We start from the raw sequence: 51335 nt of genomic DNA, 5'->3' as shown, positions 1-51335 counted from the left end.
CGTCCCAGAGCCGGAGTCCCCACCTAACATCTCTGTGCCCCGGATGATGTCGTTCGTTACTAAATACATACAAAGTCATGGGTAGTTTCCAACTACCCTTTAATTCTCGTTTCCAAAGGACACGCCTGCCGTTTGCCTAACGTTGCGAGCACACAGGTGGGAGGCTTTTCTGTGCTTCTGTTTTCACCCTTCTCTGTCCACTGAGTTCACACTTCGGCAGGAGTGGGCAGCATCGGGGCCATTTCAGCATCGGTGTCCCCCGTGCGCGCAGGCCATGGCCCAGGTGCTGAGAGGCGCCCTGGTTTGCTCCAAACCTGCATCTTGGGGGAATTAGATTTGACATATTTTTTTTTTTACAGGGTGGGAGGGCCCCACCGGAGCAAAGGTTGGGTGCAGCCCAGTCACCTGAGGGGCTATTCAGTTCTCTCCGAGCTTCAGCTCGACGTGTGGCCTTTTGACTTGTTAAATGCTTCGGGCGACACGCTGAGTTTCCCTGCGGACGGGGGTCTCAGCTTGAAGCTCTGGGAGCTGGATGTGGGGGGAGGGCAGCGATGAGGAGAATGCTAATCACCCAACCCCAGGAACTGCCAGGAAGCCAAGAAAGTACAGACAGGCAACACCTCCTGTTTTCACGCTTCGCTTCAGGGCGCTTTGCAGACACTACCTTTTTTTTTTTTTTTTTTTAAACAAATTGAAGGTTTTCGGCAACATTGCTTTGGCCAGTGGTTCCCCCCACCCCCCATCCGTCTTTCTCCCTCTCCTCGGGCCTCCCTGTTCCCTGAGACACAATATTGACTTCAGGCCAGTGAATAACCCTACCGTGGCCTCTGAGTGTTCAAGGGAAGGGAAGAGTCCCGTGTCTTTCCCTTCAAATCAAAAGCTTAGCGAAGAAGGCGCGTCCAAAGCCGACATAGGCTGAGAGCTAAGCCTCCTTTGCCCAACAGTTAGCCAAGCTGTGACTGCGACGGGAAAAAGGAAAAGTTCTTGAAGGAAAATGAAAGGTGCCCCTCCAGGGGACACACGGATGATACGAAAGCTGATAGGGAGAAAGTTTTCCAGCCAGGAAATGCCTGGCCCTGGAATTGCCGGCCTAAAGGGTGGGCACTTCAAATCATCTTCCAGGAAGGTTGCACCAGTCTCCTCTCCCCCGCCCGCCTAGGCTCCCTTCCCCTCTGTCCTCGCCAGCTGGCTGCAGAAAGCACCTTAATTTGTACCAATTCTGTGTCCGAAAATAGTATCTCGTGGTTTGCATTCACATCCTCTCCAGGTTTTATTGGATGTTGTGTTTCTTTCTCTACGAGCTGCCAGATAGTTCTTAGAACGAACTTGAACTGACCTCTTTCTTGCCATTTGCTCCGGGAAGCCCTTTCCTGAGGACAGTCCTCCCTTCCCTGGCTTCCGGTTAGGCCGGAGCCCCGACCCGGCGCCCGCTGCTGGAGTTGACCTCGTCTTAGCCACACTGTATTGTGAGCTGCTTATTTTCAGGTCTTTCACCAACCCATCCCCCAGTGCCTTGTGCCCCAGACGAGGAGGTCCAGAGACATGGTCAGCCCAGCACCGCAGCTTCCCCGGCCACTTGTGCAGCGTGACCTTGGGCTGCCTTCCCTCCGGCTAGTTTCACTCCGCCTGCCCCATCCCCGGGGGGACAGAAATACGTCTCAGCCGTCGCTTCGGGAGGGGGTGGGGTGGGGCGAGGGCAAGGTCTTTGAGAGGCAACACAGGAGGACAACTTGCTTGCCCCATCTCGAGCCGGGAAGTCCAACAAAGCATGCCCCTCCCCCAGACAGTGAAGGGAAGAAAAGGAAATCCCAAGTTCTCCACACTCTGCTGATTCTGGGCAACTTATTCGGGACAGCTGACTGTATATAAGACAAGATAATCTCGATGCGCTTACCGGAAGTCTGATTTAGGCTTTTAGCCATGTCTACGGTTTAGAATGCTTTCCCACCAAAACTGTTCTCCTGCCAATCAAATTCAACAAATATTGACTGACCGGCTACTGTGTGCTGAGCGCAGTGGGGGAGACAGAGATCTCCGGCTGCCTAATCACCGGCTCCTTCCATCATAAGACAAGCCCAGAAATCTACGCCAAGTGCCATTTTAGTTCCCCCCCCCCAAAAAAATGCTGATGGAGAGGGAACACCGACCGAGTCATGGCTCCAGCAGAGCGGTGGGGGGTCACAAGACCTGGAGAATCTCATTTCAAAGCGCTTCTTAAGTGGATTTTGGATTTGATTGCATCCGGGCATTCTTCACAGCTCTGAATGGTTTTGAAATGGATTAAAAGCAAGTGGAAGTTGAAGGCCGAAATGCAAATCCCAAGCCGAATCAGAAATGGATTAAAGTGAGCTTTCCCCTGTGCAAATGACCCTGGGCACTCTGAAGCGTGCCCAGCTCTGGAAACCGTCCGAGCCAGGCTGGACTTCTGACCTAGGGTAATCGTGATCCATAATCACTGGAAGTTGTGTTAACCCAGTAAGTTTGTGAGAATTTCTTACACAGCAATATAGAAGGAAGGCAAACACTTTCAGACTTTTTTAAATTGAAGTATATCATGCATTCATCAACATGTACAAAAAAACAAGGGTTATAGGTTAATAAATGATTCCAAAGTGCCACATAACTACTACCTAGGTCAAGAATAAGACTATTGCTTGGGGCGCCTGGGTGGCTCAGTCGGATAAGCGTCCGACTTCGGCTCAGGTCATGATCTCACGGTTCATAGGTTCAAGCCCTGCGTTGGGCTCTGTGCTGACAGCTCAGAGCCTGGAGTCAGCTTCAGATTCTGTGTCTACCCTTCCCCCTCTCGCACTCTGTCTCTGTCTCTCTCAAAAATAAATAAACATTAAGAAATTTTTAAAAAAATAATAAGAATATTACTAGAACCCCAGAAATCCACTTCCCAGTTCCCGAAAGCCGACTACTTTTCTCATTCCTAATCCCAAAGATTGGTTTCTCCAGGGTTTGGAACTTTATGTGATCATAAGTGAGTATGTATGTCTGCTTCTCTCTGCTCAACATCATGCAGGTGAGATCCGTCCATGCTGGGTGTAGAACTTCGCTCATATTCATTCCTGCAGAATATCCATTGCACTGAATCTACACAAAGACTCAACACCGCTTATTGAAAAGATCATTCTTACATTTCCGCTCTACAATGCCATTTTCTTTTTAAAATTTTTATTTATTTTTGAGAGAGAAAGAGCGTGAGCAGGAGAGGGGTGGAGAGAGAGGGAGACAGAATCCGAAGCAGGCTCCAGGCTCTGAGCTGTTACAGCACAGAGATGGTTGTGGGGCTCGAACCCATGGACCGTGAGATCATGACCTGAGCTGAAGTCGGACACTTAACGGACTAAGCCACCCAGAGGCCCCTCTACAATGTTGTTTTCATCAGGAATCATTTGTTCACATGTTGTGAGGTTTCTGTTTGTTTGTTTGCTTGTTTTTTAATGTCTTATTCTGTTGCCTTATTCTGTTTGGTTAGTCTCTGTCTCTTCTTGTAGAATACACACACACACACACACACACACACACACACACAATATATATATATATTATTCACCAATAACATGATTCTACATGTAGACAACCCAAAATAATCTAGAGATGAACTGTGGGGCTTGATAAGTGTTCTGAGCATAATTAAGTTGTCCCAAAATGTATATGTTGAAGTCCTAACCCGTACTAACTCAGAAATGAGTGTTGGAAACAGGGCCTTTGGTGAGGTGGTTAAGGTAAAATGATCTCACATGAATGGGCCCTAACCCAGTATGACGGGCGTCCTTATAAGAAGAGGAGATTAGGGCAGAGGTGTGTGCACACACAGAGGGAGGGTCCCGCGAGCACCCGGGGAGAAGATGCCCATCTGCAAGCCAAGAAGAGAAGCCTCAGAAGAAACCAGACCTGCCGACGCCTTGATCTTGGACCTCTAGCCTCCAGCACTGTGAGAAAAGACCTATCTGTTGTTTAAGGCACTCAGTCTGTGGTATTTGCTATGGCAGCCTAAACAAACTTACATAATAAGTAGATTTCACACGGGTATGGGATACAAGGTCAACAATGAGAAGTCTGCCACCTGGAACAGGGCCACCACTCAACCATGCTGGCAACTTGACCTTGGACTTCCAGCTTCCAGAGCTGTGAGAAATGGATTTCTGCTGTGTATACGCCACCCCGTCTACAGTGCTTTATTACAGCAGCCTGAACAGACGGAGACGGTATGTGAACAGACACACTGACGATAATTCTGACAGCGTAAGGCCACAAGGGGACTTAATCGGAAAGACAGCACAGGACACCAAGCAGACTAGCTGGTCCAGAACTGGATCCTTCAGGGTAGAACAAGGCTATGGTGAATTCAAGATTTTAATAATAGGGGGAAAAAAGGGCATTTTCCCCATCTCAGTTTCTGAATATGTATTGACCTTTTTCCTTATCCGCTCATGAAAATCACCAGATCTCAAGTCCATTGTTTTATCCAGTCTCTAGATAAGCCATTCAGGTGTTCCTGAGCGGATCCCACCCCCGCCCCCTGCCTCCGCCCGGCTCTATACAGGCTCAGGTGTAGTTGGATCAAGATTGGCCATTGACGTGGACCTTGTTTATGAAGGAGTATTTGCAGATGTTCTTTTCGTCCCTGTTCTAGGTCACGCTGTGCCAGACTGATGCCAACACCCAAGGCCACGCTTCTTGGAGTTTCTCAACAGATATGTTTAATGCCGGTGAAAGGAGGAAGGTGAGTGCATACATTTAACCTGCTTTGAAGAGGTTACTAAACCCCAGCTTTGTCATCCTGCATTATCCTCATAAAATTGGCATATGAACACCTGCCCCACAGAGATGCCCGACTACAGGCTTCTTATATTTTTAAGCTGTCTTTTATCTTATCTTTATCAGGTAAAACACCTACTATCAGGCCGCCTGGGTGGCTCAGCCGGTTAAGGGTTAAGGATCCGACTTGATTTCGGTTCAGGTCATGATGTCATAGTCGTGGGATTGAGCCCCATGTCGGGCTCTGCAGTGACAGTGCAGAGCCTGCTTGGGATTCTGTCTCTTCCTTTCTCTCTGGCCCTCCCCTGTTCGTGCTCTCTCTCTCTCTCTCTCTCCCTCTCTCTGCCTCCCCTCAAAATAAATAAATAAACATTAAGAAAAAAGATAAACACCTACTAGAGTTGCGGCATATGTAGGCACTTGACCTATGTCACTGCCTTTCTATCTCTCTCTCCCTCCTGAGGCAGGTGGACCGATGGTCCCACATTCATTCACTCTTCACTCCTACCGTGTGCCAGGTAACGAGCGAGGCGTGATGCCTTTCAGGATTCAAACAAACGATGGTTTCCATCCTCAGGCCGTCACAGTCAAGAGGAAATGGACATGTAATTAAGCACGTTTCATCAACGTTAGGGAGTCCGTGTTAATGATGCTGCGGTGGCAGGAAGAAGTGAGGGGCCACTTTTCTAGGGGGCGGAGGAGTCGGACAGGGGAACAGGCACTTGCAGAGCGAAGGCGCAGAAGCATGATGGCCTGGCTGAAGGAGGAAGAAGGAAGGGCAGGCGGAGCTGGAGAAGTGTGATGGGGGCCGGTGACGGTGACCGTTAGAGGCAGGGGGAGGCCAGCAGGGGGAGGGTCCCAGAGACCGGGTACCCCATGAATTCTGCCTTTCGATGTAGCACTATGAAGAATCAAGCAGGGCTTCTCTCTCTCTGCCCCTCCCCCGCTCTCTCTCCCAAATATAAATAAATAACCTTAAGAAAAAAAGAAAAAAGAGATTCGTGTATAAAATAAGCACAAACAGGCTTCTGGACACCATACAGTATGTCAGAAAGGTCACTGGCGTTGTGCATCACAGGCCTGAGACTGGGGCCCGTGTCCACCTGAGAACAGGGAATCCTTGGGCCTCGGAGCTTGGTCAGCGAAATGAATGGAGTAGTGCTTCTCTGCCAGTGTCGTGGCCAGCATGAGACCAGAGAACAGAAAACGCTGAATGTCATTTCTGATTCAGCCACGTTAAGGCCAGCAGTACATTTTATCTCCTGTTTTTTGGTATTTTCCAAGGTTAGATATGTTATAAAGCACCTAGAACTGTTTCTGCCACGTTAAGGACAGCAGTACATTTTGTCTCCTGTTTTGTTTTTGGTATTTTCCAAGGTTAGATATGTTATAAAGCACCTAGAACTGTGCCTGGCCTATAGTAGGCACCCAAGAGTGTGAGCAATTATTTGTGTGTGTTTTGTCGTTTTGTCTTGACTTTGTGTTTCCTCTTTTTTTTTTTTTTTTAAATTTTTAATTTTTGAGACAGAGACAGAGCATGAACGGTCGGGGGAGGGTCAGAGAGAGAGGGAGACACAGAATCCGAAGCAGGCTCCAGGCTCTGAGCGGTCAGCCCAGAGCCTGACACGGGGCTCGAACTCACGGACCGCAAGATCATGACCTGGGCTGAAGTCGGCCGCTTAACCGACTGAGCCACCCAGGCGCCCCTGGCGTTCTTGATAATTACAGATCGGCTGAGTGGGAACCACCGAAGCATCCCTGAGTTTCTAGAGAGCCGATGCATTGGCAAAGTTCTCCTCCAGGGGGCGCTGGTCAGCAACACTGACTGCCGGCGGACCACAGGGCTGTTCTCGTCAGAGGTACAGATGACAGATGACGTGACTCCCTGCGGTGGACCTGGCACAGATCTGAGTTCTGGCCTCTTGCCGGTGAATAATTGTATTTGTGAAGAGGTTTGGCCTCCTCCCAGAGGAACACTAACCCCGTGAAAGTCTTCGAGAGGGTGCCACTTTCCGATCCTGGGTTCTCAGCGCTCTCTGTGGCCCATGCTGGTGGTGAGGGGAGCGGCCGTCAGGATGGCCCTCTGGGGTCACCCGGGTCTAGGCTCTGTTCTTTGGGGCGTGCAGCCCAATAGAAATGTCACGCCAGCCTCACGTGGGATTTGCACTTTTCTGGCTAGCCACCTCGGCAAAGTGCAGAGAATCGGTGAAATTAACTTTCATGGGGAGCCTGGGTGGCTCAGTCGGTTGAGCATCCGACTCTTGATTTCAGCTCAAGCCATGCTCTCATGTTTCGTGAGATCGAGCCCCGCTGTCAGCGCAGAGCCGGCTTGGGACTCTCTCTCTCCCTCTCTTTCTGCCCCTCCCTCCCTCGCTCGTTCTCTCTCTTTCTCTCTGTCTCTCAAAATAAATAAATACACATTTAAAAAAAATTATCTTCCATAATATATTTTAATTTAGCCCAATTGATCCCAGAGAGTAGCATTTGATCACTTAGTTAGTATGATTTACTATAAGATGAGGGCCAGGGAAGCCTTCCTCAGCCCGGGGCGCCGTGCTTGAGGCTTCTAGGGCCGGGGCAGGTGAATTGGGCCCTCACCGCACGCCCCTACATGAGTGGGAAGCATTTTGCAACGGTCGCCGAAGTAGAATGACACAGTTTATACCATTTGGGGTTTTTCATCCTTCTATCATTGTGTCACGAAACGGGAATGACAGGCTTGTGACACCAGAGGTTTCCTTGGAAGAAGGCTTCGCGGTACGTGTGACTCAGTGTCCCCACAGAATGTGGGTGAGGAAAGCACTTGGTCCCTGGGGGTGCCGGGGTGTGCTTGCGTGTGGGACCCCCTCACACACGAGGCAGAGATGTAGGCCTCCCCTGGAGATGCTGCGGTCTGTGGATGTCGTGAGAGGCTCCCAGGCCCCCGGGGGCTGAATTGCACGAACAAGCGTCTGGTGGCTCAGTTGGTTGAGCGTCTGACATCGGCTCAGGTCATAATCTCTTGGTTCATGGGTTCAAGCCCCGGGTCAGGCTCTGTGCTGACAGCTCAGAGCCTGGAGCATGCTTCGGATTCTGCGTGTGTGTCTCTCTCTCTGCCCCTCCCCCACTCACTCTCTCACTCTCTCTCAAATATAAATAAACATTAAAAAAAAAGAAAAGTTGGGGCGCCTGGGTGGTTCAGTCGGTTAAACGTCCGACTTTGCTCAGGTCATGATCTCACGGTCCGTGAGTTCGAGCCCCACGTGGGGCTCTGTACTGACAGCTCAGAGCCTGGAGCCCGCTTCAGATTCTGTGTCTCCCTCTCTCTCTGCCCCTCCCCTGCTCACGCTCTGTCTCTGTCTCAAAAATAAATAAAAGGCATTTAAAAAAACCAAAACAAAGACCATGCGAGAGTCAGGGACTCAGGGGGACACTGGCGGGTGAAGACCACAGGCCACAGTCTTACGTGCTGCCCCCGGGAAGTTCAGAAGCTGGAAATGCTTTCTGGACACAGCCGAGAGATGCGGCCATCTGCACACGGTGAGTGCAATACAATAATAACAATTCCTTGTATTAACAGAAGTGCACTTTGTGCTTTAAAATACTTCCTGGTTCATATCGCTACCTGTGAATGAGAGGCTCTGTGGAACATGCTGGGATATGGACCGCTGGACCTCACCCCAGACTTGCCGAGTCAGAACCTCCCAGCGGGGAAGGGTCCACCCAGGCCAAGCCCCCAAGGAGCCAGTCCCAGGTACCACTGCACCAGACTGTGCTAATTCCATGTCCTTAGGGCCACTTGTGGTGTGGTCCTCCCAGACCAGCAGCTTTGGCATCGCCTGCGGCTTATTAGAGAGACGGACTCTCGGCCCCTCTCTGGCCTCCTGCGTCAGACTCTGCGTTTCGGTAAGATCCTAGGTGGTTTGGGTGGAGGGTTGCCAGATAAAATACAGGACACCCAGTCATATTTAAATTTCAGACAAACCACAAATAATTTTTAAGTATGACTCATGCAACATTAGAAACATACTCATATGAAAAAATGACTTGTGGTGTGTCCAAAATTCAAATGTAACTTGAAAGTATTTTTATTTGCTAAATTCCTGAGTCCTAGTTGGGTGCACATTATAGACTAAGGAGCCTGGGCTAAACAGTGGCCTGCTTCTCTAACTCTGGCATCATAAAGGAAGCCCATTGTATTTGAATGTGTTTGGGGGTGGGGGCAATATTTTTCCCTTTAAATATGATCGAGCTTTTGAATATGTAGCCCTCTTATAAATTGAAAAAGTATTTAAGCAGTGTTTGAACTGCAACTACCTTTTTCAATTTATATTCTTTGGTTCAGGATATCATAAACAAAACAAAAAACCAAATGAAACCATTACTAACTAGGTAACTTACATTATGTATCAAAGGAGAAAGATACCGTACAAATTCTAAGTAATGAGAAGCACATCCAACACGTGATTGGTATGATTTAATATTGTCCCAAGGATTTGGGGCACCTGGGTGGCTCAGTTCGTTAAGCGTCTGACTTTGCCTCGGGTCATGATCTCGTGGTTTGTGGGTTCCAGCCCTGAACTGGGTTCTCTGCTGTCAGCCCAGAGCCCACTTTAGATCCTCTGTCTCCCTCTCTCTCTGCCCCTCCCTTGTTCACCTGCTCTCTCTCTCAAAAATAAATAAAACATTAAAAAAGTATGTTGTTGCAAAGATTTATCTGATTCTCATCAACTTGGTATACAATTTAAAAGGATAATTTATTGGGGCACCTGGGTGGCTCAGTCAGTTAAGCGTCTGACTTTGGCTCAGGTCATGATCTCAGATTTCTTAGGTTTGAGCCCCGAGACGGACTCTGCTGACAGCTCAGAGCCTGGAACCTGCTTCGGATTCTGTGTCTCCCTCCCTCTCTGCCCCTACCCCACTTGTGCTCTCTCTCTCAAAATAAATAAACATTTAAAAATTAAAAAAGAAAAGAGTACACTTATGATGAGCCCGACGTGGGGCTCAAACTCACAAACCGCGAGATCATGACCTGAACCAAAGTCCGACGCTCAGCCGACTGAGCCACCCAGGCGTCCCATAAGTGTCCTCATAATCCCTATCACCTATTTCACCCATCCCCTCCATGTGCCTCCCCTCTGGTTAACCATCAGTGTGTTCTCTATCGTTAAGAGTCTATTTCTTTTTTTTTTTTTAATTTTTTTTAATGTTTATTTATTTTTGAGACAGAGAGAGACAGAGCATGAACGGGGGAGGGGCAGAGAGAGAGGGAGACACAGAATTGGAAGCAGGCTCCAGGCTCTGAGCCATCAGCCCAGAGCCCGACGCGGGGCTCGAACTCACGGACCGCGAGATTGCGACCTGAGCTGAAGTCGGATGCTTAACTGACTGAGCCACCCAGGCGCCCCTCTTTTTTTAAAAAATTTTATTTATTATTGCTTCTCGGCCTTTTGGCTAAGATCACGTGTAAAAATTTTATTTATTTATTTATTTATTTATTTATTTATATTTTAATTTACATCCAAGTTAGTTAGCATATAGTGCAATAATGATTTCAGGAGTAGATTCCAGTGACAAGAGTCTGTTTCTTGGTTTCTGTCTCTCTTTTCCCTTTGCTCATTTGTTTTGTTTCTTAAATTCCACATATGAGTGAAATGATAATGCTATTTGTCTTTCTCTGGTTGACTGGCTTCTCTTTGCGTGATACTCTCTAGCTCTTTCCATGTCATTGCAAATGGCAAGATTTCATTCTTTTTTATGGCTAAATAATATTCCATTATATATATATACACCACTGCTTCTTTGTCTGTTCATCTCTCCAGGGATACTTGGGCTGCTTCCATAATTTGGCTATTGTAAATAATGCTGCTGTGAACATAGCGGGTGCATGTATCCCTTTGAAGTCGTGTTTTTGTATTTTTTGGGTAAATACCCAGTAGTGTGATTACTGGACCGTAGGGTAGTTCTATTGTTAATGCTTTGAGGAACCTCCACGCTGTTCTCCAGAGTGGCTGCACCAGTTTGCGTTCCCACCAACAGCGCATGAGGGTTCCCTTTTCTTTGCATCCTCACCAACGCTCGTTGTTTTTTTGTGTTTTAGATTTTAGCCATTAAGACAGGTGTGAGGTGGTCTCTCACTGTGGCTTTGGTTTGTATTTCCCTGATGATCAGTGATGTTGAGCATCTTTTCATGTGTCTGTTGGCCATCTGGTTGTCTTCTTTGGAAAATGTCTGTTCTTGTCTTCTGCCCGTTTTTAATTGGATTATTTGGTTTTCGGGGGTGTTGAGTTGTATCAGTTTTTTTATATATATTTTGAATACTGACCCATTATTGGATATGTCATTTGCAAATATTTGCTCCCATTTCATAGGTTGCCTTTTATTTTTTGGTCATTTCCTTCATGGTGTAGAAGCTTTTATTTTGATGAGATGCCGATAGTTTATTTTTGCTTTTGTTGCCCTTGCCTCCCTTGTTTCCCTTCCCTTCCTTTTCTAGAAAAATGTTGCCAGGGCTGATGTCAGAGAAATTACTGCCTGTGCTGTCCTCTAGGATTTTTATGGTTTCAGGTCTCGCATGTAGGTCTTTAACCCATTTTGAGTTTATTTTTGTATACGGTGTAGCAAGTGGTCCAGGTTCATTCTCCTGCATGTCGCTGTCCAGTTTTCCAGCCCCACTTGTTGAAGACACTGTATTTTTCCCATTGCATATTCTTTCTTGCTTTGTCGAAGATTAATTGCCCATATAACTGGGGGCTTGTTTCTGGTCTTTCTATTCTGTTCCATTGATCTAGGTGTCTGCTTTTGTGTCAGCACCATACTGTTTCGATGAGCATAGCTTTGTACGATAACTCGAAGTCTGGAATTGTGATGCCTCCAGCTTTGCTCTTCATTGTCAAGATTGCTTTGGCTATTTGGGGTCTTTTGTGTTTCCGTACACATTTTAAGATTGTTTGCTCTCATTCTGTGAAAAATGCTGTTGGTATTTGGATAGGGATTGCATTAATAAAATGATAATTAAAAATTGTTTAATGTTTATTTGTTTTTGAGAGACAGACAGGGTGTGAGCAGGGGAGGGGCAGAGAGAGGGAGACACAGAATCTGAAGCAGGCTCCCGGCTCTGAGCTGTCAGCACAGAGCTTGATGAGGGGCTCAAACTCACGAACTGTGAGATCATGACCTGAGCTGAAGTCGGACCCTTAACCAACTAAGCCACCCAGGCACTCCAATAAAATGATAATTTAATTATAGGGGCGCCTGGGTGGCGCAGTCGGTTAAGCATCCAACTTCAGCCAGGTCACGATCTCGCGGTCCGTGAGTTCGAGCTCCGTGTCGGGCTCTGGGCTGATGGCTCGGAGCCTGGAGCCTGTTTCCGATTCTGTGTCTCCCTCTCTCTCTGCCCCTCCCCCGTTCATGCTCTGTCTCTCTCTGTCCCAAAAATAAATAAAAAACGTTGAAAAAAAAATTTAAAAAAAATGATAATTTAATTATAAATGCCAACAAATAGAAGATGTTGCACACAGAAAATAGTCCTTTCAAAACCCAACTATTTTGTAATTATCTTGTCTATAGTAGGCAAAAAGTGTTTTTCTGTTTCGGATGATAGTGTATGAGGAGTCTGTGGCCATGAAGTGGGGGTTATATGGACCTCTTGGAACAGGCAGGGGTAGGGGCTGGGCGGGGGGATGTGGGGGTGGGGGATGCAGTGAAGTGAGAGCAATTCCTGATGAACTGATCGTCAAATTGTCACAGTGTTGGTTCTTAGCAAAGCATCTTTGTCCAATTAGTAAGATCACCAAAGAGAACCCAAATTCACATGTTTTAGGAAATTTATTTATTTATTTTTTTAAGTTTATTTATCTATTTTGAGAGAGAGAGAGAGAGAGAGAGTGCACGAGCAGGGGAGGGGCAGAGAGAGAGGGGGACAGAGAGAGAGAGAGAGAGAGAGAGAGAGAGAGAATCCCAAGCAGGCTCCACACCATCAACGTGGAGCCCAACACGGGGCTTGAACTCACGAATCATACGATCGTGACCTGAGCCGAAACCAAGACTCGGGCGCTTAACCGACTGAGCCACTGAGGCACCCCTGTTTTAGGAAATTTAAAAGAAAAAAAGGGGAACTCCAGATCTCTGATATCTGTGGCTTCAAACATGGAAAACAGTTTTACCTTCCCTGGGTCCTATCCCTTTCTGATCCCCTGTTTTGTTCGGTTCTTAGCCTGGAGTGCTAAGAGCACGGGGCCCCTTCCCTGTTTCTCTGGCCTCTTGGGCTCGATGCACTCCAGGATGGCTAGCGTACAAAAGGCCGTACGGTCTGTACGGGAGGCGCGGTAACCCTGGGTTACAGGGCTCGAATTGGCCGGCTCGTCGTTTGCTCTGGGCCAAGCCCTCCCCTCTGAACTGTGTTTTGTCTCATGCCGGGCTGAGTCACATAGAATAGATAGATAGTTTATCAGCACATGTCCTACAGATCATATTCTCGACTGACAAATATAGCCCGTTAGCGCACAGGCCGGAGGCTCCAGTGTGTGTGGCTGCTGTGGGTGTCAACAATACTCCACAGCCCGGATTTCACCTGGCAGGCAGCGGGCAGGGGCCGGGACTGCGGCGCTCTCACGGGTAGGTGGCCGTCGTGGGCGTGGGGACGTGGGGGGAAATGGGAACGAGGGGGCTTGTGCACCTGCTGGTGGGAGGCTGGGGGGCAGTGCCTCCTTGTTTATGTCTTTCCCACTGTGCCGTGCATGGCAGGACCCTGGCAAACATCCCCAGTGGAACATGGTGGGGGGGTGTGGATTAGCAATTTATCTGCATTTTAGGGCAAGAAATGGAACTGAATGGAGAAGGAGAGACTGTGGCAGAGGTGGGTGGTGCCCGGAAAGGCTGCCGCTGTGGCGGGGGGGGGGGGTCCCCAAGATTCCTGCTCCTGGTTTGTGAGTCTTTCCCAGGAAACTGCCCTGGTGCCCGCGGCTGAGCTCAAAATGTTCCGGTCCAAAGTGCTGTCTAGGGGGAGATAAATCAACTTTGTTTGTGTCTTCGGTGCCCTGAAAGGGATGATTGACATCTGGGGGTGGGGGGTACACTTTCCTTCTGGGGATTGGCTCCCCGCTCTCCAGAGAGAGAGGGCAAGGGTGGGAAAGGGATCGGAGACCCAGAGGGAAACCATCTGGCTTTGTGAGCGGCTCAGCTGTGCTGGCGGCTCTTCTCCACCAAATCCTCTCCGGAAACTCAGGGGCTGGGGCCGTCTCCCAGAAAACCTCCGCTGACCATGCCCTGGGCACAAGAATCCACGGGTGCTCACGGACCCCTGGTTTGTGTCTTATGTTTAATAAGGGATGATGTCTGTCTTCAACTCTTCTCTTTTTTTTCCTTTAAATCACTGACATTTTTGGAGCTTTACTGGGTGCCAAATACTCTCTTACGCACTTGACCGAAATGATCACATGCGCTCCAGTCGCCAGTCCCGTGAGCTGGGTGCCCCTGTCAACCCATGTTCAGAGAAGTACACCGGGGCGCAGAGGGGTTAGGTGACTGTCTCAGGGGTGCGGAGCCATAAATGGAGGAGGCGGGACCCAGCCCAAGCAGGCTGACTCCTCTTAATCCCATGCCCGGTGGCCTCTGTCTCCCTGCTTGGATTTTCTGGTAACAAGTTACCAGGAAAACAATGGGTGCTCCCAGGGAAACTCTGACCCTGTGACGTAAGATGTCATTTAATTCAGAATTTGGCTGAACTATCCTGACGGTACTGACCTCACTTGAGCACTTAGCCCTTCATAACCCTACTGTTTCTAGCCGAAAACTCACTCTGGGTGTCAGCTCTGGGGTCCAGGCAGTAGTCTTATGTAAGCCTAGAACGGGATTTGTGCGACGCTGAAACCCCTTGTTGGCCACGTTACTGCCTCTTCCGTGCGTTGGGGTTGCCAAGAATTCCCACTGGTTGTGGCTGTTCCCTGAGCTCTGGTGAGGCTGAGGCGGGTGTCTTTTTCCCGAGGTAGATACACTGGGAAGAATGCTGTGGAGGGTCTGGAGCTGGTCTGCCCAAGGGAAAGAGGGGGCCGGGGGTTCTGAAGAGTAGGTCGGGGTGAGGGGCCAGGCCCCTCTCCCCATGGCTGTTCAGCTGACCTCCTGACCTCAGCTCCGTCCCTGTCTCCCCACCTCCCCGCACTTGCCGCTGTCCCTCCCCCAGCCTGGCACCCAGAATGGCTGGGCACCTGCACTGTGGGCTTTGCGGGGTCTCTTCCCCCGTGGCCTCTGCACCTTAGATTCTCAGAGATGTGAGCCCTCTACCCACCCCCTGCCCCCTCTCTGTCCAGACTGCTGTTTGACAAGAAGGGAGGGGACTAGGTGACCAGAAAGCACCCCCCTCCCACCTGGAACGCTGGCATACGTCTTCTGAGTGGGGACTCGTGCTCTGGTGCTAGGGGACGTGTTTTTTCCAGTCATGCCCTCTGGCTCGGACGGTGGGTGGTTCTGCGAAGTGATTCTCATGTGCCTGGCTTGCAGAGGGAGCGTGGACAATTACTCAAGCAAACCTGCACGGATAGTCCCCTTCCCCTTCCTCAGGGTCCCGTGGCGTTTCCCCTAGCCCCACTCTCCACGCGCGCTTGAGGGCCTCCCTCCTAACCCGCCTCCACAGCGTCTATCCAGCCGCCCTTGTCAAATCCCCACGCCGCGCTGAAATCCGTCTCTCTGAGCCTCTGTTCCCCTCTCCAGGGGGAGAGCTCTGACGCAGGGACATTCACCCTTCTGCATTTGACAAGCGTCCCCAAACGTCAGTTACTTGGGGTTCCCAGGAATCGAAGGACAGAAATGCACAGCAAAGGAACTGGCCCAATATGCAGGGTTTCTGTATTGAGGTCAAGGAGCCGGACCCTGGCTGCACCCCCCCCCCCAGGGCTCCCATCATTCACCCGGTGACCTCTCGGGGCACGCGCCTGACTCGGAACCCACCTCTGGGGCCTCTCAGGGGGCTGCTCCCATCAGCAAACCGGGGCCCTTCTCAGCGCGGTCTACGGACAAAGTGAAATTCAACCAACCAGCGGGCAATTCAACTTGCCTTGTGTGCCGTGAGGTAAACAAGCAACAGTCTGAGGGAGAAAGTAACAGGGGGCTCTGGCTTAGAGGAAGAGGCCACGCCAAGGAGAGAACACTGAGTTCAGGGTATGGGGTGCAGGGGAGCTCCGTGGACGAGGGAAGGGGTCCAGGCCGAGGCACTGAGGAGGAGAGCAGTCGAGGGTGGACATGCCAGGGCCCTGTGAGGGGCTGGGATGTCCCCTTCATCCCAAAGGGAAGTCTCTGGAGCACTTGAGCCAGGTGGCCGCGTGATCTCACCCTCGTTGGAAAATGGCTCTCGCTGTTGGGTGACAAATGGATTGGACGTGGGTGAGTGGGAAGTCGGGGCACCAGCTGTAAGGCTTTTGCACGACCGGGGCCAGCTGTGACACTAATCGGTGGTGAGAAATGCCTGCCCTCTAAGGCTTGGGTGATAGATCGGACGCGTGAATGAATGTGTGTGTTTGTGTATGAGTTCATGCCCACAAGGCGGGAGGGGTGAGGACACAGAAGGCGTAAAGGAGTGACCTCCAGGTAACGGTAGAGTCAAGGTGAGGAATTAAGGCGGCCGGGGACGGATAGATTCCAAGTGAGTAACTCTGGAAAGGAGTTGTGTTTCTTCGAGAAATGTGGGAGACATCCAGGGGGATATGTCAAGGAAGCGGTGCGATCCAGGCCCTAGAGGTCGCTGTAGATTGAGACCGGTTCTTTTAAGTGGCTCTTATTTCACTGTCCGCTGTATTCATTATTTATCGCCGCATAAGAAATTGCCCCGACACTTAACAGCTTAGTACAAAAAACGGATTATCTCTCTCTCAGAGGGTCAGGAATGGCTTAGCTGAGCGGTCCTGGCTCAGGGTCTGTCGTGAAGTTGCACTTAAGATGTCTTCTGGGGCTGCTGCTATCTGATGGCTCAACTGGGGCTGGTGGACCTGCTTTTAGACAGCTTCTGCTCACATGGCTGCTGGCAGGGGGCCTCTGCTCCTTCCCGTAGGAAGCTTCTCTATTCAGCTGCTTCAACATCCTCATGACATGGCGGCTGACTTCCCCCAGAGCGCGTGACCCAAGAGATAGAGAGAGCAGTGCCCGGTGGGACTTAGTCTCAGAAGCTGCACGCCATCACTTTGACCACATTTTATTCATTAGAAACGAGTCACTGAATCCAACCCACGCTCGGGGGGCGGGGGGAGGAATGAAACTCTACCCCCCTTTTTAGAGAGCAAGAGGGAGTACAAGCAGGGGAGGGGCAGAGAGAGAGAGAAAGAATCCCAAGCAGGCTCCATGCTATCAGTGCAGAGCCCGATATGCGGCTTGAACTCACGAACCATGAGATCACGACCTGAGCTGAGATCAACAGTCGGATGGACTGAGCCACCCAGGGGCCCCAAGCCCTACCCTTTAAAATATTTTTTTCATGTTTATTTTTTATTTTTGAGAGAGAGACAGAGACAGAGACAGAACACAAGCAGGGGAGGGGCAGAGAGACAGGGAGACTCAGAATCCGAAGCAGGCCCCAGGCTCCCAGCCATCGGCCCAGAGCCTGACGCGGGGCTCCAACTCACAGACCTCGAGATCGTGACCTGAGCTGAAGTCGGATGCTCAACGACTGAGCCACCCAGGCGCCCCAAGCTCCACCCTTCTACAGGAAAGAATGTCAAGGAATTTGTGGGTACAATTGCAAGCCATCACATCCACAAAACAAAATACATTTTATTGTTCACCGAAGCCGGGAAGCACAAACAGGGCTGGCACACGTTTTTGTATGGCGTTCGGGCACTGCTGGAGGGGGCTGGTGCTGCGAGCCATGGAGACCGAGCTGGAGTCCCCCCACCCCCGCCCCCTGCCTCCCCCTATTCCCCTTCATTCTCAGTGCCTGTCTGCCTGGCCCGCTGTATCTCGCGTCTGCCCGAAGCCCACGCTGGTTGCCACCTACATGTTGGAGACTCCGCTGTGGTTGCAACTGCCAGGCACCAAGCAATGGAATCTCTGCTCAGGGGTTGGTGACTTAGCAAGTCCACCTAGCCTCCAGCCAGCTACCCAACCTGAGCTGACACAGAGGAGAGAAGGACAGACCAGCATCTGGGCGTCACAGGGGCCGGGAGGGAAACTGAGCACAGCAGGTCCCCGTTCCCTGTCCTTCTGCGTGCTGGCCTGCTGGGGCCTTTCCCTCTTGGGCCAGTGGCTCTTGTCCTGAGTATGTCTCCAGCAGGTGGCAACTGATCACAAAACATGGAAGCAAGCTCAAGGCTCCGGGGAGCCCATGGCCAAGTCAGCCAGGAGGGGCAGGCCAGGAGCTTTCTCTTTTGTTATGTAAGCGCCTACATAATATCTTCCATTTTGCCGGTTGGCCCGCGAAGCCTACAGCATTTACTCTCTTGCCCTTTCCTGAAAAGGTTTGCTGACCCCTAGAGCAAAGCGAAAGATTTTTCCGGGAGGAATTTTCCTTTCCACTAGGAATCCAAACTTGGAGAGTCTCTGATTGTTGACGTTTTCGCTCAGGACCCGGGACACCAAGAGATGTACACAAATGAGCCTGACGACACTCTGTCCCAGTGTCCTTTCTGTTGCCATGAGTGACGTCATGGTTATCCTCTGCTCTCTTCTAGTCCCATGTGGTTTCTTGTCGGGAAGATGCCCTGTGGCTGCGGACCATGTAGCCCAAATCTAGGGATCTGTGTTCCCTTATGATTCTGCTGTAACCATGCAAAGCCAGATCTCCAGCAGGGAACTGGGATCAGGCGTCTTCTTGGATTCGTGAATCTTTGCTGTAAAACTCAGTGAGGGCTCACGCTAAAGCCCTGCGTTTCTTATGGTGCCTCAGGACAGTCTACTCGGATGTGGAGATTTCTCTAGGAGGATATTGCTTTCTTTGAAAGGAGGGTCTCTCAGACTGGATCCTGTAGAGGTGAATTTTTGTCTGTACTCCAGTTTTGGTAGAGTTTACCATGGTGCTATTTCTATAGTTCTGGAGAAAGTTAATGCTCAGGAAATTACATTTTACATATTTGCAGGAAAGGTTGTGTTGACTAGAACTCATGCTACAAAGAAGAGATTAGCTTTGTCTCTCTTTCCTGAGACCGGCTCTCTTTCCTGAACCTGCTGAGTGACTGTCACCTGCATGGGTCCCTGACATCTGCCTGCTTTCTGCCCCCCCCAAAGTGGCTTTGTCCCTGGATGGAGGGTCTCCTACCTGTCCTTCAATGACTCATGGGCTGTGTTGTAAAACCGCTTCTTGGATCTGGCACCCATCCGTAGAGCTAGTCTCTGAAGGGTTAACTTTGAACCTGTCCGGTTGTTTAGGGAGGCCTCCGTGCTGCCCTGGCCCGCACAGGACACCAGGGGCTGGGCTGGACACGGCCTTCAGGCATTGGTATTTCTTAGCTTCCCCGGATTTCACATTATGTGTAGACCCCTAGCGAATGTGGTCATCTCTTACTATTCTTAGAGCTTCCACATTTTGTCACACGCATTTGCAAACAGAACGTCTCACCGGCAAGATCTTGACCTAAAATCCCGGCACATTCAAAACCCTCTTAACTGAAGACTAGAACGTCCTTCACTGCTTTGCAAGACGCAGGGGAAATGGGGAACGTGGTTGGATGGCAGACAGGATATACTCTTTCCCACCAAAACACTGACACTAACACTGATTTACAACCATTTAAAAATAGAACCCAAAGGATCAAGAAGAGACCATTCCTCTAAGACGCAAATTTGAATCATATTTCTCCAAATGAATGCATGGAAACTAATGAGCAATGGTTCTTGGTTTTGTGTTTTAATGCATGGGCAATTAAGGTACAGATCTGGCTACTCCCCAAGGATTTGCTGGTCTAAGAAAATGACAGACACTCAGCAATAGAGGCCGAGTCACGGCTGGTTGATCTAGAGCACACACGCTGTCCTTCAGCTTTAAGTACCCTTGACTGCCTGGGCTGTCCACGCTGCTCAGAAAGTTCCCTTTACTTTGGTTTTTGCTTTGCTTTTAATATATTTTTTTAATGTTTTATTTTTAGTTTTGAGACAGAGACAGGGCATGAGTGGGGGAGGAGCGGAGAGAGAGGAGATGCAGAATCTGAAGCAGGCTCCAGGCTCGGAGCTGTCAGCACAGAGCCCGACTCGGGGCTCAAACTCACAAACCATGAGATCATGACCTGAGCCGAAGTCGGACGCTCAACCAACTGAGCCACCCAGGCACCCCCTTTTTGCTTTGTTTTTCCGTGTAGACTTGGTTTATGTGTAGAGATCGCCTCAAAGCAATTAGTCTATCTGGTTCTTTCTCTCTTTTGAATTTTTCTCCGTTTCAGGAGGGGGCCTTTGCTCTCGTTTGTAGGCTGGTGCCTCGCATGTTTTAATGGAAACTTTTTTTTTTTTTTTTTTTTTTTTTTTTTTTTTTTGTCAAAAACCAAGACCTTAAGCCCTTGGTAGCTTAGGCGCTCCGGACCTGAAGATGACAGTAAGGAAACTGATAGAAGACAAATTAAATGCAGCGGTTTCTGGTTCTGGGTGAGACGGAGTTAGGCATACTCTGCTGTGTCTCTCCCACCAAAGGCAGCTCCATAAAACCCAGACGGAATACATGGAATATGAAGACTCTGAAAAGTAACTGGTTGCAAGAGGATCAGAGAAAGACACCAGAATTCCAAGTACCAGGAACCTGAGGTGTGTTTCCCATTTTCCCCTCCAGTGTTCCGCAGCCTGGACCCAAGGCAGCCTGGAGCCCAGAATTGGGCACAACGGTTCCTAGTCGTGCTCCAGGAATAGAAAAGGGGACTCCCAGTGCTCAGAGAGTGGGGGCAAATCCCTGTTCTTCTTTTCCCCATCCTGTCACGTCTCAGCCCCCAAAGGATTCTGCAGTAACAGGAGGGACAGGGAAGGTTGATAGCAGAGGACCTCGGTCACCCAAAGCTTGGAGAAAGGGGATCCTTCCATTCTGATCAGAGGAGTTACAGGCCCCAGAGGGTGGAGAAAACTTTCATTGCTTTCGACAACGAAAGCGAGGTCTGAAGCCCTTCCAAGTTTTGCCCTTTCTGGGGTACTCTCCCTCTGCCCTCTGGTGTGAATGGAGAGGTAGGAAGTATCAGCAAAGACACAGAAGCTATAGAGAACCAAATGGAACCTTGAGAAATAAAATAGGCCATCACTGAAATAAAATATTCCCTGGATAGGCTCATAAACGTAATTGGAGATGATATGATATAGGGAAGAGGTGGGACGTTTGAAGATGGGTTGCTGGATAATACCAACCTGAGAAAAAAGGGGGAAAGAAATTTATAAAGAATGAACAGCCTCAAGAATCCACGAAACGATAGTGAAAGGGCTCATATTTGTGTTGCTGGAGTCTCAGAAGGAAGGGAGAAAGAGGGCAGGGCAGAAGAAAATCTTTGAAGATTTTCCCCCAGTTTGGCAACAGATCCCCCAGTTTGGGACAGATCTGAAAATCCCCCAGTTTGGCAACAGATCAAACCTCCTGACCAGAGGAGCAAGGCAAATCCCACACGGGATAAACTCAAAGAAATCCATGCCCGGATTCATCATAATTAAACCGAGGAAAACCCAAGACAAGGGAAAGCTCTAGAAAAGTTGTGAGAGAATGATGATGTGTCACCTTGGTGAGAATTATGGTTCCAACAACTGCACATTTCTCCTGGGAAACCACGGAGGCCGGAAGACACAGGCACAGTGTCTATACGGTGCTGAAGAAAAAGCATTATCTCAGGGTTCCAGAGGCAGCCAACACAATCTTCAGGGTAAAGGTGAAAACGAGATATTCAGATGGGGGAGGACGGAACATTTATCAGCAGACATCCCCTGTCTGAGGGGACATGGGACCACAGGAATGTGGGAGGAACAACAGATATGGTACATATCAGGGTAGACGTGATGGGCTCACGTCCTCCTTGTGCATTCTTTAACATAAGTTTCATGATTGGAAGCCAAAAATAGAACACTGACAGGTTCGGTGCATGGGAAAACTGCAGCACAAAGGCGAGAGAGCCTAGGGGAACCTTTGTGGGAGTCAGGTGTCTATGGTTCGCTATCAGTGGTGAAATGTTGTTTCTGATAGACCGAGATAAGAAGTGAAGCCAGAGTTGATCCTCCGGAGGGCAACCATGAAAACGAAGAGGAAGGACACAGAGAAACATAGTCAAAAACACAGTAGAGAAGCTAAATTGAATACTAGAAGGCGTGAAACACAAAAGAAGGCAGCAAGGTGTAAAGAGGAAAACAAAGGAGGGGTCATGCAGAAATCGGGTAATAAACGAATGTAGACCTAAACGCAAAGTATCGGGCATTATATTAAATGTAAATTGCCCAAACACACCAATTAAAAGACACTGTTGGAGTGTGTCTAAATAAATGATCCGACAAGATTCTGTCTACAGGGGAGCCTGGCTGGCTCAGTCGGTGGAGCATGCGACTCTTGATCTCAGGGTTGTGAGTTCGAGCCCCACATTGGGTATGCAGCCTACCAACAAAAAACAAAAAACAAAAACAAAAGATTCTAGCTGCAAAGTCTCACATCAAATATAACCATATACGTACTTAGGTTAAAAGTAAAAGGATGGAATTGAGAAAGTGAAAAAACAACTCCGAACACAGGAGAAAAGTTTTGCAAATCATCTATGTGACAAAGGACCTGCGTTTAGAATATATAAAGAAGTATTTATGACAAGTCAACAATAAAAAGACAAATGGCCCAATTGAAAAATTGGCAAAGGATCTGAAGAGACATTTGTCCCAGGAAGGTATAATGAGAGCCAACAGGCACATAGAAAGGTGTTCGATCAACATCATTAGCTGTCAGGCAAATGCAGATCAAAACAACTAGATAGCACTTCCCATCCACTGGGACGGCTCTGATGGAAGAAAACAGAAGAACGAGTGTGGAGAGGATGTGAAGACCCTGGAGCCCCAAGCAAGGCTGCTGGGGCCGTAAGATGATGAAGCTGCTTTGGAAAAGAGTCCCGCGGTTCCTAAAAAGGTTAAACACACAGTTAGTTATCAGACGACCCTCCAAAAGCCGCTCCCACGTAGTTACCCAAGAGAACCGAAAACATGTCCGTACAAAGACGTGCACCGTTTGCACGTGAGTCAGAAATCTCCTGTAGGTAAAAGAGTTTTAAGGGAGACCAAAGACAGTCCCAGATGCCAGAAATGAAGGGAAAGATGGAAATAAATTGGGGCCAGCATTTTCAGCTCGTTAGACAGAAATTACGGCTCCTCAGAGCTCGGCTGCACAGACGAAAGCTGCGTCCCCACCCCCGCCCCCGGACTGGCAGGCCATTTATGGCGAGGACACAGCTGAGTCAGAAGATTAAATATTTGGTGTTGTATCCCCACTGACTGCCATTTAGAAGCATCTGGAACTGGAGCAGAGAGTATTCAACAGCCCTGCTATTGGCCAGCTGACACGCTGTGTGTGTGTGTGTGTGTGTGTGTGTGTTCTGATTAACTCACGAACTTCCCTTTGAGTATGTTCCAACCTGTGGGAAGATTAGTTGCTAGAAATTCAGTAGAAGGCAGAACCATGAGGCTTGAGGAAGGAATGCCCAGGGGGCTCTGGGAACCCACAATTCAGCTGAGAGGCAAGGGCAGAAGTGTGAACTTCTAGAAGAGATGCTTGAAGGGTGATGTTGAACTTGACTTTCCCAGAGTATGATCAGGCTTTAAGAACATTAGCAAACTGCCATCCTGGAAGTAACAGGCATTTCATCATTGCTTAAGAGAATTGATTCATTCATTAAAAAAATTTTTTTTTAATTTTAGAGAGAGTGTGTGTGTGTGAACGGGGGAGAGGGACAGAGGGAGACAAGAGAGACAGAGACAGACAGAGACAGAGAATCTCAAGCGGACTCCACATCCAATGTGGGGCTCAATCCCATGACCCTGGGATCATAACCTGGGCTGAAATCCAGAGTTGGATGCTGAACCGACGGAGCCACCCGGGCACGCCTCATGTTTCGTTTTAAAGTTCATGCTACAACTGTTTTCTTCTCTGTGTGTGTACAAAGCTGACATAACGTATGTTTCTTAAATAGGTAATTTCACACGCCCGAAATGGGACACAAAGTGGTCGTATTCGACATTTCTGTCGTCAGAGCCTTGTGGGAAACTCGTGTCAAGAAGCACAAAGCCTGGCAGAAGAAGGAGGCAGAAAGGCTTGAGAAAAGCGCTTTGGAAAAGTATGTGTTTTCTGTACTTGCCTGTGGCTTCTCGGGGACACGGGGGCTTGGCAGGCAGCATAGTGGAGGGGGATGCCTTTCTTCTGGGATTTCTCAGTCAGTGACTCTTGCTCATGGGACCTCAGAGCTGTCACGCTGTTGCCTGGCTAGTGAACGTTCGATTCCTGTAACAGTCACCCCCAGTGTCGTAAGGACCCACATACCTTCCAGGCGAGGTACTGGGCACCAGGACGACACAGGGAACTTGGTGGAAGGCTGCCAGGCTGGCCTCACTAGGCCATCTGATGCTCTCCACACCTGGGTGGCCGCTGTGACCATGCCCCGGGGCAGCTCAAGGCCACTCCCCTTCATGCATTTCAGCCCTCACCTATTGAACTGAAGTCTGCATAAGAGTCCCTGTATCAATGCATTTTTTACTCCGATTGAGATGATGTGATTGGACTAACTATTCGAGTCGACTCATGAAGTCTGAGGGAAAGAGAGTTACTTGTCTATGAAATTAAGTCGAATGCTTTGGAAAAAACTACATTTACAAAAAATATGAGCCACACAATGGACTCTGCACTGCGCAAGTCTGAGTATGACAAGCTGGAAAGATTGCATGTGGGTGGATTTGCATGTCTGTACTTTTTATTTCCTACGGAGGAACCCAAACCGGTGCTCCTGGCTGATGCGTTAAAGATGTGACTTACCTAAGAAAGGCAGAATGGGATTCCGACTGGCAGACCCATTTTCGGGGGAGGTCCATGACCCTGTCTCAAGTTGGCAGCTGGTGACCTATTTCTATGCTTGAAGCTAAAACACAAAATGCGTAAGGTGTCAATGTCTCTCTATCCTGGGCTCTCCACTTTTCTGAACTATTTGGACGCAACAAATACCTGTTCTGACCGTGCTTGATAATTCTGCTGTGGCTGTAAGCCTCACCGCTGTCCCAGGGGGATATCATTATCCCCAGTCTGAAGACGAGGTGGTTGGGGCCTGAGTGACTTTGCCCGAGTTGATACAGCTGGTAAGGGGAGGATTTGGCCACGCTTTTTCCCCTGCATCGTGCTGTAATCCCAGAGAGTTGGGATGTTCTTTTCACTTGCACTCGTCTGAGGTTATCCAATATGATGTGAATCTTGAATTTAAGAACGGGAACCTCAGAGTAGGCATCAATGGGTCTGAGCTATTCTACACTAGCACGAATTATCTACACTAGCACGAATTACACGAGGGGCCTGTGAGCCCAGAGTGACTCTCAGCTCTGTTTTTCTCCTCCCTCCTCCTCCCTCCTAGCATCTGGGGTTACCCTAGGGTAGGACAACTTGCTGAATGGGGACCCAAGCCCTGGGGGTTTTGGGGAAAGTGTCTGTAGCTGATGTAACCCCCCCCCCGAGGATTCTAAGGGAGCAGGAACCATCTTCAGAGAGCTGGGGTCCACAGAGTCTTCTCCCAGTTGCTTTGGAGTGGTGTTTGCCTCTTGGACTCTGTCGTTCATTGTGGTGCTAAATGCCTTCATGAACAGGTGCGCATGTCTCTTGTGCCCCAGGTAGGCCTTGAATTGGGCTTGGGGTCATTGGGCTTGTGCTGTGTCCTATCTTGTCCTAAGAACAGAAAACCTTTTAGGGATTTGTTAGGCTTTTCTAGCTCAAGATAAGAAAAAGAGCCATCCAACTGGCTGGGCAGGTGAGGGGGAAGTGGAGATGGTGGAGGGAGGAACGTAGATGTTCAAGGAGGAAGCTTCTTGGTTTCCCAAGACCTGCAAAACAGGTGGTAAATTTACCTTTTTATGCAGGTAGCTGAGTTTCCATCATATGATTCATACTGTGATTATTAATACTATCTGAAGGTTAATCTTGAGTCTCTCAAGATCTGTTTCCTGCGGGGACATTAACACGTCGAAAAACTGATGAATGCCTTATCGTAAGAGGCAATTATCTGGTTAATTTAATTTCACGAAAACAGGCCAAACCCTGCGGCTTGCTCTGTGACCTCCCTTCATGGTACTTTATTTTGTAAGACTGAATTTGTTCCATGAAGCATGTATCAAAACTTAGAAGTTATAAGTAGAGACGTAATACAGAATATCACTACCTGAATGAAATCCAATCACTGATGGAGAGAAAGAGAGGAGTCGCTGTCAGGCTCCGAGGGATGATTTCCTCATCCAACGAGGCTCCTTGCAACATTTTGTTTGCACGTGATCTATTTAATTAGTAGGACACTAAGGGCATTGTTTAACGTGTTTGGCTCTTATTTGACGTTCTATTAAAATTGATTCAGGGGGAAGGTTATTCAATTATATGGGTGATAAAGTGTAAAGACAATGACAGTTTATTGATCTCATTTGATCTTTTTTCCCCATCGGATTTTTTTTTTTTATTATTGAAGTGTAACTGGCACGCTATGTCACATTAGCTTCAGGTGTACGACTAAGTGATTCGACAACTCTATACATTATGCTAGATAGCTTACTTATTTGAATTACTCTCAAGGAAGGGAATGGAATTAAAAAAGGTTTATATATTCACCTTGACTCTCACTAAACAAGGGCTCATATTCTTATGAGGTTTTGGAGGGAATGAGACATAAAATATTTAAAAAGAAGTCCAAATGGGGCACCTGGGTGGCTCAGTCAGTTAAGTGTCCGACTTTGGGTCAGGCCATGATCTCACGGTTCGTGGGTTCGAGCCCTGCATCGGGCTCTGTGCTGACGGCTCAGAGCCTGGAGCCTGTTTTGGATTCTGTGTCTCCCTCTCTCTCTCTGCCCTTCCCCTGCTTGCATTATCTCTCTCTTTCTCTCTCAACAATAAATAAACATTTTTAAAAAATTAAAAAAAAATAAAAAGAAATCCAAAAAAGATTTGGTATATGCTTACTTTTTAAAGTCTGTTTATTTATTCTGAGAGCGAGAGAGAGAGAGAGAGAGCACGCGCACAAGCAGGGGAGGAACAGAGAGAGAGCAAGAGAGAGAGAGAGTCCCAAGCAGGCTCCCCACTGTCAGCACAGAGCCCGACACGGGGCTGGAACTCGCAAACCATGAGATCATGACCTGAGCTGAAATCAAGAGCTGGATGCTTAACCGACTGAGCCACCCAGGCGCCCCATGGTAAATGATTATTTTTAATGAAATCTGTCTGATATCCTTTTTTCTCCTTTTTATGTTGCCTGTACCAAAATATGTGAGCTACTTACGTTGGTTTGTAATGTGTAATATAGGAAGGGTGTATTCTGTAGGGCTTAACGGGCATCATTTCATTACATTGGCAGGGCATCCCTTCAGGTTTGGTCTAAGAAATGAGGGTAGAAAAGCTGGAGGCATTAGCCTGAAAAGTACTTGGTGAACCCAAGACCTGGCGATGGCTGTACTATTGCTCGTTGGCAATTCGGGCAATTTCTTCTATTCGTTCAGGGAGCATGTCTTAGACCCAGGGTCTGCCCCACATCCCTGACTGCTACAATCAGATCTAAATCTGTGGGCAGGTATTTGCATTTCTTTTTATCACAGGTATTAAAATATTTACATTATACAGAAGAGCTAATCATGAAAAGTAACAATCCCAAGCCAATCCCATCACTTTCCCCCAGGATTAAATTCATCTCTCTCCATGTGCGGGTATTTTTAAGTTTGTTGCTTTTATTGCATTATGTATAGACTTCTTTGTAGAACCCGAAGCCCTACCTACTTGGTTGCTGAGTGCTTATCCTCAGCTCAGCTCAGTGACTAGGACCTGGGTAGGGTGGCAGCAGGGCCAGCCAGGGCCATCGGCAAAATACTTTTCTCAAACACTCCCCTTTCTCTCAGCTTAATGGCAAGTTGGAAACTCCAATGATACCCAAAGAGGTTTTGAAAGACCAAAAAGTCTGCACAGAAACCTGGGGATCCAGCTCTGCAGAAATCCAGGAACGAATGTTCCAGGCAGACACAACAGCAATGTGAATACTGAGGCATGCGTTGGCGTGGGTGTTCAAGGGAGAGCAAGGGGGCCAGCGTGCGGGCCAGAAAAAGCAAGTGACTGTGCAGTGGCCAGACAGGCAAGGTGACGGCACAGACCTGTAGGGCCTTGTCGGTGCAGTAGGACATTGCTTTGCTGTGTGAGATGAGGAATCGGGGACATTGTGATGGGCTTACTCGAACCGCTGGGTGCATTTGGACCGTAGGGGGGACAACAGTGGTGCCTGCAAGGAGATGATGGTGACATGGGCAAGAATGGAAGCAGGGAGGGCGGTGAGGCGTGCGGATTCTCGTAGAACCGATCACATCCCTTGACGGATTTGCTACGAGGTATGAAAAAAGCACAGAGCCAATGATGAGCCCTGAGGTTTTTAGCCAGAGTCTCTGGAAGGCTTTTACAGCTTTAATGGGGCACAGGCAGGTTTTAGGGTGAGGATTGGGAGTTTGGTCTGGAACATGTTGATTGCGGGACGCCTTTTAGACATACAGGTGAAGCTCCAGGGGAGGCAAAGAGGCTGGATTCAGGGAGGAAGTCTTGGCTAGAGAAACAGAACTGATCATCAATAGCATACAGATATATTTAAAGCCATGAGACTGAAAGACAGCCAAAGAATGAGTGTAGAGAGAGACGAGAAGAGGCCCGAGGGTTGGGTGTTGGGCCCTTGGGGATTTGGAGGTTGGGAAGAGATGGGGGGCGGGGGAGGCAGCCTAGTCACTGGAGAGGCAGGAGTGGAGTCAGCAGAGAGAGGGGTCCTGGGAGCCAAATGACAGTCAGGCTTCACCGGGGAGGAAGGGCTGTGTCAAATGTTGCAGATGGGTCCGCGAAGATGAGGACTGGATTTGACCGCTGGGTCTGGCAAAATGGAGGTCATGAAGACCTTGGGAATAGTTTCTAAAGAACCGTGGTGGCGAGTGAAGGGGGTTCAACAGAGAACGGGGGTGGGGTGGAGTGGGAAAGAAGGATTGTGGGTGTGAGCCAGCACAGCTCTTTCGTAGGGTTGACTGGAAGGTGGAGCAGAGAAGCGGGCCCCATGGGAGACGTGAGGTTGCGGGGGTGGAGGGGGGGTGCCCTTTAAGCGGGGAGAGGTAACCGCGTGCTCATGCGCTGATGGGAATGGTCTCCCAAAGCGAAACACTGAGGAGAGAGAGAGCCCCTGCAGAAAGTCCTTGAGTCTTGGAGGGCTGGGTTTAGCCCCGAAGGGAGTGAGGGTCGAAGCGAGGCCAGTTTGCAAGGCTGCGAATTTTCCCCCGAGCCCGAGTACCGGGTGGGCGTAGGCGCGGAGCAGGGGAGCAGCGGGTACCCCCTTGAGCTTTGTCCAAGTGCACAGTAGGGAGCAAGAGAGAGGCAAGGGGGTCGAGGAGGGATGCAGGAGGCGATTAAAACGAGGCCCATGACATTTATTTTATAAAAGCTTTATTGATGAGTATACCTGACACCCAATAAACTGTACGCATTTAAAGTAGATAATTTGAAAAGTCTGGCCCAGGTATACATCTGTAAAACCATCCCCGCAATCCAGATAGGATCCTATCCGCCACCTTACAAGCCCCTTTCTCACTCTTGGTGACTCCTTCCTCTCACTTCCCGCCCCCAGTGCCCATGCAGTCACTCCTTCCTGCCACGGAAGATTATTTTGCATTTATTATATTCCATACAAATGGAATCACTGTCTATAAATGGAATCATTCCCTTTTTTGGTCTGGATTCTTTCATTCAGGCTAATCACACTGAGGGTTTTGGTTTTTTTTTAATGTTTTCATTTATTTTTGAGAGGGAGAGAAACAGAGCACAAGCTGGGGAGGGGCAGAGAGAGAGGGAGACACAGAATCCGAAGCAGGCTCCGGGCTCTGAGCTGTCAGCACAGAGCCTGACTCGGGGCTCGAACCCACAGGCAGTGAGATCATGACCTGAGCCGAAGTTGGACGCTTAACGGACTGAGCCACCCAGGCGCCCCGGGGATTACTGACATTTAATGACACGCTAGGCCTGCTCTGCTAACACTCCTAACATTTGACTGGAGGAAAGAGTCTGTGAAGCACCTACTAGGGTATTTCAACACATGCGATTCCTTAAAAAGCGTGGTCCCAGCCCTGAGTCAGGGCTCTTTTGCCAGTTCTGCGCCGTCGCCACGCCTTTGCCCGTGGTTTCCCTGCTTGCTCATCCTCTCGGGTCTGCACATCGCATTTAGTCAGGAGCGGGCAGTTAGGATCGTGTGAAGTAAAGAACCAATACAGAATGCCTGGTGGGTCAAACAAAAGCCAGGCAGGACAGAAAGCGGCTGAAACTACATAAATGAGGAGGTGATCGCGACTCTCTGGGCCCTGCCGGTCCCAGTCCGAGGAGGAATGAGGGGAAGAGGTCTGGGCTTCCTCTTCTCGCCTCACCGCACCCCTGCCCAGCCTTTGAAACCCCGAGCGCTCAGAGGACACCCACCTTGTGATAAAGGTTCATCTTTTAAAAAAGGTGAAGTCCTCGCGCTGCCATAGATATAAAAGGAATGTGTGTTAAAAATCCCCTTTTTCTCACGGTTGCACAAAAAGACGAGCAGTAAGGTGTTACAACCAGGTCCAAGGGGAGCCCAGAGGACACACACATTTAGGTGGCAGGAAAATTGAAACGCACCCGCGCCCGGAACAGACTGTCTCCAGAGGTGGAGGAGGGCCGTCCGTCCACCGGACAGAATCGATTTGTGTGCCCGCCGTCTCGAGAAGTATTTGTGTTGCTGTCGGTTTTCTACAAGTTCACCTTGGTCTCTACAGAGTTGTCAAAGCCTGTCAGGTATCTGGAGAACCGGGGCTGCCTGTGTAGTTCAAATCAGATGGTCTTGAAAGATCAGCATGTTCTTTTGGCCCTGCATTAAAAACAAAACAAAACAAAAACAAAAAACTTGGGCTAGCATCACATAATATCCAAGGACATTGTAATTAATCAAATGCATAGGTAAACGTGGTAGAAATTTTGGGCAAGATTTCCATGCCACCCACGTTGTCTACTTTTTAAGTCAGAGTTGCTAATTCCCGTCTCTGAGGGTGTAAGGTCCCCCTATGTTCCCGCAGCAGAGGAAATGAGGGAGGAGGCTCAGCTGGGAGGGCTGAGGGTTGGGTGGGTGCTTAAGTCCCCCTAGGCTGGGGGCTGGGGGCTGGGGGCTGGGGCCGAGGGGCCTGGGGAGGGACTGTGCCGGCTCCAGGCTGACCTGCCCGCTGCTCCAGGGAGGTGAGGGCGGTTCCCCAGGAGAGTGACTGTGGCTTCTGCTGCCCGTCTAGGATAAAGGAAGAGTGGAATTTCGTGGCCGAGTGCAGGAGGAAAGGCATCCCCCAGGCTGCGTACTGCAAGAATGGCTTCGTAGACACCAGCGTGAGGCTTCTGGAAAAGATCGAAAGGAACTCTCTCACCAGGCAGAGTTTACTTTCCAAGGAGAGAGACAAACGGAGGAGTGCGTTTGTGTTTGAACTTTCGGGGGAGCAGTGGACGGTGAGTGTAGTGAGGGGGTGCCCGGTGAGCGCTGCTGAGCTGAGCTCAGGGCACTGGCCTTGGCCTTGGCCCTGACCCAGAGAGCGCTCCTGCCTCTAGAGAGCTTTCCCCTGGATGGGGAGGAGGCTGTTGCCTGCTTCGAACCGAACCGGGTTTTCACATCCCTCCCTCTGTGTAAGACCCTGTCGTCTGCGGGAGGGGGCAGCAGGATCCCCTTGGATCCCTCCGAGGCTGGCAGGGGCTGGGACCTGGGGGGGAGGGGAGGGGGGAGTGGGCCCGCCCCAGAATGGCGCAGCCTTTAAATGCTTAATCCTGCCGTCTCTCCCCCAGACGTTAAAATCACTTTGCCTTAAAAAAATTTTTTTTTAATGTTTATTTATTTTTGAGAGAGAGAGAATGCAGGCGGAAGAGGGTCAGAGAGAGAGGGCGACACGGAATCCGAAGCAGGCTCCAGGCTCTGAGCTGTCAGCCCAGAGCCAATCTCTGGGGCTCAAACCACGAGATCACGACCTGAGTCAGTGGCTTAGCCGCTTAGCCCACTGAGCCACCCAGGCGCTCCTGCCTTTTTTTGTTTCTGGTTTTTTTTTTTTTTTTTAAATGAACTGTGACTTTCACCGAACATTTCCCAGCGGGTGGTGGTGACTTTGCTGAAGCGTCAGGGTGTGCAGAGCAGTAAAGGAATTTCGGCAGACCCTTTAGCTGCTTTTCCTCTGAGATTCTGAGGCCAGGACAAAGATGCCTCCTTTCTTTCCTCCGGTGTTTACATTGGCTTCCTGCTCCCTCCGCCCCTGACCTGCTGCTTTGCTTGGAGAGGCACCTCCAGGGCTTGCCCTGTGATCCGAGGTTTACTCGTGGAAGCGGCACCTGCTGTGCTGTGGGCAGGTGAACCTGGGCTGTGGTCCCTTTCTGGGGGACAGGGCTCTCTGGGACCTACCCTTCATCTCTTTTTATCCCCCCAACTTCTAGCTGAAGGGGCTCTGGGCCGAGAGACTAAATTTTGGGGGGTGATCCTGGGGCCGTCCTTTATTGGCCATGTGACCTGGGGCAGTTTACCCCACATTTATATATTTTGTCTCCCCCCCAGTAAGATGGTGCTAATGCTTGTGTCGGCCCCCGCGAGGGCTGTTGCGGCGACCAAATGAGTGGATATTTTCTGACACCGATTTCTTAGCTGCACTGCCCTCTGATGCTGGGAGAGATGATCACTGTATGGCCTCTAGTGTTCTTTCTCCTGAGCCCCTATCATTGAGATCCGTGGGTACTGGGTTCTTGTCTGGATTTCTTTTCTTTTTTTTTTTTTTTTAATGTTTATTTATTTTGTGAGAGAGACAGAGCAAGGAAGCGAGAGAGCAGGGGAGGGGCAGAGAGAGAGAGAGAGGGAAAGAGAGAATCCCAAGTAGGCTCTGCGCTGTCAGGGCTGAGCCCGACGTGGGGCTCGAACCCACGAACCGTGAGATCGTGACCTGAGCCGAAATCAAGAGTCGGACGCTTAACCGACTGAGCCCCCCGGGCGCCCCTACACAGTCTTAAAAGTGGCTTCGTGAAGTGGCTGTCGAGCTGGCGAAGGTCAGGCCTGACGCTCTCCCGCGTGCTCTCTCGTCTTCTACATCGATGCCCCGATGTACGCGGCTTTGTGCACGCTGCCCCTCGGCCCCAACACGCTGAGGAACTTGTTGTGACTGACGTCGTTCATTTTGTTTCAGGAGCTCCCGGATTCGTTGAAGGAGCAGACACACCTGAAAGAATGGCACATCAGCAATACCCTGATTCAAATCATTCCTACCTATATCGAGCTGTTTCAAGCGATGAGAATTCTGGATCTGCCAAAAAACCAAATCTCCCATCTTCCGGCTGAAATTGGTATGTTCCCCAGCGGGAGCCTTCGGTGTTCTGGTCTGGGAAGCGGGCAGCATGGCCCTCCGGGAGGCTGCTTGGATGGGGCTGTTGCCTGTGTTCCCAGAGCCGCTGGCTTGCTTGCAGTGTCCCCTTGGGACAGCGATGCCACCGTCCCGCCTGCGGAACTCTGCACAGGCAGACGTGGGCCAGTTGCGCAGAAGAAGCTAGAAGTGTCACGAGTGAGCAGTGCCGTGTTTGGGAGCTTCGTGTCTATTTTCTTTCAGTTTTAGAAGGACGAACGTGCAATGACATGTTCACTGTAAACATAAACCTCAATAGTCGGTCCCGGATATTAGTCCGTTGATGAGTTTCGTGTAGCCTGGTAGGTCATTTTGATCAACATTTGATAAATTTCCATCAGTAGCTGAAAATGAAGACCGGATGATCACTACTGCTTCTCTTTCTCTTGGGGTGTGAGAGGTGAAGGTCTGCGGCTGCCTAGTTGGATGAAGGATTAAATAGAGAATAAGCAAAAAACGCTCTGATCAAGGACCAACATGCTCAGGATGAAAGACGAGCTGGCATTTAGCGAAGTGCTTAAAAAAACAAATACAAAATTATGTTTCCTGTCTCCCCCCCACCCCCACCATTTGTACAAACGTGTTGTATCTTTGTCTTGCTTTTGCCGTTAAAAAACCATAAGGGATCTACCCCATGGATGTTCATTTGTTCTGATGACAGGTTGTTTGAAGAACCTGAGAGAACTCAATGTGAGTTTCAACCATCTGAAGAGCATCCCTCCGGAGCTGGGGGACTGCGAAAATCTCGAGAAACTGGATTGTTCCGGAAATCTGGAATTAACTGAGCTCCCCTTTGAAGTAAGAAAGCGATCACGTTTGCACTATGAGTTACTTTTATTTGACTTATGACGTGGGATGATCTATAACGTGGGGAAGATGTTTTACAAGATGAAATCCATCTTTCTTATATCACAGTTTCTTGACATGTCAATCACTATACCAGCAATTGGAAGGTCCTTTAAAGTGTTCTTACACTAGACCAGGAGCTGAATTTAAGTTCGGAAAAGCCATCAAAACAAAACAAAAACAAACACTGGGGCGCCTGGGTGGCTCGGTTGGTTAAGCGTCCGACTCTTGGTTTCGGTTCATGTTACGATCTCACGGTTTGTGGGTTTGAGCCCCACATTGGGCTCTGCACTGGCAGCGTGGAACCTGCTGGGGTTCTCTCTCTCCCTCCCTCTCTGCCCCTCCCCTGTTCACTCTCTCTGTCTCTCTCTCAAAAATAAATAAAAGAAACAAAACAAATAAAAAGCTACACAAAACTAGGCAAAATGTCCTATTTTCACACAGGATATTTTTATTTAATGCCTATTTAATGTAAGATTCCTGTTGTCTGTAATGCTTATCTGCAATTGTGAAATACATCAGAAATGGGAATAAAGGGGGTAAGATTTTTTTTAAAGTTTGTATATTCATAAAAACTTAGAGGTAACAAAAATCGTCTTACAGATAGGATTTTAAAAGTTCATTAATCGAAATCAAATGAATTAAGTTCATTACTTTTGGTCTGTATTCATTCATGATATAACATCATATTCTGATAAAATGGAACAGCTGAAAGGGAGCAGAGTTTATTGCCAAATAAAACTCAACAGGCTTCTTATGCTGAAGGGAGATATGGATCTCATGGTAACGAACTGGTAATGAACACACCGGAAACAGTAGTGCTCATGTGGTCCTGCCAACGCCCACTGATTATAGTCCTAGATGGGGTGTTATGGTCCTTGCCTGGAAACTTCTGGGTGGGAGGAAGTAGTCGCTTCTACTGTCGCCCCAGGAAATGCCCGACAGTGGTCCGGGTGAGGGGTGCCCCCCCAAGGGCGTGACCCCCTTCATAAGACTGCTCATTCCCCAAGCCTCCCTAGTTTAGAAAATGGCTCTGGGCACCTGGGTGGCTCAGTCGGTTGAGCGTCCGACTTCAGCTCAGGTCATGATCTCACGGTTTGTGAGTTCGAGCCCCGCGTCGGGCTCTGTGCTGACAGCTCAGAGCCTGGAGCCTGCTTCGGGTTCTGCGTCTTCCCCTCTGTCTCTGCCCTCTCCCCACTTGTGCTGTTGTCTCTCTCTCAAAAATAAATAAACATTAAAGAAGAAAGAAAGAAAGAAAGAAAGAAAGAAAGAAAGAAAGAAAGAAAGGAAGGAAGAAAGGAAGAAAGAAAGGGACCCAGTCTTTTCTCGGTTGTCCAGGCTGGAAGCAAGCCAAGTCAACTTGACCTCTGTTGCTCCCACGCCCTGTTACCACTCTGTAAATACGTCCTGTTGAGCATGCCCTTTAGAATATATTCTGTATCTGACCCCCGCCCAGCACCTTGCCACCAACACCCTAGTCCAAGCCCGTGTTGTCCGTCACCTGACCTAGCCTCCTAGGCTTGCTTCTCTGTCCCTTCTCTTCGCCTCCCCGCTTTGTTGAAATATAATTCATACGGCCCCCAATTCAGCCATTGTAAGTGTACGATCCACCGAATTCACTTGTAGGATATTTCGATCTCGCCCTCGAAATTCTGTCTTGCCTCCTCGCAGTTAATCCCCATAAGCTGGCATATCAGGCAGCACCAGGCAATCACCATTTGGGTTGTTGTTTTTCACCTGGTTCACCTAAACTATATTGACACCCGTGGGAGCAAATGGTCTCTGGATATAGATTTTTTAGGCTCTTTGCTTTGAATGGGATTCCATAAATGCACAGTATTTGTTATGCTTCCCCAGTTGGCTGCATTCTCATAGTTCACTGATTCTTCCTATCTATAACTTGGCGAATTCAGTCCTGAATGGTTCTCAGTGGCCATCGTTTTCAACTATCTGTTCAAACTGTGGTTTATTCAAGATAGATGAAAAACCATATACCTGAAGACAGGCTGCACGGTCATGTTAAAGGGAGTGTCATCTGTGAGGGCATCTCAGCCTCACGTGTCCAACTTGTATTTACCCAATGGAAGCACACAGCACCCCAGGTTCTGATGTCTACAGACTCAGGAAACCACTGTTTGCCTGGATGCCATATCCAAATGCTAGCATTAAAAAAAAATTTTTTTATTGGTTAAAAAACTAACATTATGTTTACCATCGTGACCATTTTTATTATTTTTTAAAAATTCTCTTTCATGTTCATTTTTTACTTTTGAGGGAGAGAGAGTGAGCGAGCACAAGCAGGGGAGGGGCAGAGAGAGAGGGAGACACAGAATCCGAAGAGGCTCCAGGCTCTGAGCTGTCAGCATAGAGCCTGACGTGGGGATGGAACCCACAAACTGTGAGATCATGACCTGAGCCGAAATCAATAGTCAGATGCTTAACCTACTGAGCCACCCAGGCGCCCCCATCGTGACCATTTTTAAGTGTATGGTTCAGTAGGGTTCAATGCCGTCATATTGTTGTGCCCTGTCTTCACGAGGATGCTTCTCTCACAAATAATTGACGTAATCCTGAATTCAAATTCAAATAGACAGCGAGTAGAATAAATGATATATAGAAAGTTACGGGAAGGAACCATCAGGAATTTTGAGACAAAGGTAAAGATAATGAAACTTCTGTGTAAATGCGTGTTGTATTTATTATGACTGAACGTCAGATTTTTATCTGGACAACACTGGAATTTTCAGACAAATAGAATTACCTTTCAAAAGAGTTTGTGAGTGTTTTGCTTTGCCCTTGATGAAAGTAGCTGGTGGGCAATGGCTAGATCTGGGCCTTCCGTCTCCTTGCTAGTTGAATACTGCTGTGATTTTCCTTATTCTAATTTTCACAAACGTCTTACGTCATCTCCTTTAAATATCCCCAGTAATTTATTCTACAGTCCAAAAAATGCACTTTCTACATTTATCGTAAAAAGAAGAAAGACGAGAGACCGAGGAGAGTTCAGTCTTGATTTTTCTGCTGATCTGATAACCCTGGCCACACAGTCAGGAAGTTCAGACTGAATCGTGGGCACCCAAAGCATCTTCTTTGTCACATTCCTGTCTTCATGCTCATTTTTTTAAGGTGCTCCTCAAATCCTTTTCTGATACCTTGCACATTTTTTTTTTCGAGAGAAGGGGAGGAGGGGCAGAGAGAGGGAGAGAGAGAGAGAGAATCCCAAGCAGCCTCCGCACTGTCAGCGCAGAGCCCGATGTGGGGCTCAGACTCACGAACTGTGAGATCATGATCTGAGCTGAAATCAAGAGTTAGTCCCTCAACCAACTGAGACACCCAGGCGGCCTTTCACATTTCTTTTTATGAACTCAAAACAAGAGCAAAATTAGGATGTGCCCATTCAATAGGACCACTTTGGACTGTGCCTCGCTTGGGCAAATTTGGCAATATGGAATTAGGTATTATATTCAGGTAAATAGAGGCATAAACCTACTGCTTCTTTCTTCTCTACTTTTCAGTAATTCCCCCTATTGGTTCAATTGGCTCCATATTGTGGAACCATTTTGAAAATGTATTCTGAGAGGCAGCTCCAGTTTTATTTGTGGACTCTCAGAATAAGCCAGTAAAAGGTAGCTCCTTATTATGTATTTCATAGTCACGACCTGATTTACAAAATCAAACCCAAACATGAGAGACATTTTCCTGCTTTATTCGCTGTTCATAGATTTGCATTTGAAAGAAAAAAAGTATATTTCCCAGGGTGCCTGGGTGGCTCTGTCGGTTGGGCGTCCGACTCTTGATTTCAGCTCAGGTCATGAGCTCATGGTTGTGGATTTGAATCCCGTGTTGGGCTCTGCGTGGACAGCATGGGGCTTGCTTGGGATTCTCTCTCTTTTCCTCTCTCTCTCTGCCCCTCCCCCACTCATACTTTCTCTCCCAGAATAAATAAATAAACTGAAAAATGTATATTCCCCTACGGATTCAGTCACCATGTTAAAAACACAGATTATGGAGATAAGACATAAATAGTGGAGATCGAAATTATATTTAAAAAAAACCCTGAAATAGTAGAGATCTCTGATCATTTGCCTTGTCCCTTTCTGAGTCTTTTTAAGATTTGTTGGAACTCCTTTGGCTGTCTTCAAGTCATTCTATTCTTGAAAGCTTGTGCTTTTTTGTTTTCTGGGACTTTGCACAGGCTGTTCCCCACCTGGAGTTGCCTTCCCTGTCTTCCCACCTGTCGAGAAAACTCAGGACCCAGTGCAAATACTCCATTCTCCATGAAATCTTTCCTGACCCCTGACCCTTACTCCACCTTGACGTTGGCATATTAGCCACTTATGTCTGTGTTACCGAACAATGCCAGTTGAAACCTTCTTCACGTTAGTTCTTGCTACATAAAAATTGCATTGCTTATTTTGGAAAGTGTGAACTCATTGAGGGCGGCCTCTATGTGGCGTCGATCTTAGTACCCCCAGCATGGAGCACATCCGTAGGTGCTCCAAAATTCATGTTATATGGGTCTGTGTTGCGTAGATTTCTAGAGGTGCCTTTGAGAAGAAACATCACCTAAAAATTATTAGTCAAACTTCATTCTAGAAAAGTAATTAGAGTATACCTGTTGTTATTCCTTTCTAGTTAAGTAACTTAAAGCAAGTGACATTCGTAGATATCGCGGCAAACAAGTTTGCCAGTGTCCCGATCTGTGTCCTGAGGATGCCTAATTTGCAGTGGTTGGATATCAGCAACAATAGCCTGACCGACCTGCCCCAAGATATAGACAGGTAGCTACTCGCGTTCTGAAGGTGAGGTGTGTATGCATTAGTTACTAACGCCTTAAACACCGTTGCCACTTTAAACATGTGTAACCCATGAATGGTCTTCAAAATCAACGCATCTTCCAAGAGTTTGTTGTTTCCGGGAGATGTGTCTGTGGGAAATAATAAGACAATTTACAGTCTGTGTCGTACGTGTGTGTGCACATAAATGTGCATTTGAACACACCTTCTTGGTCTTGGTGAACTTTAATTTACTTCTGTCCTCAATAGAATGCTATCATTAGCTTTCTTTTATTCCACAGAAATGGAAAAGCATGCTTATTATCTATGGAATGGAAACCTATCACTCTGTGTTTTTATACATATTACCACTCTGTTTATAGTATCAGTAAGGATCATTTTTATTGGTTTCATTTATTGGTTTATTGTACCAAATCTTTCAAACGAAATTGATACGGTTAGTAAGTTTTTTCCAATTATATACTTGTATGTCATTTTTAAAAAAATAATCACACTGGGGTGCCTGGCTGGCTCAGTCAGTAGAATATGCGAGTCCTGATCTCAGGGTCGTAGTTCAAGCCCCATGTTGAGTGTAGAGCTTACTTAAAAAAAAAAAAATTACACTGGATCATGTAAGATTCATTCATTCATTCATTCATTCCACCAATAATATTAGGCTCCTGCATGGCTGGTCCAGAGTTTAACATGGTTTTAAATCCACAGTCTTCATTATAACAAAATAGTAATAAGTAAGTAATACTTACTACTCTAAGTATACTTGACATATATAATAATAAGTAAGCTGTTATGACACAGAGGCCAAAACTGGCTCAGTTTTGAAGGTCACTCATATGACCTTTCTGTACTCTTGGCCACCTGTAATGCATCGGTGCTTCCCAGGTTGTGAGACTAAGTGAGAATTGCTCTACTTTGAAACACAAGGGGAACTCTGTGAAATATTTGTGGGATCAGTCAAGGTTTTGCAAGTGAATGAAAGAAAAAGCTGGAGGGGGGGGTGTCACTGAGAATAAAATGGGAAAGAAGTGAAACACAGCTGGAGCGTAGTTTGCTCGTTTCCTGTTCATTCTGCGGGTTGCTTTTCCATTTCAAAGATAGGAAATATGACGGGGGAGGAATACTGTACTTTCCAGATGTGCACAAGGCAATATGTTGCCCAAATCTGTTCATTCTCAGCCCAGCTCCAGGGCGGGTCCTTTCCCACGCCCCGCTGACCCCGGGGAATGCGACGGCTCCTTGGAGGGATGACCGGGTGTCAGGCCCCCTCTCGGCCTCGTGCACGTTGTGCAGTTTGCTTATCCCGCTGCTCTCTTTGGGTCTTCGGCTGGCAATTAAGCCAGCGAAAACTTAAAATTCACGTCACCTGGCATGACTCTATTTAAATTTTGAAGTCAGCTTATTCTCGCAGGGGTCGCCTATAGGGATTTCATACCAGAATTGATGTGTCATTTGCTTTGGTTTTTCAGCTGTGACGTCAGTCCTCATATTTTATTGCCTTTTGCTCCTTCTCAGGCTAGAAGAGCTGCAGACCTTTATCTTGTATAAGAACAAGCTGACCTATCTTCCGTATGCCTTGCTTAACCTAAAGAAGCTGGCCTTGTTAGTCGTCAGTGGGGACCATTTGGTGGAGCTCCCCACGGCCCTGTGTGACTCGTCCACACCTTTAAAGTGAGTAGATCCCAGTAGAGACAGTCAGACACAAGGTAAGGAGTGCCTGGAGCCTGGAGCCTGGGCGCCCGCCTGTTTCAGGAACCAGGTTAGGTGGTTCTTGTGCTCTGAGGACCTGATCCCTGTTCACAGAGGTTCACAGAGGTTCCGATGCCTTTTTACAGGATTTTGAAGGTTTTGGCCACTGGCATGGGGAGGTAGAACTCAGAGGATTTCTGGGCAAATGCTACCGCTGTTTGAAGCATGACAGGGCAGTTGTCCAGGGCTCCCTGGTCTGTTGTTGAGCCTGGAGGGTCAGTGGCTTTGAATGTTTCCTGGTTGCCTCGCTCTCTGGTTTCCTTAAAGGTATGTGTAAACCACCCCAAACTCAGAAAAACCATCCATGCAAATGTGACCCAAACAGATTCCAATCTGGCGTGAGACACTGAACGGTCTTTCTTACCTTGGCAGTGGACTTGAAAAGCCCCCCGCTCCACCCTCCCCTGAAGCTGACCCCAGGGCACATCCCCTCGGCTCCCGGCTGCCAGAGTTTGAGGCTTTGGGGGTCCCCCCATCACCTCTCTCCTGAGCCCATTTTGACCCATTCCAGGAAGCTTTACACGAGGCCACTCCAGTGACAGCCATTTTATCACTGTGTCCAGAGTGTCCCCCTGCCTTGAGTACCAGTTGTTGGCTAAGACCATCATTCAAGGGGCTCTTTCCCAGGGGCGCCCAATTCTTCCAGTGGTAAATGCTCACTATCAGCATAAATCTTCCTCGTCTTCCAATCCTGGCAATAAGATGCATAGCAGACAGAAGTAAAGAAGTTGACAACTGCAAAGAGAGAGACTACATCCATCACTGTGTAATCACAAGATGAATGGGGTATGACATCTCCCCACTGCCCCACCATACTCTTTCCACTGGAATGGGTCCTCCCCTGTCCTTGGCTGTCCCAGGAATGTCTTCTGGACGAGAAGGGGCCCCCTGGTGAGAGGGCTGGCAGGACCCACCCTTAAGCCCCTTCCACATTCAGCCAGCTGGGAGCAGGCGTGACAGCTTCTCAACCAAGGATGCACGGGAGGGAGACTTCCGGTCAGGAGACTTCCGCTCAGGGTAAAACTGACCTGTGTGCAGGCAACTAAAGTCATGTCAAACGATAATAATTGTAGGACTTGGAAATCTCAAAGAACCGGATGGAAGCTCTTTGAATTAATAAAAGTGTAAATTTTTTTTAATGTTTATTTATTTTTGAGAGAGAGAAGCAGAGCACAAGTGGGGGAGGGACAGAGACAGAGAGGAAGACACAGAATCCGAAATAGGCTTCAGGCTCTGAACTGTCAGCACAGAGTCTGACAAGGAGCTTGAACCCTTGAAGCGTGAGATCGTGACCTGAGCCGAAGTCGGACGTTCAACCGACTGAGCCCCCCAGGCGCCCCTAAAAGTTTAATTAAAAAAAAACCCTAGATATAAGTTTGCATTAAGACTTCTATAAATAACCTATAGAAAAATAGTGGAAGGGAATAATGACAGTAATAGTATTAGCCAAAAATATAAAAACCTAAAAAAGAAATCTAGACAAAATGCTAGCAAAATAGCTCTTTATAAGGAATAAACTAAAAAGTGCTCCCAAAGCCTAACGAAGAGGTCTTGAATATTTGGAAAGACATACTGTCTTTTCTGGATGAAAAGACTATAAACATATGATTTCTTCCAAAAATTATACTTAAGTGTATAATATGATCCCAACCATAACTCCAGTGGAATTTCTTTTTTTGGAACTTGAAAAGCTGATGTGAAAGTACACCTAAAAGGCAAAAAGCTAAGAACAGCAATGATAACTTTGGAAAACAAGAGTGACGGGGCAGAATTTGCCTTACTGAGAATTATGATGGGTTTAAAAGGTAGAATAACGGGGCACCTGTGTGGCTCAGTCGGGTTAAGCGTCCGACTCTTGGTTTCAGCTCAGGTCATGACCTCACAGTTTGTGAGTTCGAACCCGCATCGGGCTCCATGCTGACAACGTAGAGCCTGCTTGGGATTCTCTCTCTATCTCTCTCTGTCCCTCCCACGCTCACTCTCTCTCTCAAAATAAATAAATAAATTTAAAACAAAAAACTGGCGTGTAATAATTAAAATGAGGTCGTGTTAGGCAATGATTCGTAGGTGAATTATTAGAACAGAATAGGTAGTACTGAAATTAACCCTAGTATATGATACAGGGATTTTCATAAACCAGTGGGGAAGGTATGAGTGACTTAATACGCCATTAAGGAAGTTGGCTACTCAGGGAAAGACAAAGTCTGTTCGTCACTTTATAGCGTAAGACAGCTTACGGCACATAGCCATGTATGTGCTGTATATCGTATATAGCATGTAGGAAGACATATAGAGAAAGCCACAGATTAAATATAAAAAGAAAACTATAAAAGGAATAAGATGTTAATGATGGTAGCTTGACCATGTATTTAACACCTATCCTTCTGGAGACCCCGCTGAGATGAGGAAAATAATAAAACCTACAATCGACAACGATCAAGAAAGCGGGAGAAGGCTTTCCCAGAATGAGAGATCATAACACAACTTTGGGAGACAAACGGCAGACAGAACAGTGGTGACTGATAAAAATTGTATGGAAACCAAGTTTAGAAACCAAGTTTAGAAACCAAGAAACTGAGCCCATTTGCCCTGGAGAACTCCGAAGAAGCTCAAGGTCAGAAATTCCAGGCACGTGTTGGTGCCGCCTGAGACATGGTGCTAAAAATAAAGGAAAATCTCATGTAAACAGATGACCCCCCCCACCTTCCAATCTCCTCCTCGATTCCATCCGGCAGACCACTCACCCGCCCCCCGCAGTCTGGCCCCCTGGCCAAAAGCCTGAGGTTTCCTCTAGGGTGGCCCTGGGGGAAAGACCCCGGAGTTCTGTGTTAGGAGCCTCCCCAGGGAGAAGGCATCACCAAGCCTTCCCAGATAATTGTCCCAAGAATACAAATTTTTCAACTTTAGAATCAAACTTCAGGCAAGATGGAAAAGTTAAATACGGTTTTGGATCAGGATGCGGACAGCATTGGTGTTAATGCAAAAGTAAAAGTCTGTGATGTCTGCGATGTGCTTTGAATGCATCAAAAAATAAGACGGCCTGACGAGTGGATGGAGGGAGGACGGCTGGGTGTGTGATAAGGCAAAAGCCATAAAATCTTACGTATGGAACCTAGGTGGTGGGTATGGGGGTGTTCACTGTAAAATTTTTTCGACCCTTTTGAACGTTGGAAAATTTTCATACTAGGATGTTGAAAAAGTGAAAGTACGGATCGTAAAAACTGGGAGGTGGGAGGGTCGGGCAACTGAAGGGAAGAGAAGGGATGCCTCCGCTTGATGTAACAACATTGAAGTATTTGTCCTGCATAAAAGAGATTTCCGGCAGGTTAAGTAAAAATAATGATTCACAGATGAAAGAGCTTGCCTCTGGGATCTGAGAGACAGAGGCAGGGTGAGAGACTATGGCTTTCAATAAAAAGTATCCTTGTGCCTATCAAATTTTAAAATACATACAGGGGCGCTTGGGTGGCTCAGTCGACGAAGCATCTGACTCTTGATTGCAGCTCAGGTCGTGATCTCACAGTTCACGGGATCCAGGCCCTGTGTCGGGCTCTGAGCTGATGGCCTAGAGCCTTCTTGGGATTCCCTCTCTCTCCCTTTCTCTCTTTCTCTCTCTCTCTCTCTCTCTCTCTCTCTCTCTTCCCCTCTGCTCTTGTTCTCTTTGTCACTCAAAATGAATAAACAAACAGCAAAAAATAAAATACAGACAGCGATTACTTGGATAAAACATTGAAGAATGATAACCTACAGGCTTTTTTTTTTTTCCTGGATAGCGAAGGGCGATAAAATTAATTCAATGAAAGAGCTTGCAAAGGAAATTACAACTTTGTTGCTCTCTCCACGTTAGACATTAAAGTTAAAAGGGAAATGAACTAAGGAATATGTATACAGAAATAGGATAGATGGGTGGCTTTATCTTCCATGTATATAGAACTCCTACAAACCAATGAGAACAGCTATCGCCCAAGCCGGCCGGGCCCACAGACCAAAGACTATTTGAGGGATTTCCTTTTTTTTTTCTTTTTATTAAAAAAAATTTTGTTTTAATGTTTATTTATTTTTGAGAGAGAGACAGTGTGTGTGTGTGCAAGTGGGGGAGGGGCAGAGAGAGAGGGAGACACAGAATCCCAAGCAAGTTCCAGGCTCCCAGCTGTCAGCACAGAGCCCGACGTGGGGCTCGAACCCACGAACGGTGAGATCATGACCTGAGCCGAAGTCGGATGCTTAACCCACTGAGCCACCCAGGTGCCCTGAGGGATTTCCTATTTTGAATCGAAATAATAACATCCCCTTTCACATCAAAACATCTTTGAAAACTGTGAAGACAGATCAAATCCCATTTTCGTTTCTTTCCTTTCCATCTTTTTCGTTGTGGGGATTTTGTCTATTGAGTGTCCTCTGTAACTTAACTCACCTCGTTTTAGAGTTTGATAACACTAGTTGGGAGTCATAGCAAACATAGTAGGACATCACCCAGTTTATTATTTAAAAAAAATTTTTTTTTCAATATATGAAGTTTAATGTCAAATTGGTTTCCATACGACACCCAGTGCTCATCCCAAAAGGTGCCCTCCTCAATACCCATCACCCACCCTCCCGTCCCTCCCACCCCCCATCAACCCTCAGTTTGTTCTCAGTTTTTAAGAGTCTCTTATGCTTTGGCTCTCTCCCACTCTAACCTCTTTTTTTTTTTTTCCTTCCCCTCCCCCATGGGTTCCTGTTAAGTTTCTCAGGATCCACATAAGAGTGAAAACATATGGTATCTGTTTTTCTCTGTATGGCTTATTTCACTTAGCATCACACTCTCCAGTTCCATCCACGTTGCTACAAAGGGCCATATTTCGTGCTTTCTCATTGCCACGTAGTACTCCATTGTGTATATAAACCACAATTTCTTTATCCATTCATCAGTTGATGGACATTTAGGCTCTTTCCACAATTTGGCTATTGTTGAGAGTGCTGCTATAAACATTGGGGTACAAGTGCCCCTATGCATCAGTACTCCTGTATCCCTTGGGTAAATTCCTAGCAGTCCTATTGCTGGGTCATAGGGTAGGTCTATTTTTAATTTTTTGAGGAACCTCCACACTGTTTTCCAGAGCGGCTGCACCAATTTGCATTCCCACCAACAGTGCAAGAGGGTTCCCGTTTCTCCACATCCTCTCCAGCATCTATAGTCTCCTGATTTGTTCATTTTGGCCACTCTGACTGGCGTGAGGTGATATCTGAGTGTGGTTTTGATTTGTATTTCCCTGATGAGGAGCGACATTGAGCATCTTTTCATGTGCCTGTTGGCCATCCGGATGTCTTCTTTAGAGAAGTGTCTATTCATGTTTTCTGCCCATTTCTTCACTGGATTATTTGTTTTTTGGGTGTGGAGTTTGGTGAACTCTTTATAGATTTTGGATACTAGCCCTTTGTCTGATAATGTCATTTGCAAATATCTTTTCCCATTCTGTTGGTTGCCTTTTAGTTTTGTTGGTTGTTTCCTTTGCTGTGCAGAAGCTTTTTATCTTCATAAGGTCCCAGTAGTTCATTTTTGCTTTTAATTCCCTTGCCTTTGGGGATGTGTCAAGTAAGAAATTGCTACGGCTGAGGTCAGAGAGGTCTTTTCCTGCTTTCTCCTCTAGGGTTTTGATGGTTTCCTGTCTCACATTCAGGTCCTTTATCCATTTTGAGTTTATTTTTGTGAATGGTGTGAGAAAGTGGTCTAGTTTTATTCTCCTTCTGCATGTTGCTGTCCAGTTCTCCCAGCACCATTTGTTAAAGAGACTGTCTTTTTTCCATTGGATGTTCTTTCCTGCTTTGTCAAAGATTAGTTAGCCATACGTTTGTGGGTCTAGTTCTGGGGTTTCTATTCTATTCCATTGGACATCACCCAGTTTAAAGGGCCTGACTGTGAGCAAGGGTTAGCGTCTGTCTCAGGGCCTCCTGTCCACTGTCCTTTGCAGCTAAGTAGCTCTCATTTTCCCAGCAGGCTCTGAGCAGGAAAGGACTGCTCCCATAATCCTGTTAGATTTTTCCACAGGGCAGCTCCACTGGTGATGGTAATATTATGTGGCCGGCTGTGACCTTCAAGGATAACCAAGAACTTGCGATTCGGTACCACAAAACTTCACTTCATGTGAGAGGAATGTTGCGGTTAAAAATGCACAGGTGAAAATGTGATACTGTCCATATTTTCTCGAATAGATTTGTAAGCCTTATGGACAATCCTATTGATAATACCCAGTGTGAAGACGGTGTGGAAGTGATGGAAAGTGAACAAGATCGTCAACACTTTGATAAAGAATTTTTGAAAGCCTATATTGAAGATCTTAAAGAAAGAGGTACGTCAATCACCTTTAAAATTCTTTTAAATGAATATACAGGATTCTGTGCGCTCATGCGACACATTTGACACGAGTCACATCGACAACACGCTAATTGGTTATTTTTCCAGGTACCCGATATCTATAGTTTCTCTAAAATACTAACATTTTCTAGTGTACTTGTCATCAACTATTTGACAGGCCAGGGAGCATACACTTCAGACTTGGCATTACTGACTGTATATGAGTTTTTAACTAAATGACATTGACAAAAGGCTATCCTAGTTAATGGGAAGGTAAGATTCCATTTCAAAGTCCATTTAAGTTCAACTTTAGAAAAGTTGGGTCTTACATAAATCAAGGTCCACTTATATATAAAAATCACAAAAGGAGAAACGCGAGGTGGCAGACTAGTACCTAGGTTGGTTTAGCTCTGGTTTTCCCACGGCTGGTGATATTACAGAGGAGCACGGGCGGTCACAGGACCTCAGGAAAGGGCGGGAAGCCTTCTCCCCAGTGGCTGTTTTCCAAAGTGTTTTCCGGAATGTCAGAAGCCCTTCTTTCTGCCACAAGCACACAAACACAGGAAAAAGGCATAAGTCACTCTTTGTTTTTCTAATCGCCACCTGCTTCCTGGGTATGGATGCCTGAGAGTTCTCTCTTACTTTTCCAGGTCCCTTGTTTTTGTGAGTTAGGTACGGACCTGCCAGAAAGATGTCCCGCAGGTGGATTTAGGGAGGAGGTGGCCCTGGCCCCCAGAGCTTTGAAAATGTGCACCTCGGTCACCCTCAGAAAATTTGCATGTGGGCTTGCTGCCTGCCCCCCACCCCCCATTCATGGACTAAAGCTGATTGATCACATGTAGCTATTCAGGGGTTTCATGACAGCACTGAAAGACACCATTTATTTGTCAAATTAAAACTTTTACCTCCGATCTATTCGGTCATCCCTAATCTTGGATGTTGAAATATTATGAGATAGGTGCGCCTGGGTGGCTTGGTCGGTTGAATGTCCAACCTCAGCTCAGGTCACGATCTCACGGTTCGTGAGTTTGAGCCCCACAATGGTCTCTCTGCTCTCAGCACAGAGCCGACTTCGGATCCTCTGTTTCCCTCTGTCTCTGCCCCTCTCCCACTTGCTCTCTCTCTCTCTCTCTCTCAAAAATAAACACTAAAAAATCTTTGAGAAAACCAAATATTGTGAAATAAATTAGAAATTTGTGTGAAACATGAAACAAATAGAGAACCATTTATTTTGTCAAAATTTATCTTTGGGTTGTATAATTTTCCTCTTGGGTAAACCTTCATTGTTGTATTTTGTTGATTTGTTCATAGTTGCATTTTAGAGTTATTGTTTAAAAATGCAAGAAAGAATTAGAGAACACAGGTATTTAGCTTTGGATCTGTTGGTCAGCGATAACGTAATTTGCTTTTAAAATTTAACTTTAGTGTTGATAGCTTTTTTCATTTTAAGTTTTTTAATGTTTATTTATTTTTGAGAGGCAGAGTATGAGTGGGGGAGAGGCAGAGACAGAGAGAGACCTAGAATCCAAAGCAGGCTCCAGTCCTGGGCTGTCAGCACAGAGCCTGACGTGGGGCTTGAACTTATGAACCCTGAGATCAGAACCTGAGCCCGAAGTCAGACGCTTAACTAGCTGAGCCACTCAGGCTCCTCTAGTGATGATAGCTTTTGAACTCACTCATTTATTTCTAAATAATTATAATAATTCTATCCTTCATATGTTTATATTGGTTCACAGGATATTGCCAATATTCAGCTGGTTTTTACCTGTAAAAATGACAATTTCTTTGTTTTAAATTTTTTTAAAGTTTATTTTTAAGAGAGAGAGAGAGAGAGAGAGAGTGCGCAAGCGGGGGAGAGGCAGAGAGAGAGAGAGAGAAAGAGAGAGAGACAGAATCTGAAACAGGCTCTAGGCTCTGAGCTGTCAGCACAGAGTCCGATGTGGGGTTCAAACCCATGAACCGTGAGATCATGACCTGAGCTGAAGTTGGATGCTTAACTGTCTGAGCCACCCAGGCATCCCCAAAAATGACAATTTCTTAACAGTTCAACCTATATGTGGTTGGGCATATTTTTAAAGTTTGTTTTCTTTTGTTCATCGTGGTGTCTTCCCTCTTTTCTCTCCTTCCCCTTCACTCTAATGTCTGAGTCAGACCCAGAGTCCAAAGCTGTAAGGAAAAAAGGGTAGCTTTAGTGAGACATGTGACCCTCCAACGTCATGTGATTCAAGCATGATGAGGACGTGAAGCTCCTCACTGGTCCTCAAGCATTAGTGAACCTAAAAAATCACCTGCAGGCCCCGCCCTCCGAGATTTTGACTCGCCAGGTCCGGGGTAGGGCTTAGAACGTGCATTTCTAACAAGTTCCCAGGTGATGTTGCTGCCTTGGGTCCGGGAGCCTCACCTGGAGAGCCATTGGTCTAGACCATCCGTTGACAGAATTTGGCTGTGAAGACAGAGTGGGCAGTAACCAGTGTCAACAACAAGACTAAGAAAAGGCATACTTCCTAAGATCCTACTTGGTTTAGGAATAGCCCCAACTTTGCTCCCAAACCATCTTCTCTTCTACCTGGTGTCCACGGTCTCAGGTCCTTGGCCTTTGATTTCTCTTTTGTCAGTCGGTATTATTTTAGGGTCATAAAGGTTCCCAGATCCTGATGCCGCCGTGTGAGTCTGTTGGAGAGATTGCAAAAGAATGAGGGTTAAGAATTCTCTTCTAGATGTAAATGTTCCTAACGCACGACTAGGATTGGTGAAGGCAAATGTCACCCTTAATGGGGACAGGAGAGTGCATTTATCTCTACCCTTAACATATGACGTAGTAACTTGTGTGGTGACCTAAGCCATGGCTTGTAGCTACAGTTGGTGATAAAATGGGGACTGGTTGAATCGACTTGTTCCTCTTGTTACAGAATCTGTTCCCAGCTATACCACCAAAGTATCTTTCAGCCTTCAGCTTTAATACCATCCATCAGAAGACTGCAGAATCTCCCTGTCCCGTGGAGCTAGCAATCTTGGTGTTGTGGAATAACGGTTTGTGCGTAAGGACAAAGTCTAGACATCACGGTCATAGTTAGGAAAAATGGTTTTCAAATTTCACATTTATGAATACTTCTCTCTGGGGGCTGGAGAGTTGATAAACGGGTTTATAGAAGTAATATGTAAGGGTTCATTTGCATATACTTATTTCTAAACAATCCACCTTTAATATTTTAGAAAATGCGTTCGTTTTAAAAATTATAACTCAAAGACCAAATTAGGAAGTTGATCGCACTGATTTTAAGAATCCAGGAATAAAGAAAGGGGTTGTAAAAAGAACATTTGTATTGGGCTAGTCAAATGAGATTTTATTTTATTTACCTTTATTTTTTTATTAAAATTTTTTTTAACATTTTATTTATTTTTGAGAGACAGAGAGAGAGAGAGTGTGCAAATGGGGGAGGGGCAGAGAGAGGAAGAGAGACACAGAAGCTGAAGCAGGCTCCAGGCTCTGAGCTGTCAGCACAGAGTCTGACATGGGGCTCGAACACACGGACCGTGAGATCATGACTTGAGCTGAAGTCGGACGCTTAACCAACTGAACCACCCAGGCACCCCTATTTTGAAGGAGTTTTAATGTATGATTTCTCTTACTGAGGAGAGTTTTCCTTGGGCTTATACAAACTGCTATTTTCATATTTTTCAATGATGTTTTGTAAGTGTAGGGTCTTGGGAGAGACTTTGGATATAATTTGGGCATTGACTGTAGAAAGAAGGGCTGGATTGTCTGCCCGTGCATTGGGCCCAGGACATTCAGAGGGTGCACTGGGGGCCCTAGCAGAGGCCGTGTGGGGCCTGGCTGGTCCTAGGAAGCCTTATGTGGGCTGCATGGATGGTCCCCCTGCCCTGAGTGGGAACCTTGGGGGTCCTGGGACCCACCTTAGACCAGGGAGCAGAGGTAGTACCCTCAGGGACTCCTCTTCCAAGGTGGCTGCACAGGATAGCAGGGATGGCTAGTCCACCATGGTGAGGAGCCCCTAGCAAGGCTTCCTTGCAGATACCACAGGAGAACTCTGCCCGTGGCCATAATGCTGCAGTCCGCAGGGAGCTCATGAGACTGTTTTATGGTGGCAAAGATGGGATTCATTTTAGGGCTTTGGACTCTTACAACACATCATATGATTTGGAGAAATTGTACAAATATCTATTTTTATACCATTGTCTTGAGCTAAAATCAACAGGATTGTGAGTTGAAGATAAGCTTTAACAAGTAGCTCTCGTGACTAAGAAGGAAAAAGTGCATATTTCATATATTTATATATGAATCAACTCCT

At 47.4% G+C, this 51335-nt stretch overlaps 1 protein-coding gene across 1 annotated transcript; it reads left to right on the top strand.

The window, feature by feature from the left end:
- The first annotated feature begins 13328 nt into the window (after positions 1–13328).
- On the top strand, positions 13329–50062 carry LRRC2 (leucine rich repeat containing 2). Its single transcript, XM_007088420.2, has 9 exons — positions 13329–13365; positions 23838–23981; positions 31183–31390; positions 33094–33250; positions 33968–34104; positions 38788–38933; positions 40458–40613; positions 46884–47020; positions 49935–50062. The coding sequence occupies exons 2-9, from the start codon at positions 23857–23859 to the stop codon at positions 49982–49984; spliced, it is 1116 nt and encodes a 371-aa protein (XP_007088482.1). The 5' UTR covers positions 13329–13365; positions 23838–23856; the 3' UTR covers positions 49985–50062.
- Positions 50063–51335: the final 1273 nt, after the last annotated feature.

The sequence above is a fragment of the Panthera tigris genome, chromosome A2 (assembly GCF_018350195.1).
Source record: "Panthera tigris isolate Pti1 chromosome A2, P.tigris_Pti1_mat1.1, whole genome shotgun sequence".
NCBI lineage: Eukaryota > Metazoa > Chordata > Mammalia > Carnivora > Felidae > Panthera > Panthera tigris.
Note: the sequence above shows the minus strand (reverse complement) of the source record. Positions and strands in the feature narration are given on the sequence as shown.

What these genes read in the sequence shown, in the direction of transcription:
- LRRC2 (XM_007088420.2), top strand. Translation starts at nt 23,857, where the DNA reads ATGGGACACAAAGTGGTCGTATTCGACATTTCTGTCGTCAGAGCCTTG. An exon ending in GAGAAAAGCGCTTTGGAAAA is followed by an intron (nt 23,982 to 31,182) that starts GTATGTGTTTTC and finishes CTGCCCGTCTAG; the next exon opens with GATAAAGGAAGAGTGGAATT. An exon ending in GACTCGTCCACACCTTTAAA is followed by an intron (nt 40,614 to 46,883) that starts GTGAGTAGATCC and finishes TTTCTCGAATAG; the next exon opens with ATTTGTAAGCCTTATGGACA.